This window comes from Garra rufa, chromosome 8, assembly GCF_049309525.1.
Source record: "Garra rufa chromosome 8, GarRuf1.0, whole genome shotgun sequence".
Classification (NCBI taxonomy): Eukaryota; Metazoa; Chordata; class Actinopteri; order Cypriniformes; family Cyprinidae; genus Garra; species Garra rufa.
The window spans coordinates 16,651,999-16,724,087 of record NC_133368.1 but is presented as its reverse complement, the minus strand read 5'-3'; the positions used below and the strand labels follow the sequence as shown (position 1 = coordinate 16,724,087).

General features: G+C 43.1%; 3 protein-coding genes across 3 annotated transcripts in view; 1 reads left to right on the top strand and 2 right to left on the bottom strand.

The window, feature by feature from the left end:
* Nucleotides 1-32,995: 32,995 nt before the first annotated feature.
* LOC141340101 (ubiquitin carboxyl-terminal hydrolase 37-like) lies at nucleotides 32,996-35,547 on the bottom strand. The gene is made up of 11 exons (XM_073845035.1): nucleotides 35,372-35,547; nucleotides 35,168-35,293; nucleotides 34,958-35,063; nucleotides 34,742-34,878; nucleotides 34,560-34,659; nucleotides 34,376-34,455; nucleotides 34,157-34,260; nucleotides 33,979-33,998; nucleotides 33,718-33,793; nucleotides 33,496-33,634; nucleotides 32,996-33,197 (listed from the first exon to the last, which is right to left on the bottom strand). Exons 1-11 carry the CDS (start codon nucleotides 35,545-35,547, stop codon nucleotides 32,996-32,998), a joined length of 1,266 nt encoding a protein of 421 aa, XP_073701136.1.
* A 2,148-nt stretch (nucleotides 35,548-37,695) lies between these two features.
* Nucleotides 37,696-69,685, bottom strand: LOC141340100 (uncharacterized). The gene is made up of 17 exons (XM_073845034.1): nucleotides 69,647-69,685; nucleotides 68,521-69,096; nucleotides 62,122-62,217; nucleotides 61,754-61,987; nucleotides 61,008-61,215; nucleotides 58,293-58,824; nucleotides 50,246-50,372; nucleotides 49,676-49,743; nucleotides 49,476-49,579; nucleotides 47,744-47,891; nucleotides 43,305-43,641; nucleotides 43,118-43,201; nucleotides 42,707-42,802; nucleotides 42,083-42,316; nucleotides 41,281-41,440; nucleotides 41,111-41,170; nucleotides 37,696-38,568 (listed from the first exon to the last, which is right to left on the bottom strand). The coding sequence occupies exons 1-17, from the start codon at nucleotides 69,683-69,685 to the stop codon at nucleotides 38,039-38,041; spliced, it is 3,633 nt and encodes a 1,210-aa protein (XP_073701135.1). The 3' UTR covers nucleotides 37,696-38,038.
* Nucleotides 69,686-71,866: 2,181 nt separating this feature from the next.
* The window catches only part of pdk1 (pyruvate dehydrogenase kinase, isozyme 1), a 9,491-nt gene continuing 9,268 nt past the window's right edge, over nucleotides 71,867-72,089 (top strand). The window contains exon 1 of the mRNA XM_073845812.1: nucleotides 71,867-72,089. This exon is cut by the window's right edge and continues 480 nt beyond it. The gene's annotated coding sequence lies outside the window, so the exon portion shown is untranslated.

Genomic DNA, 72,089 nt, shown 5'->3' with positions numbered 1-72,089 from the left:
GCTAGCAACAGAGTGGAAACAAGATGGCTAATGTGAACAACTAATGCATATCATGTGAAATAGTAGGTTTTTGTCACCACCGTCAGATGTCACCACCGTCAGGTTTTCTGTCTGACGGTGTTGAAATATTTGAAAAATATTTTATCACAGTGCTCAGGATTGTTATTTGTTGGACCAAATAGTTAAATAAAATTGTTAAACAAGAAGCCGTTGACTTGAGTGGTATACATTTTGGAATTTTATGTTGTAATGAGGCCACTGTCACCACCGTCAGATTAGTGTCATCACCGTCAGAGGGAGTTTTAATTTTTTTTAATAAATATGCATACAATATATTTTGTCAGTGCTGCTGAGTTATTAAAGTAATAGTCTCTTTTAATACAAAAATACGTTTGTTAAATAAAAACATATTTTGTTTGATTTAAGCAAAAAGTAAACGTTGTAAAATGCTAAAAAGTAAAACGCCTATTTTGTGAAAAAAATACAAAATTGGGAGGTGACACCAGTACATTGCTGAAAAGCTAAGACCTTGGTCTATAATAATATACATTCAGATGGTGTAATTAAACACTTTTTTTTTTTTTTTTGAAAATTAAAACCTGTTTTATCCAAATTCCCAAGAATCACTGAGTGAGATTAAAATTTTCAAATTTAGATTTTATTGGGAGACACACAAGGACAGTATTTAAATAAACATATTAATGTCAGATTAAAGGTATAGTTCACCAAAAAATTAAAATTTGATGTTCATTTGCTTACTCTGAGGGCATTTGTCAGAGTAAGCAAATGCGCGCGGGACGCGCCCCCTCCCGGTAGGCGCGTCCCGCGCCGTGACGGAAACACCAGGGAGGGAGGGCGGGCGCACTGGAGGCCGCTACGGGACAGGACCTTCCTGGTTTGGGGAGGCCTCCAGGGCGGGACAGGCAGCCATGGCGGATCAGGGGGCCACGGCCGGACTTCGAAATCAGACCCATTTAAAAACAGAATGAGATTGACTAGCTCGATCAAGGGGAATTGACAGGTAGGAAGATCGCAGCGAATAATCTCATCATCCAGTCCCAAAATAAACACAGCGCCGAGTGAAGCATCGTGCCAGCCCACCTGATGTGAAAGCTCGAGGAACTCCTCCAGATACCTCTCCAATGTCCGACCACTCTGCCGTAGTCTCCATAGCCTGTCCTCAGCCATCTTTAATGTTTTGGTGTCGTCTTCTGTCAGGGTTTACTGGTGGTGGCAGGCGTTAGAGTGATGACTCGAGATGAACAGAAGTCGATCCAATGAACGTGTTTATTAAACATCAACTTGAAGAGCACAAAGACCAGTAAACATAACTTTAAGACGACACAAAGCAAAATGGAAAAGGAAACGACTTATAAAGGGTGAGACTGATTACAAACACAGGTGACACAGATGACTAATAATCAAAGACAGGTGATACAGATAATGATTAAACAAGGACTAAACCAAATGATCAACAACAGACGGGGGAAGACAGAGGGAGAAACCAAATGACCAGTGCAAAACAAAGACAAACAACCAGAAACATGAGGATTTTCGTGACAGCATTCAAGATGTAGGTGACTGTTTCTTAGTAAAACACAAAGATTTTTAACTCAAACCATTGCAGTCTGTCAGTCATATAATGGCAGTCAATAGTTACCAAATCATTAAGAGTAAAAAAAAAAAAAACACACACACACATAGACAAAACCAAATTAAACACTGAGGTCTTGTACACATAACGATGGGTCTGTACAAGGAACTGAACAGTATTTATATCAATTAACCTCTGATCCACCGGAACGCACCAACATGCTCTGCCAATGTAGTCAAAAGTCTGTCATTGTAGGTGAAAAGTCAACTCTCCCAGATGAGTTCACACAAGGAAATTTCCATTTTGAGAGGCCAATATGCACATGTAAACAACGAGTGACGTATACGCGTGATAGATCACACACGGCCTGGGTGAACATTCTCAGGACAGTGTGGTTGTTTTCAAGAAAAAACAGACAAGGCATTATTTGGGTACTGGGTGTATTTTATTGCATTTCACGTTTCATGTCGAACAGATATTCTAAACCAGTGGTTCTCAATCCTGGTCCTGGGGGACCCCTGCTCTGCACATTTTGCATGTTTCCCTTATTTAACACCTGATTGAGATCATCAGCTCATGAGGAGAGAGATCCATGAACTGAACTAATCAGCTAATGATCTCAGTCAGGTGTGTTAAATAAGGGAGACATGCAAAATGTGCAGAGCAGGGGTCCCCCAGGACCAGGATTGAGAACCACTGTTCTAAACCGATGGATCTCCAGGGTGCCGCGAAATAGCTTAAAATTAATTTAAGTATTATGCTAAAATTGTTTAATTTCTTTATTAATGTTTTAAATTTAAAATGGTCAAAGCATGGTCTCTCTCGTGTTCTGTGATTGATTGCTTTGGACTTGACGCAGCAAGTTTCATCGCACTGTTAAATACAGACTGAACGCCAGCTCAAAACTTTCAACCGCTGCACAAAACTTGATTTTAGAGATCTGCAAGGGACATATTTTTTAGTCCCGCACCCGCAAGTTTCTGTCCCGCTCCCACAGAAATATGTTATTTCGTCCTGCTCCCGCCAACGACATTCATGTTTTGTCCCACTTCCACCCGCAAAAGTAGCCTATACCACCCTCCCCCGGTGGAGATAAAGACGTTCAGAGTCATAGTAATGAACTTGCGAGTGCCTTACGGTGTGTTCACACGGGGCGTCAGCGTCAACGCTTCCAAATGACTTTGAATGGGTGATGTCAAGCGTTGCCGAAAATAATTGTGGATCCGTCGGCGGCGCTTCACTGGCGTTGCTCGCGGCAGAAGTGGGGATTTTTTCAACTGCTGCCGCGGGCAACGCCAGTGAAACGCCGCTGACGGAAGCGTCAGCCAATCAAGATCGCTCTATGCAAATACAGTTTTATACATAATTTCATTGCCAAACTTCAGCCACACCTTCCGTCAAGCGTTGACGCTGACGCCCCGTGTGAACCCACCATTATGTATGACTCTCTTGTATATCAGAGTCATACTTTAGGCACGCATAAGTCCGCTATTGTATCACAAACTATTCATGCTTTCGGGGCACTGATCCATAGATCCACATTTTTGAGTGAAATTTCGAAATATTTGTATAGTTGTCAAAATTAATGTCCTGTGAGTGTTTTATAATAGATGTTTAGAGGAGGATCTTGTGAGTGTTAGTGGGGTTTATGCACGTATTTGCTGTATTTTTCATTATATTTTGTAATGGATACAAACCACAGATATTCAGTCAGTCCAGTTTAAATGACATGTGCACTTACTTAAGAAAAAGTAATCTGAAGTTGTAAAGAATGTCTGAATTAAAGATTTCAGGGGCTTTAAATCTGTGTGTGTGTGTGTGTGTGTGTGTGTGTGTGTGTATATATATATATATTATATACACAGGGATTTCCCCCTTTTTTTCTGAAGAGCGATTTTGAAGCCTATAGTGGGCGGGATTCGGCCGTCGCCATATTGGAAACGCGTCATCGCGCGTCACTCCCAGATAATTGAAAATGGACAATAAGGCGGGACGTGGGTGGAGCTAGGTGCTGAAACCACGCCTACTTAGGGCGCCCCTGTCACTCAAGTGGCCACGCCCTTAATTATGCAGAACTTTACGGCTTAATATAACTTAAACGGATGAGTTATAAAAAAAAATCACCCCCCTCACAGTTGACATAAAGGGCGAGATTAGCTATATAGTCTAAAACCACTTTTTGAACCAGGCTGTAAACATGTTTTTTTCTGCTGTAAAGTTGGGCATTTTAACATGGGGAGTCAATGGGACTGACTCTCTTTTGCAGCCAGTCTCTAGCGGCCAGTCCATGAATTGCAGTTTAAGCCACTTCCGTGTTGGTTTCATTAGAGAGAGCGGGAGGTTGCCGCTTGGTCCCGATCTAAATCAAACTATTCGCAATTCGTGCTTTAAAGTCATCTGAATGACTTTTTCATACATGCTTTGAAGTTGAACGGTCTGAATCAAATGATTCGCGATCCGATTGGAGCGCATGAAACAGTGAATCTTTTTGTGACGCAGTGGTTTACTGATTCAGAGTTTCCAAAAAGCTCCGTTGATACCTTGCTCACCTTCTCTATAAAATTTATTCATTGTTTGAAAATATATCATTACTATTTATAGACCTAACTTACGATGTTTTTATTACATTTTGATCACATAATAGCTTCCGTCGTATTAAAAACATTTACACACCTAACACTCATTATCTGGTTCTTGCCTAAAAAGACGGGTATATAATGCGCATTGTTAACAGATCACTCTAGTTTCGTCAACCTCTGACTATGGAGAGAGAAAAAAAGTTTTCAAAAGCATCTCCCTCTGGTTATTTCACAAATCGCACTCTGTATATATACAGTGTGTGTGTGTGTGTGTGTGTGTATATATATATATATATATGTATGTGTGTGTGTGTGTGTGTGTGTGTGTGTTAAAATGTTAGAACTGAGCAGAGGGCAAAACTAATGTTTTGGTTATAAAACAGGCTTAAAAATAAACATCTTTAGAGGAAATGTCAGGTATGGGGGGCCTTGCAAAATTGACCGAAGCAGGAGGGGGGCCCGGCCTAAAAAATGTTGAGAACCCCTGTCTTAAAGGGATAGTTCACCCAAAAATTAAAATGTGATGTTTATCAGCTTACCCCCAGGGCATCCAAGATGTAGGTGACTTTGTTTGCAGTCTGTCAACCATATACTGGCAGTGGATGGGCACCAAACCTTTAAAAGTAAAAAAAAAAGACATACACAGACAAATCCAAATTACACCCTGCAGCTTGTGATGATAGATTGACGTCCTAAGACACGAAACGATAGTTTTTTATGAGAAACTGAACCGTATATATATCATTTTTGACGACTACTAATGGGGTAACTCCTGTTTACTCCGATACTGAAGCCTGACTTGTTAATGTTTGTGAAGTTGCACAAACCAATGGCGCTTTCACCCGCCAAAAAGGGCGGAGCTGACTGCTATATAAGATGACGAAAAGCGTCATATTATCAGAATCAAACGACTGAAGCGACAGCCATCGACTCATGTGCAACTTTAGCACGGCAGTTTACGCAACGCTCGTTCCCTTATCTCAGGGAACCGAGGTTACGTGAGTAACCGGAGCATTCCCTTTCGAAAGGTAACTCTCGTTGCGTCGTCATTTTTGACGACTGTTAATGGGGAACGTATCCAGTGACGCCGTGCTAAAAGCAAGAACAGAACTAGTCTGCTCAGAAGCCCAGTCTAAAGGCACTTCTTGAGGGCCCAAAAAGACCTGAGCTAATAAGAGACCCAAGGTCACCTGAGGTCTGCTTTAACATAACTTCACCCACTAATAAGGGGGTGAGAGAGAACTTAAGCAGATAACACCTGCATCTGCAAGGCGGGCACGTCCAGATTGTAAATCTGATAAAGGTAGATGGCGACGACCAGCCAGCGGCCGCACAGATCTCCCCAATAGAAATTCCACTAGACCACGCCCAGGACGAGGCCATCCCTCTAGTGGAGTGGGCCTTCACCCCGATCGGGCACTGTAGGTCAGCCGAAGCATAAGCTAAGGCTATAGCGTCAACAATCCATCGTGACAATCTTTGCTTTGCAATTGACAGCCCTTTAGAGCGACCTCCAAAGCATACAAAGAGCTGCTCTGACTGTCTGAAAGACGCAGAACGCTCAAAGTAGACCCTGAGTGTCCTGACAGGACACAGCAGGTTGGGACCCTGTTCGCCGTCCGCAGTAGGGAGGGCCAGAAGGAAAATGACCTGAGCTCTAAATGGCGTTGAAAGCACTTTCGGTACATAGCCACTGCGTGGCTGAAGAATGACTTTGCAGTCATTAGGCCCAAACTCGAGACATGCAGCGTTGACAGACAGGGCTTGCAAGTCACTCACTCTTTTGACCGACGCTAGGGCCAAAAGCAAAGCGGTTTTCAACGTCAGAGCCCTTAAACCGATCGAAGCAAGCGGTTCAAAGGGGGCTCCTTTAAGGGCTCTTAGGACTACAGACAAGTCCCATGTAGATACAGTTTTAGGACGAGGAGGGTTTAACCGTCGAGCACCTCTAAAAACTTAACGACCAAGTCGTTTTTGCCAATTGAACGGTCAGCCACAGGAGAATGGTTCGCCGCAATAGTTGCCATATAAACTTTGAGCGTGGACGGGGAACATGTCCAAAAGCTCTTGTAAGAAAGTTAGTACATGGGACACATCACATGATACTGGATCCTGATTACGAACTGAACACCAGTCACTGAAGACTGACCACTTCAGAGCATAGAGACATCTAGTAGACGGAGCTCTAGCTTCTAAAATGGTATTTTTGACTCTCGCGGGGAGTTGGTTAGACTCCCGTCGAGCGCCCAGACATGAAGGCTCCACAGCTCTGGTTGAGGATGCCAAATCCTGCCCTGCGCTTGCGAGAGAAGGTCTCTACTCAGTGACTGTGATAGTTGTCTTCGGAGGCGAAGAGGTCGACCTCTGCCCTGCTGAAAACTGACCATATTCCCTGAACCGACAGGGGGTGTAATCTCCATTCCCCCGGCGCCATGTTGTTCCTCGACAACATATCCGCCCCTTGGTTTGAACCGCTCGTAATGTGAGGAGTTTTTTCTGTGCCCATAACAGGAGACGTTGCGTCAACCTGTGAAGGGGACGGGACCTGAGGCCGCCCTGTCGGTTGATGTAGGCTACCACCGACATATTGTCCGGCAGCACCAGTACATGATGTCCTTTTAGGGCTGGGAGGGAGGTTTCCAAGGCTAGGCACACTGCCATCATTTCGAGAAGTTGCGTTGCTCGTGGATTGCACACGAGCCAAACGCTGGACTGCCCTCGCACAGGGCGCCCCAGCCCCAGCTGGACGCGTCTGTTGTGACCACCTTCCTCCTAGATACCACCCCTAACTGGACACCTGATATATACAGGCGAGGAGATGTCCAAGAAGCCACAGCTTTGAGACAGCGGCGGCTTACCTTGATGTTAGCACGGCCCAGGCGCCAGGCGTGCGCTTTTAGCCAATACTGCAGAGGTCGCATCAGCCGTCTTTCTTTGGTATGAGGAAATACCGGCTGTAAAAACCTGACTCTCTGTTCGCTATGGGGACCGTTTCTATGGCACCCTTCGCAAGCATGGTTTGTACTTCGGCTCGAAGAACACGCGACTCGTTGTCCGTAACCAAAGTCTGAACGACACCTTTGAATACAGGTGGCCTGCGAGCAAACTGAAGCGAGTAGCCTCGTTCCACTGTCTTTAAAACCCAATCTGACACGCCGGGGATGGCTTTCCAAGCCGACAGCCGAGCGGAAAGGGGTTCTAATTTTATTGATTCTAACTCGCCGCCTATAGAGGGAGCGTTGGCACTCTTGAGTATTTTTGATAAAACCAGCGCATCGCCAGACGGGGATGTGCTGATGTGTGTGAGTGTAAGTGTGGGGAGAGGAAAATTGCTCTTTATAGTAAGTGGGTCCGCTATCACAGCGGTAGTTTGAGGCGCACGCTGCCTTAGCGGGACACGCCTGGTCAGAAAACCTCCGCCACTCAGAATTCTTAGAAGTGACGGGGAATACATGCAAGCTTTCTTTAAGGGACTTCCAGCACCTGCGAGAATCCTCCTTTTTCTCTTCCTCTCCGCACGCACATCAGGACGGCTTCTGCGGCTCAGGGTCCAGCACTACACGATGGCGGGGACCTTGGCACTTTGGAAATGGAAATTTCCTTGCCGTTCGGGGGCGTTGCTGCAGTCCAGGCTCCGGCTTCTGCGAGAGCTGAGGCTGCGCTAGTCTCAGCCTCAGACGTCACACCCACGGAACGTTGGCTAAACGTCAGATGCATATGGTACACTAAACTGGAAACACTTCAGGAATGTCGAAGGCGTCATCTGATTCGTTGAATTTGACCGGATTTCCGGGGGACACGAGTGTCGCGTTTATTTTCGGTCCGCCGGGAAACAAAGCGCAGACGTGTGATTGCGGGAGAAAAACTGTTGTGTTTACATGAGTGACAATGAGCATTTATCAAGATCAGCTGAACGTTGGATTCTCAAAAGTATGCGAGGTTCACGGCATAGACTCTTTAAGAGATGTCCAGGAGTTTTGTTTGAGGCACTTAGTGGAGACCAAAAGAGATATTTTAGCCTGTTTGCCGACGGGATTTGGGAAGAGTATTATTTTCCAAGCCTGGCCGACCCTTTGTCAGCATTTAGAAGGATTCCCAGCAGATCCAATTTTACTAGTTGTGTGTCCCCTCCTATCTATTATGGAAGATCAAGTGAAGTACCTAACTGAGAAGGGGATATCAGCCGCGTTCGTGGGCAAACATGAAACAACAGACGCTGACATCGCAGCTAGCCGATTCAGTATTGTGTTCGGTTCTCCAGAATTGCTTGTGGGTGTTAAAAAGTGGAGAGATATGCTTCAAACAGATGTTTACCGCGAGCGTCTCATCGGTATGGCTGTTGATGAAGTGCACACCATTGTTCTATGGTAAGTAATGGTATTCTTTATTTACATTCTATTTGGTTGTAGTGGAAATGTGTGCATACTTAAACAAAACCCCTCTTGATTACTGTTGTCATTACATTATTAGCTACTTGTAAACTTTGTCAGTTATTTATTGTGGGTATCCGTTCAACTACAGCTGTATTGCATAGAATGTCCTTTTTATTAATTATATTATATTATTATTTGAAATGGCAGTGGTTATGTCATTATTTTATAAAAAAAAATTACATGACAGATAGATTATAAAAGGAAAACTGCATTGAATAAATACATGTTGATAATGAAATACATTATACTCACAACAACAAATATAATAACAAATGTTCTGTGGGTCTGTGTTGCAGGGGGGAACGCCATGGCAGTGATGCTCCATTCAGAAAGTGGTGTGGTTTGGTTGGTGAGCTCAGATCACTCCTGCCGATCTCCTTACCAGTGCTGGCCCTAACTGCTACAGCATCTTTGACAACATGCAAGAAAATAATGAAGCACTTAGGACTACAGAAGTGCATAGAAGTTGTCAGAAGCCCTGATCGGAGCAACATCAGACTTGCAGTTAAAAAAGTGTCTTCTGATGCAACTAATACATTTTCTTGGCTTATCAACGAACTCATGGTAAAGGGTCCACAGACTGCACGTACTGTCATTTACTGCAAATCTATATCTGACTGTTCAACGCTGTTCCATGATGTGTTCCTTGCCTCCCTTGGACAAAGATCAGTTCACCCACCTGGCACTAGCAATGTGTCATCTAACAGAGTTGTTAACATGTTTCATTCAATGACATCAGACAGCGTCAAAAACAACATAATTCAGACTCTCAGAGACCCTCAGTCTGTCCTCAGAGTGGTGATAGCAACGTCGGCTTTGGGCATGGGAGTTGATTTGAAAAATGTACAACACGTAGTTCAGTATGGGCCACCAAAAGACATCGAATCATACATGCAAGCATTTGGGAGAGCAGGGAGAGATGGCTCTATGTCCCATTCCCTCATTCTTTACCATGGAAAGCAGCTTATCGGCATTTCAGAGAAAATGCGTGAGTATGTCAGTAATGTCGCTTCTTGCAGAAGAACACATCTAATGAACTTGTTTGATGGGGAGGCTGTACAGCCACTTGCAGTAAAGCATGCTTGTTGTGACAATTGTGCGAAAATGTGTCAGTGCAAGGAAAGTTGTGATGGTAATGCCAGTGACCTGGAACTTCATACTGCAAAGCCAATTGCACACAAAGTGAGAACTGTCAGCAATCATCAAAGGGAATCTCTCCGTCAGATGTTGATGGACAGGCTTGAGGGAGACGTGGATCATGGACTATGTGGAAAGATTTCGGTTTACCACACGTTGCAGGAACACTACTCAACAAAAGACCCAATGATTAACGAGACACTACAGTCATGTGAGACACTGTTTTGCATTGATGACATAATTTGCCAAGTTCATGTGTATGATTTCAATCATGCCAAGATCATTCTTGAAACTATAATGGAGGTTTTTGGTGAATCAGACATTGACAGTAACAGTTTTGATGACAGTGTGAATGCCTTTGAATTTGATGCGATGTCATTACATGACTGAATTAAGTCTCAGTTATATGGCGCATGTAAGAGACATTTGATTTCTTTAATGTTTATGTAAATATGAACTGCTTTATTTCATAACTGAATGTGATGTGCTACTTGGAATTGTCAACATGCTTTTTTTTGGTCAAAGTACAAACAATAAATATTATTTGAATTACTGCATTTGTTGTTGAGAAAATGTCTTCAAGCATGAAACTGCACTACATTAATAGTTCAATATAAAAGTAAAGTTTAAAACATCAGTGTTTATTAACATCTTTAATAAAATTCTGGACATGTTATATATTTGTGTATAAGTATTTATTACTTGTAAACATCAAACAGAATTGCAATTGACATGAATTTGTATCATAAGTTAAGATTCAGCAACTTTAAAAAACAAACAAAAACCATTTTCAGGTTTTACAATACAGTTGTTTTTTGTTTACAGTTCTTTTTACTGTACATTTACAGCATGCTGTTCTTTACTCTTCAAGTAACCAGAAACTAAACTGCCCACTCAAAGAAATTAAAATGCAAAAAAAAAAAAAAAAAAAAAAAAATTCTATCTGACCAGATCAAAAGTCTAGGTTACCTTTAATTCCTCTTAACATGATGTCTACATGTTCTAGGTCAGGATGTTTTTTTTTTGACCAATTGAAAGCGATGACATTTTCTCTTGTGTTCCCATATCCAGCCAGTTAAATGTTTGGACGTGAGATTGTGAAGCGGATTGCCAGTAAATGATGGGAATGCAGCATAACATCTACCAGGTGTGATTTTGTAGATTTCTTGTTGTTTTAGTAGAGCGACCATTGCATCAATGTCTTCTTCCTTGGATGCCATTGTGTGTTTCCCAGACTCTGGACTTAGTTGAAAATCATCATCCATTAACTTTCTCTGCCTTTGAAGTGTTCTACTGATTTGCTGTGCAGTTTGAAAATTCACATTCGCACCCAAATGTGAGATGGCATCCTTTGTGTAATGAACATAATGCTCGCAATTCAGATCCAATGCCACATTTTTGCCAGCACCCCCAGTAACATTTACAGTTCTGTTCCACATCATTCTGTGGGCCACTCGTGGACTCTGCATTGCTTGAATGTCAAATTGTAATTTCAGTGCCTCCAAGCTGTACTTGTGTCTCTGGGCCTCTTTAAAATGAAGCATTTTAAATTTCCAAAGGCGGCAGGTCCTTTTTCCATCACCCTCTCTCACAGAGTCTAGGAAGTCACGCTCTAAAAGCCCCATCTTTAGGAAGGCACTGTGATAATTGAAAACACAATCTTCTTCTTGTTGCTGTTCTACAGCACTGGCACCATTTTTGTCTTTGTGATCACACACAGAAATGCCATGGTCCTTCTTGAAATGTTCTGTTAGATCATGTTGTCTTTTAAAAGGTGGATGGCTGCACCGTGGCATCTGACACACAATTGGTTGAGGTACAACTGTACTCTGTGGAGGACTCTGGAGATTTCCTTGCAACATGTCATGAAATTCTGGAGATTCATTGAGAATGTATGTGTCAACAATGTTTAGGATTTGTTCATCAAACCAATCTTGCTTCTCCTCATTTGACAGAAAAGAGGTTGGCATGGATACTGGCATGTCGTCCTGTGTGTGTAAAGAGAAATGATGGAGAACAACGGCAATGATCGATGCGTCCAGCACATCTTGAATGAAAGTGTTGCATGGCCTATAGTTGTCCCCAAGGCTGATTTAGTCACATTGGTCCTGTGGACAACATTTCTAAGGTGGAACAAAGAACCAAAATCACACTGTGAACTGGGACTGTAGAATCTTTTAAAAATCACATCATTGAAGTTCATGGAACAATGAAAATCCGCAATAACTGGAATAAGTCCTTCCATTCTTTCAAATGATGAGTCTTCATTTGCTTTAGCTCTGATGGCTGCATCAGCATTCTGCTTGGTCAATTGATCACCAGCCAAAATCACATGTACTACAGGCTTTGAGATGTTGTTTCCATTTTCTAGATCAGAAGTGTAAGGAACATATCGCTGATTGATGTACTGCACTGCTTTCACCATATCTGCAGAAACCTTCTCATCCACCTCAAGAAGTCCCAGGGGAGTGATTTCAGTTTTCTGGGCCATAACGTCACTGTACATATGAGGAATGTGCCATAGTAAAACGTTTGAAAACTGCTTGAATGCGGTGAAATGCTGAACCACTACACGACCCACCAGTTCTTTAAATTCAGAGCGAAGCATCTGTCTGTCCTCCAAGTTTGGTAAAAGTTCCGACAGTGGCACATCCATTATAGACACAAATCTCTCTCTGGGTAAGAACTCAGCAGTCACTCGTTCATGGTTCCCCACCATTAGCAACCAATGGTAGTCCAGACGTTGGTGGCTGATTGTCATTGTATGTGGTTGTCACTGTGAGATCCAAATTATCAATTGTGATCTGCACTGGTGCTCTTGGTGTGTGTTCCTGTGAGAGAAAGGAAAAACAAATAAAAGTTAGAATGCAAAAATGTTCCTTTAATTGTTACAGTAATTTTGATATAAATTTTTAAAATATAATTTCATGGACTAATAAACAGCATTAAATTAAGATTACAACATAAACTGAACTTTAATTTAACACAGGTTAGACAAAACATTATGTCAACCTTCATTATTTGGTTTCAATTACATAATGACATTTAAAAAAATATATATGACTTCAGTGTTTTGGGCCAGTGATGTGACTCTTTATCCCAGACTAGATGCATTTATTGTCTATTCATTGTGTACAGACATACAATGCAAAATACAATCTCTCACCTGACACTCCAGCGGAACTGCAGTTGGTGACGACCAGTGGCGGCTACTGGTCTGTCAAATAGGGGAAGCTCATTTTCGGTCTACATCATAAAATTGTCTATTTATTTAAAAGTAAATTCTGCCCTACGTTCCTTTTCAAGAAAATGGTCTGTGACCCTGTCGTACCAACTAGGCGTCTTTTCCAGTGACTTTTCGTGTGCAGTTTCATATGAATGAATGATCTAAAAAAAATATTAAACTCTGTAAAAGTGAAACAAGGAATGTGGTGTATAATTGTGTGAAATGTATGATGAAAATCAAGCAATTTCGCCAAGCAAATATAAAGAAATAGGTTGCAGCAGTTTTTATTTCGACTGAACTTGAGAAATCCACGATGGGACTGAGCGGCCGCAGAGAGCGCGAACGAATAGCTTCAGCGATTCCTTATAGGACAAAATCGCTGTCAGTCAAAAGGAGATGCAACCTCTAGTTTACTAGTGTCTACTGAGCGCACTTCTGTCATTCAAGGATCTATCAAGTCTAGTTTCATCCCTCAGTCTGTAGGGTCTGTTTCCTACTTGTCACAATCAACCAAGTCATCTATCTCCGCTGAGTCAACCGGGCTCTCTACCTCTCCCCCTGTGTTGGTCAAGTCCGCTACAGATACTACAGAAGCGACCCAGCACTCTGTTGAGACACATTATAGGCGGAAGAAGAGAAAGGCTGGTGTTGTATTGTCTAATACTCTACCTGTTTTGCCCATTGAGACTATGCCAAAGAGTCCAACCATTCCCACAGATTGTGTGCACCCCTGTCATGTCTCATCCACTGAAGACGACACTGCCTGCCGTGTTGTGTCCCCAGAAGCTCTTCCTGAGCTGGTTGCTCCTCCTGTCATGGCCACGGAGGCCAATGCAGTGACTTTCACCTCACCAGTATTGGCCACGGAGGCCAGTTCCATACCATCTGCTCTCCCAATAACTTCTATGGACACCATCCCCACCAGTCATGTCAAGTCCAAAGATGTTCCTGCAAGTCATGTAAAGTCAACAGAGATTCCTGTTAAAGTCATGTCTTCAGAGACCATTCCTGAACGGTCTACTCTCAAAGCACTGGCCTCGAGGATCATTCCAGCTGCTCTCACTCAGCCCGTTATGGTCAAGGAGGCCGTCTCAGAGTTGTCAGCTGTTCCTGTAGTGATCCCAGATGCTGTTCCTGAGCGGCCTGCTCTTAATATATTGGCCATGGAGGCCATTCCAGAGGCTATCAGTCAGCCCGTTATGGCCACGGAGGCCATCTCCGAGCACCCCGCTCTCCCAGTAACAGCCGTGGAGGTCTTACCCAAGCAGCCTGTTGATTTAGCTGCTGAGGCCTTTTCTGACACTCTGACCAGCTTGCTCCGTTCCGCAGTTCCGCCGTTCTTGCAGTGGCCATCAAGTATGAAGTTCCCGAGTCCACTCCAGAGAGTAGGGCCCCCGAATCCGCTCCAGAGAGCGCAGTTCTCGAGTCCGCCCCAGAGGGCACAGTTCCTGAGTCCGCTCCAGAGAGTAGGGTTGCCGAATCCGCTCCAGAGAGCGCAGTTCTCGAGTCCGCCCCGGAGGGCGCAGTGCCTGAATCTGTTCCAGAAAGTGCAGTTCCCGAGTCCGCCCCGGAGGGCGCAGTTCCCCAGTCCGCCCCTGAGAGGGCAGTTCCCGAGTCCGCCCCTGAGAGGGCAGTTCCAGACTCAGCCCCAGAAGGCGCAGTTATCCAGTCCGCTCCTGAGGACGTTGTTCCCTCAAAGTCAAGACAAGTCACTGTTGTTCCTTTAATGTCAAATCAAGTTGCGTCAGTCCCATCAAAGCCAAGTCACGTCATGCCCGAGCCGAGTCACGTCTTGCCCGAACGTCCAGAGTCTGCACCCAAGATGGCGGTCAAGCCTAAATCCCTGGCCAAGATGGCCGCCGTTCCTGAACTCCAGGCCAGGATTGCCACCAAGCTTGAGTTCTTGGGTTCAGCCCCTAAGCCAGTTTCTGTAGTCCTGGAGGGCGTTTCCGTTTCTGGCCCTATGCCAGTTGTTGTAGCCCCGAAGGGTGTCTCGGATCCAGCCCTTAAACCAGTGCTTGTTGCCCTGGAGGGCGTCCCTGATCCAGCCCGAGTCCGCTCCAGTGTCGGCTCCAGCCCCTGAGCCCGCTCCTGTGTCCGTTCCTACCCCTGTCACCCAGTCTAGTTGGAGGTCCAGACCAGTCAGGCCAGTTCCCACCCCTCCCTTCCCATCCTCTGTGTCTCCTAGTATAGGTTCCCCTAGGCCAGGACCTCCCTGGTCAGCCATGAACATTTTGCCTGGTCCTGTTCCCACCCACCCCTTCCCTCCCTCTGTGGTTCCTGGTCCATTTTGGACTCCCATGTTCACTACCCACCCGCCCCCCCAGTTGGTGCCTCCAGTGATGTTTCCCGGTTTGGACGCCTGGAGGCGTCCTTTGGAGAGGGGGTACTGTCAGGGATCACCCCTGACAGCTTTGTCTGTCTTGTCTTTGTTCTGTGTTTCTCTGTCAGTGTTGTGTTTAAGCACATGGCTTTGTCTTTGTGTTTGCCATGTGCTCCCCTCGTCCTGCCTCCTTGTTACCTGTTGCCACGCCCCCTTGTTTAGCTGAGTGTTGTCACCTGTTTGTCTTATGTCCTCGTTTACTTATTGTCTGCACCTGGTCCTCATGTATCCTGTCCCCTTTATAAGCGTGCACCTTCCCTCTTGTCTTCGCCAGTTCATTGTGTGTATTCTACCTCTGTGTTCAACGATCTAGTTTCCTTCTTGTCTGCTATTATATTTTCAGTTAAATACCCTGTCAAGTTGATTGTTTTTCTTTTGTCCTGTCCTGCTGACGGTGCTCCTGGTCTGCCCTCTCTTCTAGATGTGAGCATTACCTGTGGGATCTCTACAGTGGAGTCACTTCCACTCAGGTTCCTGTCTGGCCCAGTTGCTACTTCCAGTTTCTTGCCAGCTCTGCTCACTACTGGTCTGTAGCCTGGACTCAGTTGTCATCCTTACCGTCTGCCTGTCTACAAGTATCTCCCTGCCTATTGTTTGGACTGTGTTCACCCCCTCCTCACCATCTCTTGTTATTGACATTTGTTCAATAAATAACCATCACTAACATTCTGCATTTGAGTCCTCTCTTTGAAATCATGACAAGTCATTGATGTTTGGTGATGAGTTTTTGGCTCAAGGTCTGCATTTAAAGTCACACCAGAGGTGTTCAGCTGGGATTAGGACTTGGCTTTCTGTAGACCAGTCAAATTCTTCCACTGACTGAATCAATCATTTTGATTTGAACCTTGGCTTATACACAAAGGCCAAACTGTTTCTACAAAATTAGAAGCAGACAATTCCCTAGAATATCATTGTATGCTTATACATTAATATTTGTACTCATGGAAATTACTAAAGTAGCCAAACCTGTTCATTAGAAGGGGCTGAGGGAATACTTTTGGCAATATAGTGTATCATGTAAAAAAAAAAATCAACTTTGATTTACAGTATAAGAGTTTTTGTTAACCCTTTTTAATCATTTAGCAAACTATTTTATAACTTTGATGGTTGGTCATGTGCTGGGACAAAATAAAAAAGCTAATGAAACATTCCCTTCAGAAACATGAAATTCCACTCTATATTTTATTATATGAACTGATGTCCTAACCTTACAAAATTTAAAAGAATTTCTCTAGAAATGCATTGTCACTCCGACTGACCATAAAACTGAGGAATCTCCACTAAATCAGGGCTCATGACAAGCTTCTAGAGGGTTTGATTTTTTTCTACCCATCTCAAAGCCATTACAATCCCAATATTTTATCCCATTATTTAGAGATAATTAGTCGTCTCTAAACTTTTCATCAAAGTGCACTGTTTTCTGTATGTTTTTAAAGATTTGTATACATTTGTATACATTTGTATACAAGCCATTAGCTTATAAAATCGATGTCATATTAGATGATTGATGTATTTTTTTAAATTGTATTTGTGTAATATAGTGTAGAGTGTATTATGATGCTTGAAACTAGGGGGCTGTATGAAATATTGTATTATGAAGTATCTTTTCCTTTTTATTATTTTTTGTGATGAGCTGCTGTGACATGTGAATTTCCCTTTGGGATTAATAAAGTTAAATCAATCAATCAATTTAAAAAAATATCTATTGTGATAAGCATTGTGCTGTAACTCACAAAATCAGACCACTAAAATCTGACACTTTGAATATTTAATGTCCAATGAGTCTAAAGGTAATTTGCCCAATTTCAGATATCAAAAGACATGTGCTGCAGGACATTTTTGACAACCCAGGTTTGACCTGGTTTGCCTGTACCAGGGTTCTTCAACTCCTGACTCGATCCTAAACTTTTTGACAGTCCTTAAAGGAACAGTTCACCCAAAAATTAAAATTCTGCTATCATTTCCTCACCCTCAAGTTGTACCAAACCTGTATTAATTTCTTCTGTGTGATAAAACAATATATAAAAATATTTAGTGAAATTATCTTAATAAAAAGTTTCTGGTCCCCAATGACTTCCATAGCCTTTTTATTTATTTAATTTTATTTTCAGCAACTGGCTTCCAACATTCTTTAAAATATCTTATTCACAAATAATTTAGATAATGTTCAACAGAAGAAAGACTTCATGCAGGTTTTGAACAGAGAATGAGCAAATGATGACAGAATTGTGAGTGATTGTCTTGCTGAGTTTAGTTCTAACTCTAACCAAACACGTCAAACGAGCTAATCATAATGCTCCAAACTATTTGTAAATTAGACACAGTCATGTTTGATTAGGGTTAGAATCATATTTGGTTTGGCCAAGAGGACCCCATGTCCCTTATGAAAATTTACTACATTATTGTAGTTATTTTTTGGTAACTATCAATTGACCATAATGACACATATAAAGACTATGTGGGTACCAGTTTGGCCTCATGTGGGCACCCTATATGGTACTGATTTGTTGGCCATGTCTTACGCAACTGGAATGAATAAGCGGGCCCCATATATATTTTCCCATTCAGAACCCATTTAAACAGTAACTATGTGGGTACTACGTTGGCCCCATGTAGGCAGCCTGTATGGGATTGATTGAGTTTGCCCATGACTGACCCATTTGCTTTATCAAAGTGGGCCCCATATGTGTTTCCCCATTCTGAACCCATATAGACGTAACTATGTGGGTACTACCTTGGCCCCATGAAGGCAGCCTGTATGGGATTGATTGTGTTTGCCCATGCCAAACCCATATGGTTTATCAAAGCGGGCCCCATATGTGTTTCCCCACATTTTCCCCATGTGTTTCACCACTTGTATAGCCCATTTTGAGCCCATGTGCTCATTTCTCATTAGTGACCCAGCTGGGACCCACATGGGGAGCCCACATCTTTTGACCCATGTGGGACCTACTTTGGTAACTCAAGTGGGCCCCAGATAAGATGCCCATTTTGGGACCATGCCCACTTGGTACCCATATAGCCCAAGCATAAACCATGTGGGCCCCACATATGCATGTTGGCTGGGATTGTTGTTATGAAATGCATTAATGCCACCTCTGAATCTTGTCAAAAACCATGTGCCATGTAAAGTTGAACTGTTGTTGTGGATTTAATTTGACTGATAAGTTATTCTTCCTGATTGTTTCGTATTATTTTTAATTTAATTTATTGTGTAACTAAAATTTTTTGGGAAAAAATCATAAATCTAAATTTGTATCGTCACAAAAGATGACATACATCTAATAAAGTTAGAAAAATTACATTACACCGGTAAAAAAAAAATAAAAAAAAATCTTCAAGGTGATCCTAATTTTTTTGTCAGTAGGAGCACACAACATAGACCTACAACAAATCTTTAATTTGGCAATAATTGCAGGTGCCTGTCTTAATATTCAAGAAGGTTTAGAGAAAATATTAAATAATAGATTATAAAGGGTTTTTTAATTAAAAACAACCAAAAGGACATATAAATAAATTACCATTATAAACTGCCATTATAAACTGTCTGACGCATATGGTACACTTAACTGGAAACACTTCAGGAATGTCGAAGTCGTGATCTGATTAGTTGAATTTGATCGGATATCCGGAACACGCGAGTGTCGCGTTTATTTTCGGTCCGCCGGGAAACCAAGCGCAGACTGATTTACTCGCGTTTTGCTAAAAGGTGCTTATGCAGACGCCGTTGTTGTTATACACATTTGCGACGTTCGCGAACAAATTACTGACTTACTGCTTGTTCTCCCTCTTCTTCGTTAACTTTCAATGCTGGTTATTCAATGACTGACTTGTTGCATGCCAGTCTGTTGTTGTGGGGGCATTTCTACACCCCGAAACGTGACGCTGAACGAAACGAACTGTGATTGGTTGTTTGACATGTCGGTCAAACGGCCTTATGAGCGGGCCTTGGCCAATTAAAGCTGCCATGAATTCCAGACCTTCAGCCGTCAGTCTGAAGGTCTGGCTACGCGAGACTAGGAGCACGCCAAAGAACTCTGAGGATGTCTGGATTGATCTTTTCAGGTAAGAAAATTAATGTATAAATAATAGTGTATGTTAATAACACTTGGATTGTAACGGGCCTGTTTTGCTTTAATGTCAATTAACTCCCAGGTTGTATGAAGCTTTTTGTTTTGCGGCTGGATTAATGCTGCCTTCATGTGATATGGGAAAGATGATGTTTTCCACTTGTGAAGTGGAAATTACCAGTGTGTCGTGTTCAGGTGCTTTTGTTGTCGTAGTGAAGAGAAACATGGCGGACTCGGAATTAGAGTTCAATTAATGTTACTCGTTGATAGAGAGTTTGGGCTACGGGCTGGGTCATCTCCTGGTCCCAGTATATCATGCTGTCACTGGCGTACACTACAGACCGAATAAAATAACATGAGAAAATTGCCTGCTTCAGAACACTGTACCGTACAGCACCCTACTGGAGGCGTGCCACGACGAGCTTGCATCTTCTCTTAACGGTATTTTTAAAGACTTTTTCAGCAGATCTGTGGTAAACCAACCTCCCCTGCCTCAGTGGATGAGGTTGGAGATCATACATTGAGGGAGCAACTAATCAAGGTGAGGAGATGCTTAAAAATGGAAATAATCAGTTAACCAGCTTTTTCACTGCCCACAATTGTTAAATTGCTTTATTGGAACTGTTTTAGATACAGGAAGCAACAACTAGAGGGGCCGATCACTTGCGCGTTTTGTCAGTAAAGCCGGTTCTGTAATCAGCGGTAAATGCCATCAGGTGCGTGATTTCACGTTGAGCCATATATACTACACACAGCCGTTGTTTACCGACGAGCTGCGCACATTCACACTGATAATGAACATTGATTTGCGCAGCTCGTCGGTAAACAACGGCTGTGTGTAGTATATATGGCTCAACGTGAAATCACGCACCTGATGGCATTTACCGCTGATTACAGAACCGGCTTTACTGACAAAACGCGCAAGCATGATCGGCCGATTCGTATCGGTGCATCCCTACTTAAAAGTAAACTTCTCCCCACAAGGCAGCAACAGAGGGGCTTGAGAAAACCAGACCATATGCCACTGGAGAGACTGGTTGATAGATGTTGAAGGTATGTCATGATTTTATGCAATGTTACAGGTACGCTATGGTTTTTGGTATATAATGAACAAGTACATTAATCCATCTTCAAAATTGCATGTGTCTTATCCTGAATCACTACTACTGTCACACCATCATCTGTTTCATCAGTCACAGTCACCCGTACACAGTCACCTGACTTTTGATTGCTCACACCTAAATCCACTTTATCGCAGCACATTCACATTCATTGGATGCTTCTGAGTTTGTTGAATAAACTACCTTGTGATTGAAACTTACTTCGCCTTTACATCTCCAATTTGTGACAGAAGACCAGCCCCGCGTCAGCTCCTCCAGCATCTGAGCCCATGATTACGGATGCTTATCATCTTTCCCGTACTAAGAGAACTCCGTCGACTCACCGCTGACCTCTGCCTCTACTGTGGTTCCAAGGATCATCCCTTACGCACATGCCCCGTTCGTCGTCCATGCCCAGCGGTGTGTACACTCCAAATTAATCCTTATGTGTCTCATGTCCCATCTATGAATGCCATTCTCACCCACTATCATACATCTTTCCCAGTTAAAGTCTTTGTGGACTCCGGAGCTTCAGGAAACTTCATTTCATCCTGCACTCTCAAGGAACTCAACATCCCCTGCACCATCAACTCCACAACCTACCAAATCACCAACATCCAGGGAAAACCACTGGGCAAGGGGCAAGTGCGCTACCGCACGCCAGAGCTCATGCTGGACATTGGGTATCTACACTCAGAGCGGATCTCTCTCTTGGTGCTGGAGGAGGCTAATGTAGACATCCTGCTGGGATGACCCTGGTTGTCAAGACACCAACTGGAGGTCTGGAGAGATTCGTAAGTGGAGTCATCAATGTTTCCAAGAATGTCTGAAGAATCTTCCAAAGCCTGCCATCTTTAACACCTATCTTTGTCTGTTCTATTTCAGTAGAAAGCCCTAACTCTCCTCAAGCTCTGCGTCACACCCTTGTGAACTCCGTTCATACCTCTCCGGGATCTGGGCATCCAGGCAGCTACCGAACCCTCTTGCTCCTACAAGATCGTTACTGGTGGCCCTGTCTGGCCCAGGACGTTGCCCGATGGCCTCACTCCCTTCCAATGTTACCTAGGTTTCCAGCCACTTCTGTTCCCCTGGTCAGGAGAGACCTTCGAAGTCCCAGCAGTAGATTACTGGCAGCCAACCAGTAATTGAAATAATTTAGTGCTTTGTTGCTTTTAATACAACACAGCTCAGCTTTCAGATGCTGTCATTTTTATCACAAAATACAAAAAGTTTTTCCTCTGTATTTTTTTTTCCAAGTTTGTAGCATGATATGAACATGAAGGAACATCAGAAGGAATGAAAAAAAAAACAGTATAGCCTAATTTAATTAAACTAATGTCTCACTGTAATCGGAAAGAGGACTGAATCACATGGCCTACCAACTGAGGCGAATATAGGGATCTGTCACACCACAATAAAGACACATTATTGTAATGGACATATTGTTTGTATTATCAACAAACAGAGCTTGGAAGCTGAGACTTTGGAATATTTCCTAGTGCTCCCAATCTGGGCCATTTGCATGTGCTGTAGGCTAGAATATACTCTCAAAATATTGTAAATTTAATCTCATAATTGCTATGAATTAATTCTCATAATTTTGACTTTATTTACAAAATATTTTGACTTAATTATTGAAACCTTTCGACTTTATTCTCAAAACATTTTGACTTTGTTTTCATAATGTTCTTGAAATACTTTATTCTCATAATATTTTACATGTTGAAAGCCATTGTGCAGAACAAACAACTTGATTTTTTCAGGATGTAGGTAATACATAGACATCTTGCAGTTAGACATTGTCATAACTAGAGACAGGCTTTCTAACTCTCTTAATGAATTTAGAGTATTTTCTCTACACATGTTTTGCAGAAGGGGAGATGATCATGGAGTTTTCCACTGGAGCCTCCACTGTGCCGCTGCTTGGTTTCCCCCATCGCCCACAAATAGAGTTCCTCCATCAAGATGGAAGATTTTTCGCCAGAGGCCAAAACTTGCCTCATTGTACTTCACACTTGAAACTTCATCTTCAAATTCGTAATACGGTCAGTAGCATGGGCGTAGCAGTATAGAAACTATTCTGCCTTATCCTGTGATAAACATTGAAGAAACAAAAGGTTTGTGATATATAAGCAAATCATAATTATTGGTTATTGTCCAGAAGTGTATCTGAAGCAAGAACTTTTAGAACTGGGCTCAAAAAATAAAGTACTGCTTGTCCAATTTGTAATAGAACATGAACAAAAAAGGTGAATAGAAGCAGGGTTTAATCAAGAAATCACAAAGTATATACATAACTGGAATAATAGGGACTATAAGAGTAACAACCTAGCATAATTTTACTTATTAAAATTGTGTAAAAATGTGAAGTATTCAAAATTCATAGACAAAGAGTCTTACTTTTAGAACTAAAATGCCTTACTGATAGGGACTATAAGAGTAATACATAAACTATAGTTAACCTAGCATAATTTATTTTAATTAAACTTTGCAGTGTATTAAAAATGTATATTGTCAGTTTTACAAAGAGTCTTTTAGATTTTAAATTTTAGATCTCCAATGCCTTACTGCTTTAACATTAACTGTTTTAGGCAGGACCATATGGTAATATATACAGTGCCTTGCAAAAGTATTCATACCCCTTCATTTTTTTTCACGTTTTGTTGCAGCATTATGTTAAACTGCTTTAAATAATTTTTCCCCACATCAACTTACACTTGTTGGAAGTTGCCGGTATTCTAAAAATACCTACTTCCCCCCAGTCCGTTTATCCGCCCTTAAAAAAAAACAGTTCGAGTCTGCGTTAAAATTTAAAGCCAATTTAACAGTAAAGTCAAAGAGTGCTGAGCTCAGGATTCCAGAACAGCCAATATCAAATCTGACATTCTGGGCAGTCCAGCAATGTCTCACAAAACTAAAACAGGTATTTATAATCTTGATTCTGCAGGCCCCTCCTTCTGACATCTTTCAGCTTCCTCCTCCAATCAGGGCCTGTTGTCCCCAACCGTTCCTGCACAGAAAAGAAAATACAGCCCCATCCCATTCTTCTTCTTAGAGTGACCAAAAGTCTAGTCTAAAGAGATATTCAAAATAGCTACTGTTGCAAGGCTTCTTTTCTCATACGTGCCTGTAAACAAAGGTTTCTCAGAAATGACATAAATGTAGAGAGTTCGCAACTACACACACACACATTTTACTGAACAGTTTCTGTTACACAGTGTCTTTTTTTGTCTTTTTCATAAGCACAGAACATTCTGTCTTCTCATAAGCATAGAACATCCAAAACACAAATTTAAAAGCATTTAGAAAAAGTATTTTCTACACACTCCACACACCATAATAATGACAAAGCAAAAACCAGATTAGCTAATTTTACAAATTTATTAAAAATAAAACACTGAAATAAGTACAATGTATAAGTATTCATGCCCTTAACTCAGTACATAGTTGAAGCACCTTTACAGCCTCAAGTCTTTTTGGGTATGATGTGACAAGCTTTGCACATCTGCATTTGGCAATTATCTGCCATTCTTTGCCTCACCTTTTCACCTCTCAAGCTCTGTCAGCTTGGATGGGGGCTGGCAGACATTTTCTAGAGTCCTAGTTGTTCCAATCATCTTCCGTTATAGATAATGCTTCTGTCAACCTTAATGCAGCAGATTTTTTTCTGAACTCTTCCTTAGATTGATTCCCTTAACGCAAGTCTGTCACTGAGCTCTACAGGCAGTTATCTTGACCTCAGGACTTGGTTTTTGCTCTGATATGCATTTTCAGCTGTTAGACCTTTTCTGAGAGGTCTGTGCCTTTCTAAATCATACTCATTCAAATGAATTTCATTCAAATGAATTTGCCACAGTTTAACTCCACTCAAAGTGTAGTAGGCTAACATCTAGAAGCAATATGAATGCTCCTGAGCTAAATTTTGAGTGTCCCAGAAAAGGGTATGAGTACTTATGCAACGGGATCTTTTCAGTTTTTTATTTCTAATAAATTTCCAAAGTTGTTACAAACCTGTTTTGTGCTTTGTCATTATGGTGAATGAGATGAAGATTAATGTGGGGGGGGGAGTTATTTAAAGCAGTTTAACATAAGGCTGCAACATAACAAAACGTACCAAAAAAAAAGGAGTAGACTATGGATGCCTTCGCAAGGCACTGTAAAGGTGGTTTATAATGATGATAATGATACACTAGCTAGATATCTACAGGTGCTGGTCATATAATTAGAATATCTTCAAAAAGTTGATTTATTATACTATTTCCATTCAAGAAGTGAAACGTGTATAATGTACACATTCATTCCACGCAGACTGATATATTTCAAGTGTTTATTTATTTTAATTTTGATGATTATAACTGACAACTAATGAAAACCCCAGTTCAGTATCTCAACGCTCTCCGTCCACACTAGCGTTTCCAAGCGTTCTCTTACGAGAGGTCTCTCGTACTGCGTAAGTATCTTACGCTAGGGGAAAATCCTTTTCTGCGAGATATTGAAGCCAAAAATTATCCTTAATTTTGAAATAATGTAAAGCGCGTTGCAGCAGCATACAGACATAGGCGAAACAGCTTGCGCGCCTATTGGCTGCTCTGCGGCAACTGCAGCAGCCTATTAGAGCGAGGCCTGACGCGACGCCAGATCCAATGGGGGCATTTCGCGCCCTTTGCGTCGCTTCGCGCCCTTTGCGTATCTTCCCGCCCAAAAGGGCGTGGTCTAGACCTATAAAGATCGCTCGTAGGCAGCTATTATCTGATTTTTCATCCTTCAAGCGAAGCACACGCATCGCTGGAGCCGGAGAAGAAGCCGCCGCCGTCGACTGCAAGCATCTCAGCGGGACGAGCCACTGAAGCTGCTGGCCACGCCGCCTTCCGTGCCTTCCTGCTGCGCTTTCCGGCGCCTATATCCTTTATAATCTACAGTGTGTGTCGCCGCTGCGATACACACTGTTTCTCTAAAAAGAGCAAAGCGTCTTTTTAAAGATGCCTTCATACGGCTCGTGCAGATGCCAATGGCGACTCTGAGGACTTGCCTTGCACTCTTCACTGAGACTGCTCCCCCGCCCGCCGCGGTGTCGCGCCGCAAAAAGCGCCGTGCCCAGCGGGCCCCGGATCCTTCCCCCAGCCGACAAAGCTCGCCGGTTCGCCCGCCTGCTTCATCGACCTCGTCAGCCTCTGTTCCGGACGTAAAGCGGCCGCTGTCTGCCACCGCTTCAATCGACGCCGCTGACGAGGGGGCCATGTAGAAGGAAGAGGATTTCCGTTTCGTCAGACGTCAAACCTGCTCCGCCGCGCTTTTGCCGCCGCCAAGCCGCGTAAGCGCTGCATAACATGGCCTCTCACCGTTGCTGAGAGGCACCAGTGGCTTATGCTTTCTGATGTTTTTCTCGTCTGGCCGCCGCCCCGCCAGACGCGGCCCGCGGCCCAGGATTGAGTTGAAACCCGAGCCTCCGAAATCGTCCTAGCACAACTAGGAAAATGACGGTGTACGAGTCCCGCTGACGCCGGGCCCCCACCAAAGTTATTCGCTCGTCCAGTTCCAGAAAATGTGACTGTTCCAGTGTTTTCTGCAGCCAACAAACCGGCTCCGTCGCCCGTTTGCCTGCACACAAAAGTCGTTCTCACGGCTACACAGATAAACCCCCAATAGAGTGTATTGTCTGGTGTCCCGGCCACGGCCGATGGTGTTTCACGTGTCGTAAGAATATGCCCACTACCCAGTGCTCATTTCTACACACAAACACAGCGCACATAAAATCGACTCACACGTGGTAAATGTACCCGCTTCACAGTGCCCACAGACACCACATTATGCACGTCAAACGGTTTCTGTATAAACGAAACCAAAAGTGCATTCGCTCTATGCAGGCGAACGTTGTTTGGAGTGTTAAATGTGCCCGCTTCACAGTGCTCACAGACACTTCATTATGCACGTCAACCGGTTTCTGTAAAAACGAAACCAAGAGTGCATTGGCTCTATGCAGGCGAACGTTGTTTGGAGTGTTAAATGTGCCCGCTTCACAGTGCTCACAGACACCTCATTATGCACGTCAACCGGTTTCTGTAAAAACGAAACCAACAGTGCATTCGCTCTATGCAGGCGAACGTTGTTTGGAGTGTTAAATGTGCCCGCTTCACAGTGCTCACAGACACCTCATTATGCACGTCAAACGGTTTCTGTAAAAACGAAACCAAAAGTGCATTTGCTCTATGCAGGCGAACGTTGTTTGGAGTGTGTTAAATGTGCCCGCTTCACAGTGCCCACAGACACCACATTATGCACGTCAAACGGTTTCTGTAAAAACGAAACCAACAGTGCATTCGCTCTATGCAGGCGAACGTTGTTTGGAGTGTGTTAAATGTGCCCGCTGCCCCACGGCCACATACACACACAGACATAATAGTTCCCGCTATCAGCGTGCCCCATGCCTCAAATGTCACGAGCACGTTTTGCATGAAATCAACGTGCATTCGCTCCACGCAAGCGAACTATGTTTGGAGTGTGTAAAATGTGACTGTTCCTGTGTTTTCTGCAGCCAGCAAGCCGGTTCTGTCGCCCGCTAATAGCCTGCACACAAAGGTTGTTTTCACGGCTACCCAGATAAACCCTCAACAGAGTGTATTTTCTGGAGTCCCGGCCACGGCCGATGGTGTTTCACGTGTCGTAAGAATGCCCACTGCTTAGTGCTCATCTCTACACACACAAGCACAGCCTGTCACAGAAGTCAAGCGCACATAAAATTGACTCAGATCGATTGCGCTTCACATGTGGTAAACGTGCCCACTTCACAGTGCCCACAGACATCACATTATGCACGCCCCAAGATTTCTGTAAAAGCGAAACCAAAAGGTGTTCCCTATATGCGGATGAACGTTTGCAGTGTGTTAAATGTGCCTGTTGCCACACAACCACATCCTCACACAGACATAATAGTTCCCGCTATCAGCGCTCGCGCCCCGAATGTCACGAGCACGTCTCTGGTGCCGCAGCACACCGAAACCACTCCGTTACTGAACGAACGGAGCACGCTTTGTATTCAACCTCTAGCTATTCATGCAAACGCATGGGAAAAGCTTCCAGGGGTTTCGAAATGGGTGCTGGACATTATTAAAGGAGGCTATTCGCTACAGTTTCACCGACGCCTGCGCCTCTATACAGCGCGCGTCGAGACCACAATGCAGACAGAAGCAGCACACCTGCTTCGAGCCGAAGTGGCGAAACTATTGAGCAAAGGGCTCATAGAGCCCCTTTCTCAAGCTCAAAGCGAAGGAGGGCTGTACAGCAGATAGTTCCTGGTACAGATAAAAGACAGTGGTCTCAGACCCATATTAGATCTAAGGCAGCTGAACAAAGCGCTGGTGAAGCGTCGGTTCAGGATGCTTACGACCAGAAAAATCCTCGCGCAAGTTCGCCAAGGAGACTGGTTCGTGTCAGTGGATCTGAAAGACGTGTATTTTCAAATACAGATAGCGTCACGTCACAGGCGATTTTTGAGATTCGCCTTCGAGGGCCAGGCATATCAGTACACAGTCCTGCCGTTCGGTTTGTCCCAGGCACCCCGTACATTTACGAAGTGCATGGACGCAGCGCTCGTTCCTCTCAGACTGAAAGGCGTGCGCATACTGAACTATTTGGACGATTGGCTGATTCTAGCGCAGTCTTGCTCAATGCTTGTACAGCATACGACCATGTTACTCGATCACCTCGAGAATATGGGTCTCAGAGTCAATTGGGCGAAGAGCTCCCTGTCCCCCAGTCAGAAAACTTCCTTCCTGGGCACAGAATTGGACTCGCTGTCAATGATAGTGCGGCTGTCATCACAGCGCGCAGCTGACATTCAGCACACAGCGGGCTCGTTCCGCTGCGGCGCGTCCGTTCCGCTCAAAAAATTTCAGAAAATGCTGGGTCTCATGGCCTCAGCGTCATCAGTTCTTCAGCTGGGTCTGCTATGTATGCGCCCACTGCAGTTCTGGCTGAAAGCGCGCGTCCCGCGTCAAGCGGTCAATCAGAAATGTGTCACAGCCCTGAAACCGTGGAGAGCAATCGACTGGTACCAGTTAGGTGTAAGCCTGGGGACTTCCTCGGGAATAAAAGTGGTGTCTACGGACGCGTCCACCTCGGGATGGGGGGCTCTGCTCGAGGGCAGACCGTCTTTTGGCCAGTGGTCAGAACGGGAAAAGCTCCTGCATATCAACTGCCTCGAAATGCTGGCAGTACAGAACGCGCAGATGCGCTTCTGTCCCCAAATAAAAGGAAACCATGTACTAGTCCGCTCGGCAACATGTCAGTGGTTTCCTATATAAATCGCCAGGGCGGTCTCAGGTCCAAAAACCTATACAGACTTGCAGAACGCCTCCTGGTATGGGCTCAGCACAACCTGCACTCGCTGAAAGCAGCGCATGTGCCGGGGCTTCTAAACATAGGGCCAGACAGACTGTCCAGGAACAATGTTCCAGCAGGCGAATGGTCTCTACACCCACAGACAGTACAACTACTGTGGAAAAAATTCGGCAGAGCGGAAGTAGACCTGTTTGCGTCTCCGAACAACGCTCACTGTCTGGAATTTTACTCAAAAAGCAGAGACGCGCTGGCCCACAAATGGCCCCGCCGTCATCTCTATGCTTTTCCCCCCGTCTCTCTCCTACCTCAGGTGATAGAGAGGGTCAGGGAAAAAGGATGTTCAATACTGCTGATAGCACCGTTTTGGGAAAACCAGCCCTGGTTCCCAGCGCTGATGCAGCTAACGAGCACTGCTCCGTGGCCGATACCAGTGAGGAGAGACCTTCTCTCTCAGGCCAGCGGCTCGATTTGGCATCCTCACCCAGAGCTGTGGTCCCTTCATGTCTGGGCCACCAGCGAATATATGATGAACTCCCTAAAGGAGTATTAAACACGATCACGCAGGCTAGAGCCCCTTCTACGAGACGGCTCTATTCCTCAAAATGGTCAGTGTTTTCGGGCTGGTGCGCAGCCCGCGGCTCGTCACCCACTAACTGTGGTGTGATGGAGGTGCTTTCCTTTCTACAAGAGCTGCTGGACAAGGGCAGAACCCCGTCCACGCTCAAAGTCTATGTGGCGGCCATAACAGCGTTTTCGAGCACAACGCTAGGTCAGTCAATAGGAAGGAACGATTTAGTTATTCGCTTCCTGAGGGGAGCTAGAAGACTAAATCCCCCCAGACCTCCCTCAGTCCCCGTATGGGACCTTTCTGTGGTACTAGAGGCCATGAAAGGTGGACCATTCGAGCCTCTGCAGACAATTGATTTGAAATAGCTGTTTCTTAAGACTGTGTTTCTGCTGGCTCTCGCTTCAGTGAAGCGCATAGGGGATTTGCACGCACTCTCAGTGAGCGCGACGTGCATGGAATTTGGACCTAATGACTCTAAAGTCATACTCAAACCTAAACATGGTTACGTTCCAAAATCACTCAACACACCGTTTAGGGCATAGGTCATCGCGCTGTCAGCCCTACCGGTCAATGATGAGGAAACGGAGGCGAACCTCCTATGCCCAGTCAGGGCATTACGAGCTTACGTGTCTCGCTCGTCTGCTTTTAGACAGACAGAACAGCTTTTTGTTTCGTTGTACGGGCGTCCCAAGGGACTGGCCGCGTCGAAACAGAGCTTATCCAGATGGATAGTTGATGCTATTGCGTTGGCATATGCTTCCAAGGGCATGCAGTGCCCGCTAGGTGTCGGAGCACATTCCACGAGGGGCGTGGCCTTATTGTGGGCTTGGTCGAGTGGGATTGCCTTGCAAGATATTTGTACGGCGGCGGGCTGGGCCTCTCCGTCTACATTTATAAGGTTTTGAAACCTGGAGGTTCCCGCCTTACAGGCCAGATTGCTGTCAGTCTAGATGTTCAGTGTTGTCTGACCTGATGTTATCAGCTCGGGATGCTGCGTCTACTGAGCACAGCTCTAGGGTCGACAATGAAAGTAATAACACAAGATGTGTCTGGGCAAACTGTGTGAAGACCCTTATTCTTACGTCAACTCAGGCCGTAATCCCGCCCTGTATGTACGTTTACTTAGCGTCTGAGTGACGCTGCACTATGTGGAAGAGTGTGGCGTTGCCCCTCTCTCTTCCCCGGACTCCCTGTGAGTTCTATAGGTGATTATGAACTGTATGAACCCCGGGCTTTCCCCCCTTCTGGTCTTTGGTGTCAGATCTCAGCATGCACGGCGTTTTACACTGGGTCCCCTAGCGTAAGATACTTACGCAGTACGAGAGACCTCTCGTAAGAGAACGTACTCGGTTACTAACGTAACCTCTGTTCTCTCTAGAGAGGGAACGAGTACTGTGTATCTTGCCGTGCATGCGCACGCTCTGGTTGCTTCGATGATGAAAAACCAGATAATAGCTGCCTACGAGCGATCTTTATAGGTCTAGACCACGCCCTTTTGGGCGGGAAGATACGCAAAGGGCGCGAAGCGACGCAAAGGGCGCGAAATGCCCCCATTGGATCTGGCGTCGCGTCAGGCCTCGCTCTAATAGGCTGCTGCAGTTGCCGCAGAGCAGCCAATAGGCGCGCAAGCTGTTTCACCTGTCTGTATGCTGCTGCAACGCGCTTTACATTATTTCAAAATTAAGGATAATTTTTGGCTTCAGTATCTCGCAGAAAAGGATTTTCCCCTAGCGTAAGATACTTACGCAGTACTCGTTCCCTCTCTAGAGAGAACAGAGGTTACGTTAGTAACCGAGTACGTTTTCCAAAAGTTTCTCATCCACACTGAAACGTAGGAAAACATCACATTCGCCTTACTGCGCATGCGTAAAGCCTCCAAAAGTATACAGACGTAATAAGTTTTCACGCAATTCTTCTGGCGGGATAATTTACGGAAATATCTCATCATCCACTGACGCGTCTATATCGCGCTTATTCATATTTTATCTGAAAAGCAGTTGTCGTCATGTTTGCCTTACAGCAACTGTGAGTAAATTTTCTATCATTTTAGGACTGTAGTTTGAAGAGTGTACAAGGTAAATCTCTTTAGCAGCAGTGTGACAGTGAATAGCACAGGCACAATTACTGGTGTAAACATATCTAGTGGTATAATATGCGTCACATGACTATAAATATGCGTCATCGTTTTCAAAAGCCTCCGTTTTCACAGTCCACACTACAACGTGAAAACGGCTTCTTCAAATTTATCCACTTTGGCCGGAGTTTTTAGAAATAATCGACTTTTTGAAGATATTCTAATTATATGACCAGCACCTGTATATAACTGGAATAATAGGGACTATAAGAGTAACAACCTAGCATAATTTTACTTATTAAAATTGTGTAAAAATGCAATGTATTTAAAATTCATAGTCTTACTTTTAGAACTAAAATGCCTTACTGATACATAAACTACAGTTAACCATTTTATTGCTTACGAACAATTGAACCCTTCTCTGCGGACACAGTGTTTTTAATGTAGTGAGAAGACAATATGTGTAATATAGTTGATATAATAATGATAAAATTGAGTTCATTCTATTATTATGTCTATAAATGTTATCCCTCATAGAATTAAAAATATTTTCGTTTTCAAACCCAATAGCAGTTACAATTGCTGGACGGGTGTCTCAAGATTCAGTGATTTATTGTACTGTTTCATCTTAACCATCTTTAAAAAAATGCAGAACATTACAATTTAAGCACAAATCACAATGAGTGATTACAATGTTCATAAAACATAACATTCAATACAACAAAACACAAACAAGAAAAAATGTATTTAGAGAGATTATTTTCTGTAAGTCTATGGGCATTACACAGGTGCATAACAGTCAAGTTTGTAACATCAGCACTCTTTTTCCTTGACATTAATCAACACGTTTATATTTTGAAACATCTGGTAATGTTATCAAATTGATAATGATTATGTTATTAAATTATATAAGTGTATATTAGATAAAGTTGGAAAATTATATTAGATTGGTAAAGCAGAAAGTGTTGCAACATCCACATTCTTCTTTAGTACTACCACAATATCCATGTATTTATGGAAGAAATGTAAGTCTTTGAGCACAAAGTAATTTAAACAGCAGATAAAGGCTAGTACTGATTCAGTACAGACTCCAGTATCTCAATTACTGAATAGACTCAAAGCCATATTTCAGAATTATTACACATTAGTCTGCTGTCTGCAATCTATGCCAGTTGAGCACACGGTGTCACTGTTGCTCCAATGCAAACCCCAAACCCAAGATAGAGAGGCTCAGTTAATGTGGTCTGGACTCTGTGGATGGGGCTCATCATATCAGATCAATTCGAAGTATGAGAGAGCCAAAATCAAAGGCTGTGGGAGCTGAATAGAATGTCTAAGGTGGAGTCTTAGGCTCTCAAGGGTTACAGGTTGCATGAGTCTGAAGAAAACCATGATGGAACCAGGAGAGAGAGACTGAGGACAGCTGGCAGAGCAGGAGAATGAGCAGGAGCTAGAAAGCTGGACAGAACCAGTGAAGAGGGCAGAACCAGGGACTCAACACAGTCCAGAATGAGCCAGCAAAGGAGGATGAGTAATAGAACAGAATGGAACACATGAGTACATGCTGGGCAGGAGCAGCAGAGGAGAAAGGATCCTGTAACCCCTACACCCGGGTCCTTTTCGAACCCGCTCCAAGCGGGTCTCGAACCCCAGTCTCCGGCATGGGAAGCGGGTGCAGCAGGTCACTAGTGCACCTCTTGAGATCAGGGGAGTGAGGTTTACCTGCACAGCACCTAAGGCTGGCCCCCGTTACACTCACCCCCCTAAACCTTACTCCCACCCGGGTCACGGCACCAATGTAACCCCTACACCCGGCTCCTATTTGAATCAAGCTGGTGTTTAGCTTTAGATGTGTTTCCTTTTCTTTCCTTCAACCAGCTGCTGTTCAGCTGCAAAAAAAACCCAGTGATTTAATACAACTGAACTGAACACTGAACATTATAGCACTAGTATTGTGGTATTATTTACCGCTAAATATACAGCCTATAATTTACCTCTTCACGTAGAAGAGCATGTAGGCGTTCTTCCTGATGCCACGTGACGCTGTTGACCAGCTGGATTTTCTGATGCTGGTGTCACTGCATTCCAGCCATCCTGATCCACTGACGTCACCGATGTGACTGATGTAGTGCCCTAAAGACAGAGACACTTCATTCTGATGCTTAATGATGAATGAGTGAACAAGATAAAAAATTAAACATAGAACAAGCTCTTACCACAAAACAAACTGCAGCCCAGATGTGACACAACACCAGCTAGTTCATACTGTGTGCTGCTGTCTGATGCCTCCAGCTGTTAAACCCAAACACAGATTATTAGATAATGCTGCTGCATTTCAAATGTTTCTCAACATCCTCCTCTATTTCGCTTCATCTGTCTGTCTGTCTACGAAATGCTGTCTATCTTTCCTGTGGTCTTGCAGGCTCTGCTCTATTCTTCTTTCTCTCTTGCTGTTGTTTCTATCTTTTTCCATTTGCCACTGTGATCTCTGTGCTCACTGTTGAAGATCATACACATCAAACAAGAAAACAATTCAGTAATTATTCAATGCATAAACACTATTCAAATGTTTTTTTTCAGAGCAAACATCATCCTGATGCTGAGTGTTTCATAACTGACCAGCAGAGGGCAGCTGTTTGATGAACTGACACATACCTGCACTGCTGGACAGTGAAAACTGCTCTGGAATGTCCAGTCGATCCTCCAGTTTGCACATTGAAGATGTGACGTCAAAGCGCATGACTAGAAGCACCAGGACCCTGTAGAGACATTCAGATGATTGGAAGTTATGGACTGGTTCATGTTTAGTTATCCTAACTAATTACTATGTCTCAGTTAGCACTGATAATCAGTACTAGACTAACGGTGTCGTACCGTGGAAGGGTGATTAATTCCAGTGTCTCAGAGACTGTAGTGCCAGCACACTCACTGCATGAGCACTCAAACGAAGATGTCTGGAGAAAACACACAACACAGACATCAGCCAATCAGAAATGACTTAAACTTGTTGACCTAATCATCCTGCTGCTACTGTGATGTAATCAGTGACGTCACTCACTTTGAAGTACTGCTGCAGGCTGTCTATGAGGCATCCTTGAGGACTGATGACCAGTGAGAGATAGTTGTAATCCTCTCTAAAGCTCCTCTGGAAGCCACAGCTGAAACAACAGAAGAAGGTCATCATAACATAAATGAGTCTGAGAGTCTGAAGCGAGTGCAGGTGTGGAAGTGTGATGTTACCTGTCGCAGGTGCGCAGGCGGTTGAGCTGGAACTCCATGTTTGCTACAGGACAAGTGTATTCAGGCCAGTAGCTTTGTTGAAGCTCACCCTCCTCCTTCAGATAAGACAGGCAAACCATCAAGAACTCATGGGCGTCCTGGAGAAAGAGTGAAGGATGATGAGTTTAAATTAAATGCAAGTTATAAAATAATACATTTGAGCATATATCACCTCACCTGCTGATGACGAGTTTCAATGCAGGCCTTCACTGTAGACAAGAGCTTTGCCTTCAGCTTCTTGTCATTTCCTGTCAGCCTAGTCATGTGCAGGTCAGTGAGCGTCCTGGAGAGAAGATCATATATTTAATTTATGTAGAATTGCTTTTGTTTTGTTGCTTGATTTAGATTGAAATATAATGTTGCATAAATGTTTAACCGTGTTTGTACCTGAGCATTGTGCTTCCCTCATTCCACCGTTTCTGCTGGGAAACCACATCGTCTCGGAAAGGGGAAACGGTGAGGAGGCACTGCAACACAGAGTTCATGTAGCATGTGTTTCCTAAATTGGGGAAACTGTAACAGAAGTCTTAAATCAAGAGGCTGCTGTATATATGTGTGTGTTTAAACTTCTACTAGTTGTGCGACATTTACCCCAAGTGCTTGATGTTGGTTGGCAGTGCTGTTTGCACAACATCAGCCAGCTCAACATCATCCTCTGTGACGCTCTCGACGATCTGCTGCTTGATCTTGATCTGCTTTTGCTGTAAACTGCACTGTATGAGCTCCAGTATTTCAGTCTGGGACAGACCGTTGGACTGAGGCGTCATACTGGCTAGCACACTGAGGATGCTGAGAAATCATCAGCTGCATCTGTGAAGAAATTTAAAATGAGTTTTAATGAATTGTTTTATTATACATACATACATTATATATATAACTTCTCCAACCTTTAAGAACTGCTTCAGCCTGAAGTTCAGCCAGCAGATCAGTTGTCCCGCTGTCTTCAGAGGAGGAAACACCCACAGCGCTGCTAGAGCTGTAACTTCCGCTGGTCTCCAGATCTGAGGGGCTACTTTCTGCAGATAATGGTGTCTGTGAATAGATAATTATACAGTTTTGATGTGTTGTTGTTAGCAGTCTATGGTCTAGAGATAAAAATAAAAAAATCTGCATCTCTGTGTAAACCCTTAGATGAAATCCTGCAAGCACCCCTGACAGCAATAATAATGTATTGTATATCCAAACAGTTCCTGTTCACAGTTAAGGATCGACACAAATGCATTACTTTGGCTCCCCCCCCCTCCCCTCCTCCCTAATTTAAAAGCCTTGTCTGGATTGCAAAGTAGGCCTTTGGTAATTGAAACGTACACTTGTTACGACGTTAGATGACTTTTGACTTTCTCAGTAAAAAAGGTGTATATATTTATTTTCATTATTTTGCAGTTTTGTATTACAGGCTTCTGTATTTCTCATGTTTGTGATATTCTGGATTAATATACCTCTCTTGCATCTTTACAATGTAAACCCAAATGTTGTCATTACTTAAATAATTAAGTAATCTTAACTAAACATTACTTAAAATGTTACATTTTGGGCCCATAAATTAAAAACCTGAGTTTGAAACTTGTTTACTCACAAAAATATGTAAAATTTACATTTAAACAACTCACTCTGGTCTTTATTTAAAGTTATTGGGTGTGAAAGCAGTTCTGCCTGGCAACAAGAGAACTAATTCACTGATTGGCAGATACTTACAAAAGGCAGGTCTCTTTAGTTTGTCAGAGAAAAATATATAAGATCTCATCATCTTCACTTACAGGTTTGACTGCATGTCACACTAGTTGCTGTTTTGACTTAACAGAGATTTAGATGATAATGTTTTAGTGAAAAGTAAAAGTTTAGTAAAGTTCTATGTCACCATGATAGAGATTGCTTATCTGGGCTCTTGACCCTTGATTGCCTTTGTTGGTTTGTTTTTGTTTGTTTGTTTTGTTTTGTTTTTGGCTATTTCATCTTTGTCTTTATAAAGCGCCTTCCTGCAATGCAAGAGAAAATCTGATCAGATGATATTGGTTACTTATTGTTAATGATTTAGTTATCATGTAGTTGTATTCACTAATCTCATTATGAGGCTAACCTACATCCACAGTGTATTTATGCATGAAGCTAAGTAAACTTATTTAAGTTTAATATATGAACAACAAATCAAGTCAGCAGAGAACTCTTTACCAGTAGAGTGATAAAGCAGGGATTTGCATCACAGAGTCGTCATAATGAGCTGAGACCTGAATCTAACAGCATGGTCAATCATTACGGAAAAGGAATGGCAAATGGATGATGATAATTAAGTTCCAACTCAAAGGACCATGTAAAAGAGTTTGGTTAATGCATGAATATATTTCTGGCTTGAGTCTAACAGGAGTATAAGAACACAGAGTCCAGTACAATACTTCCCATCTGGCCATTTTATTGTTGCAGCATGAAGAAAAGCAGACAGATACACTGTAAAAATGTTAAAACCTATGTTCAGCAGCTGCCTTATGTTTTTAAGTTAAATCAGCTTAAAACTACAAGTCATTGTAACTTATTACAATCAAAATTAGTTGATTTAACTTGTGAATTTAAATAACTTAAGTTGATTTAACTTAATAATTTAAGGCTGCTGCTAAACTTAAGTTTTTAAGTTGAAACTTTTTTACAGTGTATGTAAGATGTAATTTACAGTTTCTAGAACAGGAAAATACAAAACACTTCAAAATGGGACAAATCTTATACACACACACACACACACACACACACATATATATATATATATATAAATATATATATATATACATAAATGAAACAAACATTAATCAAAAACACAAAAAGTACACAGAATGCTGCAGTGATTGGTAGATTTACAAAGTACAAAGGCGTGTACAAATCAATTAGCAACTACTAGGACTAATGAGCAAATGAGACTGGGGTTGTGGCCAAAAAGTAATAAACTTTAACACAACTATCCTGAATCACTATTATCACACTGATATTTCTGTTGTTTCTGTAAATAAATCGTCCCACATTTATTCTTCACCTGTTTTACAGCATGTGCACACTGTACAATTTGACATGTTTGCTGATAGCCATGTTTTTGAGGCACAGTCAGTGCACATGTGGCTTCTCCTACAACAACTGTGAAATAAAGAGCCATTAGGAGCACAGAACTATTACATATGATACAGTGCGTTCACAGCTTTACAGCATCATTCTAATTAGAATATCTGACACAGCCATTTACTAAACTCATTGCACTATATTTACAGCCAGTTCCATAATCTATGGACCACACAGTTTTACTGCTGACCCATTAATAACTGCAAACCCAGGATAGAGGGGATGAGTGAATGTGGTCTGGACTTTGTGGATGAGGCTCATTGTGTCAGAGACGCTGTAGAAGGACAGAGTTCCTGCGCTGTGATCAACATACACCCCTATTCTACAGCCGTCGAAGCGTACAGGGAGTTCAGTATGATTGTCATCGTGACTAAATGAGCATCTGGAGGTAGAACAGATCAAACTCCAGGATTGATCATTATATCCAAACACACACTCATTTGTCTGTCCCTTCCTGTTGACATATATATAAGACACCGATATACACACAAATCCACTCCCGCTCCACTCAAGCTCCCAGTAGCAGCGTCCACACACACCCTCTCTACACAACACTTGAGGATAATAATGAAACCTCTCTGAATGATCAGGATACTGCTGGACTCCGGCAGTGAAAGTAACCACTCTGTTCTCCTCAGACAGACAGAGGTTTTTATTAACTGTGTTTGGATCCAGAGTGAACTGACTATAATCTGATGGAGACAAAACAAAATAAATTAATTTTGGTGGATCAACCTGAAAAATGAGACACTGAAGAAATCCCCAATGACAAATGCATAGACAAGCAAACTGTTGAAGGCACAATATTTTGTTTTAAGTTTTCGCCACTTGAGGGCACATATTCAACACAAACAAAGAAGTTGATGACGTTGCGATTGAATGTGGAATCACAAGAGTTGTGGACTTCATCCCCACAGCTGATGCAATCCGTCAGGATTCATGAAATCATGTTTATGGGTGAGCTAATTTATCGAAGATTTATTAAGGTCACTGTAGTATGAAGCAGGGTGGGGCTGAAAGTCGTGGAAGTGAAATGAGGACGCTGGACTGATTGCCTATGAAGGACGAGCATGATACGTGCTTGAAAGCAGCAGAGCTTTTATTATTTAGCTTTATCTGATCCTGCCTATGTGAGGTAAAACAGCGCTGTTTTAGCACAGATAAATTTGAGTGTGCTGAAAGTTCTGTTATAATGCTTCTCTGTGTGTTTGTCACCTGTCTAATAAAATGCATAACATGTTAAAGTGTCTTAGAGTTTTCATTGTTTTCTACAAAATAAACCCGGAAAATCAAGGGCGTATGATGTCAGTGGCAGGTGACGCAAGGAAGACACGGTCCGTGTGACTAGTTGAAATTGCTTATTTCTTTGAATTTAAACTTTGAAATGTTTGGGATTATGCAAGTACACAAGTCGGCAAAATACATAACACTGTTCTAGTGTTTTTTAGATATTTTAATCAAAAAATCTTACATATTGTGCCTTTAACAAACATAAAAAAAAGAAAATGCACAGCTTGGTTTTACCAAAATACTCTTGGAACACTGCTCAACCAAACATATTTGAACAGTCTTGTTGAACAGATTGTTGAAACAATCTGTTGTATAATTTCAGTATAATGCATATTGTATAAATTAATTTCTTGTTTTAAATTATGATATATTAAAGGAATAGTTCACCTAAAAAAATGGTCTTGTGGACTTAAAGGGATAGTTCACCCAAAAATTAAAATTTGATGTTTATCTGCTTACCCCCAGGGCATCCAAGATGTAGGTCACTTTGTTTCTTCAGTAGAACACACACAAAAAAGATTTTTAACTTAACCTTAATCCAAATGACACCCTGCGGCTCGTGACGATACATTGATCTCCTAAGATACGAAATGATCAGTTTTTGCGAGAAACTGAACAGTATTTATATCATTTTTTACCTTTGATACACAGCCACGTCCATCTGTCATGAGCACAAACTCATCATCCGGCTCGTTACATGTGTACGCGCTCTGGCGTAGTATACGCAAACACCGTAAGGGGAAATCAGTGAAAAGTCAACAGTCCCGGATGAGTTTGCGCAAACAAACGTAATCTTTTAGCTTTAAATCGGTTTGAACAATCAGATAAGCGCAAGTAATTACCATTTCGAATAGCCGCTATACCCACAATCTCTGTGAGTGTAAACAATGAGTGTTGTATACATGCAACAGATCACTTCCGGTGTTTGCGTATTCTACGCCAGAGCGCGTTCACATGTAGCGAGCCGAAAGCTAAACTTGTGCTCAGGAGAGATGGACGTGGCTGTGTATCAAAGGTAAAAAATGATATAAATACTGTTTGACGATTGTTTCGTTTCTTAGGACATCAATGTATCGTCACGAGCCACAGGGTGTAATTTGGATTTGTCTGTGCATGTTTTTGTTTACTTTTAAAGGTCTGGTGCCCATCCACTGACATTATATGGCTGGCAGACTGCACCGGTTAAAGTTAAAAACTCTGTGTTCTGCTGAAGAAACAAAGTCATCTTGGATGCCCTGGTGGTAAGCAGATAAACATCACATTTTCATTTTTGGGTGAACTATCCCTTTAATGTATACACACACACAGTGGTCATTGTAAGTGTGCAAAAGTGCAAGTGAACGTAAAGCGTCCCATTTGGGACAGGGCCATACTCTTGATAATCGCGCAAGATGGTGATATGGAGGGGAAGGATTCTTGAATAAAGTCATTATTTTTGTTTTATTTGCACACAAATAGTGTTCTCATAGCTTCATAAAATTATGATTGAACCACTGATATCATATGGACTATTTTAACGTTCTTCCTTTACTCCTTTCTGGGCCTTGAACGTTTCAGTAGTGTTGATGTCTATACAGGGTCAGAAACAAAAATATCTTAATTTGTGTTCATAAGATGAACGAAGGACCTATGGGTTTTGAACAATGAGGGTGAGTAATTAATGACAAAACTTTCATTTTTGAGTGAACTGTCCCTAATAAAACTTTCATGGATTTCACTTAGAACTATAAATGTGAAGTTTTTTTTATAAGGTTTGATTATGTGTTTATAATATAAATATTTACTTTTAATGTTTGTGCAATGAACCTTTAAGCACTGTATGTCTACATGCTGCTGGTGCTAATTGCATGCTTGCTAAAAGTGTGTGAAATCTTTGAAATGGCTTAATAAATCTAAATAGATTTTAATGAGAATCTAAATGTAAATGTGTTTATTGTGTCTTACATTGTAGGAACTCCTTTCTGACCTTGGGTTCATTTGTAGGAATAATTTCAACATACGTTGCTAAGAAAATAAACAGACATAATTAGTAGAGTCCCCATTCAAGTGTTGTATGTACTTTTTTAATATATATTTTATGATAACTATGAGTATATGAATATCTGCTACTTTACCTCTGCCAGATATCATGTCTATCTCCTCTCTACAGAAATACAGTAGTTTTTCTTTCAGTTGAGAAAGGGACCTTCCAACATTATCAAAAGAGAGGAGAGAGCTGACAGTAACGTCGGGTACATCTGTAGATTCAGGAGATACAGCGAGAGACTGGAAACTCTACAGGAAGAAATAAACACAAAACATTAAGATACAAAGGAAAAACCTTTATGACCTTTACTTTTTAATTGCTTTTTCAAATCATCCTAAGTGATGTAATATGAGTATAATAACCTGAACTACCAGTTTGATCGTGCCTGTTCTTTATTTGCAATGGTTGTGTTATTCCTATATCATTTGCATGCTTTTCTACTGAGCACATCTGTTTAGATAATTTCACCAATAATAAAAGAAGGCCTCTAATGGTAAGGCGTTGATAAAAAACTCTTCTTACAGCCGATCTTCGTTACCTTGAGGAAATTGGTGTGATCATGTATTTGCATGCTGTTCTACTGAGCACATCTGTTTAGGTAATTTCCACCATCTTCAGATTTTACAATGTAAATGTTACTCCTTCTGTGTGTCTGTTACCCATCAGATAAAAACTACAATGGTTAAGAAAAGTAATAGCATCACCTCTTCTAACCTTCTCATCATTCATGCCCATAGCAGGATGAGTTAAGCACTAAAGTTACTTACCCTAAATATCTAGGGTTAACAGTTTGTTCAGCTGTAAGAGTATGAGCACCAATAATAATAAAACAAAAAGCCTCTAATGTAAGGCGTTGATAAAAAACTCTTCTTACAGCCGATCTTCGTTACCTTGAGGAAATTGGTGTGATCATGTATTTGCGAAATTTGCTCCAGCTCAGCACATCGCCTCTTCAGATCATCGGTATCCTGCTCCAGCTGCTCCATGAGTCCTTCAGCTCGACTCACTGCAGTCTTTTCCTGATCTCTGATCCGCCGTGTCATCTCAGAGCAGATTTCCTCAATGGAGCACATGAGCTCAATGAAGATCCTCTCATTGTCTTCTACTGCTGTCTGTGCAGAGCGCTGTTAGGACACACATCACAATCAGCTCATACTAATGCCCCACACTACTTATAGACGGTCCACTTTTGGCATTGCTGCCCCAAATGATTGGAATGTGCTAACCATTGAAACTAGAGACAAATATTCAAACAACTAGTGAGTGTTCTTACCTCAACCTGTAAATGTTTTAACTGAGTTTGTTTAAATGTGTTTTTACATGGGCTATTGTAATGTATTTCTCAGGAAATATTAATTCTCCTTCCAGGCTGTTATTGAAAAGAAGAACTTGTTCTTAATTGACTTGCCTGGTTAAATAAAGGTTAAATTAAATAAAATTGAAAACACAGCATGTGACCCAGAGTGGACTTCAGTGGGACTGAACTAGCTCAAACACTGGTTCTCCAAACTCACCATATGACACTCCACAGCCTCTCCTAGATGCTCAAGATCTTTCTCCCTCTGCTGGATTCTCTGCTGGAACTTTCTTTTCCTCTCTTCCAAATCCACCTGTATGAAAACACTGTAAACTTAAGAAATACTACGACAACTGTATCGATGGATAGAATGGAAATGATTGTATAAATTCACTCAAATTTAATGAATTTTATATGAATGAGGTTGCAAATGCAAACTATGTAGTCTGAAGACTGTCATGAACTTGAACAACTCTCTGAAGAAACTAAATGAGCTATGACTGAAAAGATCATTATCATATGGCTTCTGCTATCACTGCTGGGTTTCAATGGGACTTAAAGAGCACTGGCACTGAAAAAGAGTCCATATTAAGTCTTAAATTAAACGTCTGTTCTTCTCCAAACTCACCTTATGAGATTTCACAGCCTCTCTCAGCTCATCAAGATCTTTCTTCCTGTGCTGGGACTTTCTCTGTTGTTTTTTCGAAAATGTCTGGATACAAAAACACACAAAACTGTGAATGGGGTTTGCAACTTGTACAGAGTGATATAATAATCATGAAGTGTAGATGGATTTTTTCAAAGTTCAGACATACCAGACAGGACTTGAAAGATTTGTGTTTTCTTCGAGTACAGACATTAGACTCCACATCTTCAGGTCCAGCAGGAACAGCAGCTTGGAGTTTAGTCTTCTTCAGTTGCTCCACCACTTCAGCTAGAATAGTGTTTTTATTCAAAGCAGGTCTTGGGGTGAAGGTCTGTCTGCATTGAGGGCAGCTGTAGACTCCCTTCAGATCATCCTGATTCCAGCAGTCAGTAATACAGCTCATACAGTAACTGTGCCCACAGGGAATGGCCACTGGATCCTTTAGCAGATCCAGACACACTGGACAGCTGAACTGGTCCTGGGAAAAATTTACTTCTGCCATTTCGCTGCATATAATTTAAGAGAGAGAAAGAAAAAAACGGCAGCTCAATAAGTTTTCGATTTCTCTTAACAGCTGAAATGAAACAGTTCTCTGGTTCTGTGTTAGAGAGCAAAACATGCGCGTCTGTATTTTTGTCTGTCTACTAAATAGTCAATAAATAAACGCCATGACGCTGCAAAATTGTTCGTTTACTTAGCTACCGTTTTTATCTGAAGACATACCTTTTATATACATACCTTTCTTTTCTTCTTCTTCAGTAATTTGTAGTGATATTAGCCTACACCGAGACACATGCATCGAGTACGCAGCGCAATTTCCAATGAGGTTTTGTTTTCAGAAAATCACGTGATCGATCAAATCAAGCCTTATTTCTCTTCAGCCACTTGCATGTTTCGCTTTGTGTTTCTGCTCAACTTCACTTGTTGGGTTTTTGGGGGAATTACCAGTGAGGAGGTGATCATTTTTACAAAAGCTTATTTATTACTATTTTCAATGAAAGAAATTTCACCTGCTGTTGTCTCCATACAATCTATACAATCAGGGCAAAGCCATCCTCGGAAATTTGTACAGGTATGGCGTAATGTATAGTCTATGGTGGGGGGGGGGGGGGGGGGGGGAATGCATTGATGAATACGCGTGAATATTAACATACAATTCCCATACTTTGCTCGTCGGTGTGTTTCAATAGCTGATCTGTGTTTCCTGGATCTGTTTAAGACTCGATTTATGTTTGTTGTGGACGTGTTTTAAAAAAGCAGTTGCCTGCTGGTATTTTATTGCAGATTCATAGATAACAAAGTCAATTCTGTCTTACATACATAAATATACACTAAGACCAAAAACAACAGAAAAAACAAACAAACAAACAAACAAAAAAATAAAAAACATGGTCAACAGTATGCAAAAGTGTGTGCTGCCAAGCCATAACCCTGTCCTTGTATTCATATATTGAAGTTTTGGTTGATTGGTTGTCCTTGTCTCTTTGGTGTCCCTGGAAATATTTTAAAATTTTAATTAATAAATCATTAACAAACATTATGTAATGCTTAACAGTTATATATAGCTGGAAGTATGATATAGTGTGCTTGGTTATGTTTACCAAATGGTTAATGGTTATACCATTATACTGTTTAATGCATTTAATAATAAAGTTATTATAAAGTGTTACCCTGTTTTGTTTTGTTATTTATTTATTTTATTTTTTTATTGTTTTTTATAAAAACTGCATTTGGGTCAACCAGACAGTGAACCTATTTTCACCAAGTAATCTTCTCAGTCTTCTCAGTCCAGTTGTTAAGCCAACATACAACATGTTCCTGGATCAAGGATGTGTTGTATGTTGGCTTACCAGCTGGACTGTGAAGATTTGACTTCTCAGGCTTTCTGTTTTAGATTAAACAAACTACTCTTGCCTACTTGTGAGTTGGTGCAAAATTATCTTACAGGAATATATAGACTATACACTAAAGGCCTGTCCACACTAAGCACAATAATAATATGATTTTGAAACTTATTCTAAATAAAAGTTGTTTGTTTTCAGCTGGTGAACTATAAATATACTGACAACTAATTGGAATCAGTCCTGCTTTAAAGAGCACAAACATTCAAAGTGGTAGACGATACCATACATTTAAAACATTTTAAGACCTTTACACCCGAAGCAAAGAGATTGCTCAACCAGAAGTATCTTACATTATAACTGGTACATCATAGAGGGTAATTTATCTAATAACTAGTGTTATTCATAAAAGTAATGTGCATATTGCATAACTACATTCTAGTACATATAATCTTTAAAAAAGATTCTTGGCTCTTGGTTGGTTAATAGTTAAAAATGTCACAGTGGTGTTATTTAGGTTAGATGGGATGTGCAGTTTGACAATCACAGTCATATAATCACATTAAATATATGTTTAAAAAAAAAACAATAGATAAATACACACAGCCATATGATTTGTGTTGTTACTTTTGATGTCTTTCCATATTTATTCCAAATGGTTTCTGTCCAGTCTTATTAAGTGTCAGACCATTATTTACAGTATTGATTCATTGTTTACAGACTTTTTTTTTCTCTATGATTCCCAGCGGCTGAGTGAATATGATCTGGGCTGCATTTCCCGAAACCTTTTTAACGCTATGTCGATCTTAAATTAAGCTGTATGGGCTATTCCACAGAATTGGTGTAAACTAGGGGCCACCACTAGGGGCCTCTGGTTAGCTTCCTTATTGCAGATTAACACTTATGCTGCCACCACCTTTAATTCTGACCCAGTGTCTGTTTGTGAAGCCAGCAGGCTCTTTCGTTATCACATTATCAGATCAAAGAGCCACAAAGTTTGCTGCTAAACTGCTTTTAGATCTTTGTTTCAGTTGTTTCTGTGATGTACTGAAATATAATTACAAGCACTTCATACGTTTCAAAGGCTTTTATCGACAATTACATGACATTTATGCAAAGAGTCAGTATTTGCAGTGTTGGCCCTTCTTTTTCAGGACCTCTGCAGTTCGACTGGGCATGCTCTCAATCAACTTCTGGGCCAAATCCTGACTGATAGCAACCCATTCTTTCATAATCACTTCTTGGAGTTTGTCAGAATTAGTGGGTTTCTGTTTGTCCACCTGCCTCTTGAGGATTGACCACAAGTTCTCAATGGGATTAAGATCTGGGGAGTTTCCAGACCATGGACCCAAATTTCAACGTTTTGGTCCCCAAGCCATTTATTTATCACTTTTGCCTTATGGCACAGTGCTCCATCGTGCTGGAAAATGCATTGTTCTTGTTGGATTGTTGGAAGAAGTTGCTGTTGGAGGGTGTTTTGGTACCATTCTTTATTCATGGCTGTGTTTTTGGGCAAAATTGTGAGTGAGCCCACTCCTTTGGATGAGAAGCAACCCCACAATGTCATGACTCTGGACCCAGACCTCCCTTCTTACCCGTGACACACACATGAATGGTCTCAGGATGCTTTACTGTTGGCATGACACAGGACTGATGGTAGCGCTCACCTTTTCTTCTCCGGACAAGCCTTTTTCCAGATGCCCCAAACAATCGGAAAGAGGCTTCATCGGAGAATATGACTTTGCCCCAGTCCTCAGCAGTCCATTCACCATACTTTTTGCAGAAGATCATCTTTTGCAAAATCTTCTTTGCTGCCCTTCTTGACACCAGGCCATCTTCCAAAAGTCTTGGCCTCACTGTGCGTGCAGATGCGCTCACACCTGCCTGCTGCCATTCCTGAGCAAGCTCTGAGTCTGCACTGGTGGCACTCCGATCCCGCAGCTGAATCCTCTTTAGGAGACGATCCTGGCACTTGCTGGACTTACTTGGACGCCCTGAAGCCTTCATAACAAGAATTGAACCTCTTCCCTTGAAGTTCTTGATGATCCTATAAATTGTTGATTTAGGTGCAATCTAAGTAGCCACAATATCCTTGCCCGTGAAGCCATTTTTATGCAACGCAATGATGGCTGCACACTTTCTTTGCAGGTCACCATGGTTAACAATGGAAGAACAATGATTTCAAGCATCACCCTCCTTTTAACATGTCAAGTCTGCCATTCTAACCCAATCAGCCTGACATAATGATCTGCAGCCTTGTGCTCGTCAACATTCTCACCTGAGTTAACAAGACGATTACTGAAATGATCTCAGCAGGTCCTTTAATGACAGCAGTGAAATGCAGTGGAAAGTTTTTTTTTCGGGATTAAGTTAATTTTCATGGCAAAGAAGGACTATGCAATTCATCTGATTACTCTTCATAACATTCTGGAGTATATGCAAATTGCTATTATAAAAACTTAAGCAGCAACTTTTCCAATTTCAACTATTTATGTAATTCTCAAAACTTTTGGCCATGACTGTATATTCATTGCAGTGACATTGCGCACTGTCAGTCGAATCATAATCATTACAATATTCGCTATACCAAAGCATTACTGTCATTATTACATCATTACTAAAAATGTGCAAAGCATTGCTCTCATTACTAAAAAACAGAAATATGAAATGCTTTGTCAAAAATTAGGTATATTGAATAATCAACTAAGATGTTAATAGTGTTTGATATGCGTTGGTGTGTCTCCTCCTCAGATCATCAATCTCTTGCTCCAGTTGCTCCATGACTCCCTCAGCTTGACTCACTGCAGCCTTCTCCTTTTCTCTGATCATCTGCATCAGCTTAGAGCGGCTTCTCTCAATGGAGCAGATGAGCTCAGTGAAGATCTTCTCACTGTCCGCTACTGCTGTCTCTGTCACTGTTAGGACTTATATCACAATCAGCTCATGCTGGTGCTTTTGACCAAGTTATAAGCATCATAAACATCTCCAAACTCACCTTATGAGACTCCAGCCTCTCTCAGCTCCTCAAAATCTTTCTTTCTTTGCTGGATTCTCAATTCTGTTTAATTAATCATGACTCAAGAGTATACTTAGAGATACACAGTGTACACAGAGATATTATTAGACTTCTATAATGTATTTATGTAATTCTAAAAATAAGAAATTATTCATTAGCACAGATACCAAAAGGTTTTAAATGTATTGGAACAAGATGCCGAATCAGTAGCTGATTGTTTTAAACCTTGAATTGGTGTGATTCTACATGGGCTTCAGACAAATTGCCATACTGTCACACTGGTGGGTGTTCCCATCAGCTACTGATGCAGTGAACCCAAGCAGTACTAATAAATAAATACTAATATACCAATAAATAAATGTTTCACATTTAATTTAGCATGACTTTTAAAAGAAGACATAAAGCTGTCATGATGGAGAGAAAGATCTTCTGATGGCATATTTGATCTTTTTATTTGTATTTATTTATTATTTTTGTTAAGAGCTGGTGGTATTAGGCACAGCTTGCTTTTCCTAGGTTGCGATGATGAACCACAAATGTAGATGAATGCATCTCTCCAGTGAAGAAGGCCATGAGGCAAGTAATGCTGACCACCAGGGAAAGTACAGCTAGTCAAACCACCAGGCATTACTGTAAGTTGACTGAAAAGCCATCAGAAACTGGCATGCAAACAGATGCTCTGGTGGAGAGATGCGGTTGATTCGAGGAAGTTGGATGAGACAATGTTTAGAGGCTGGCAGCTGGAGGAACCACAGAAAGATCTTGACCAAGCTGGTGTTTAGCTTTAGATGTGTTTCCTTTTCTTTCCTTCAACCAGCTGCTGTTCAGCTGCAAAACAACAGTGATTTATTACAACTCAACTGAACACTGAACATTATAGCACTAGTATTGAGTATAATTTACCTCTAAATATACAGTGTACAATTTACCTCTTCACATAGAAGAGCATGTAGCCGTTCTTCCTGATGTCACGTGATGCCTTTGACCAGCTGGATTTTCTGATGCTGGTGTCACTGCACTCCAGCCATCCTGATCCACTGACGTCACAGATGTGACTGATGTAGTGCCCTAAAGACAGAGACACTTCATTCTGATGCTTAATGATGAATAGAGAGAAATTTAACACTGAACAAGCTCTTACCCACAAAACAAACTGCGGCCCAGATCTATCTATTTTGAAATGCTGTCTGTCTGTCTGTCTGTCTGTCTGTCTACGAAATGCTGTCTATCTTTCCTGTGCTCTTGCAGGCTCTGGTCTATTCTTCTTTCTCTCTTGCTGTTGTTTAGGTCTTTTTCCATTTGCCACTGTGATCTCTGTGCTCTCTGTTAAATATCATACACATCAAACAAGAAAACAATTCAGTAATTATTCAATGCATAAACACTATTCAAATGTTTTTTTTTTCAGAGCAAACATCATCCTGATGCTGAGTGTTTCATAACTGGTCAGCAGAGGGAAGATGTTTGATGAACTGACACAAACCTGCACTGCTGGACAGTGAAAACTGCTCTGGAACGTCCAGTCGATCCTCCAGTTTGCACATTGAAGATGTGACGTCAAAGCGCATGACTAGAAGCACCAGGACCCTGTAGAGACATTCAGATGATTGGAAGTTATGGACTAGTTCATGTTTAGTTATCCTAACTAATTATTATGTCTCAGTTAGCACTAATAATCAGCACAAAAATTCCAGCGTCTCAGAGACTGTAGTGCCAGCACACTCACTGCATGAGCACTCAAACGAAGATGTCTGGAGAAAACACACAACACAGACATCAGCCAATCAGAAATGACTTAAACTTGTTGACCTAATCATCTTGCTGCTACTGTGATGTAATCAGTGACGTCACTCACTTTGAAGTACTGCTGCAGGCTGTCTATGAGGCATCCTTGAGGACTGATGACCAGTGAGAGGTAGTTGTAATCCTCAATAAAGCTCCTCTGGAAGCCACAGCTGAAACAACAGAAGAATTTCAGCATAACATAAATGAGTCTGAGAGTCTGAAGCGAGTGCAGGTGTGGACGTGTGATGTTACCTGTCGCAGGTGCGCAGGCGGTTGAGCTGGAACTCCATGTTTGCTACACGACAAGTGTATTCAGACCAGTAGCTTTGTTGAAGCTCACCCTCCTCCTTCAGATAGGACAGGCAAACCATCAAGAACTCATGGGCGTCCTGGAGACAGAGTGAAGGATGATGAGTTTAAATTTAATTCAAGTCATAAAATAATACATTTGAGCATATATCACCTCACCTGCTGATGGTCTCCTAAGAAATCAGGATGGCGAGTTTCAATGCAGGCCTTCACTGTAGACAAGAGCTTTGCCTTCAGCTTATTGTCATTTCCAGTCAGCCTAGTCATATGCAGGTCGGTGAGCGTCCTGGAGAGAAGATCATATATTTAATTTATGTAGAATTGCTTTTGTTTTGTTGCTTGATTTAGATTGAAATATAATGTTGCATAAATGTTTAACCATGTTTGTACCTGAGCATTGTGAGGTACTGCGAGCCAGTGCCTATGGCGACTCTAAGGACTCGCCTGGCCTTCTTCACTGAGACTGCTCCCCCGCCCGCAGCGGTATCGCGCCGTAAAAAGCGCCGTGCACAGCGGGCCCCGGAACCTTCCCCCAGCCGACAAAGCTCGCCGGTTCGCCCGCCTGCTTCACCGACCTCGTCAGCCTCCATTCCGGATATAAAGCGGCCGTTGTCTGCTTCCGCTTCCATTGATGTTGCTGATGAGGGCGCTCTAATGGAGGAAGAGGATTCCTGCTCTATCCTGGCGTCAGGCAGTGAGGACTGGGCAAGCTCGGTGGACATCGCGCCCCCTTCACTCCGTCAGGCACAAGAGCTTCAATTGAGGCGGAGCTAATTAGGATACTCACGCAGGCCACGGCGAGCCTGGGCCTTGAGTGGTCTTCACCTGAGCAGCCCGCTCACAACCGGCTGGATGGCTGTTTCCTGCCAAAAGGGGAACGTGCTTCACATGCGTCAAAACCAGCGCCTTTTCTTCCTGAGCTTCACGAAGAATTGACTAAGTCCTGGAACGCCCCCTACTCAGCGAGAATGCGTCCATCCACTTCTTTGGCGTTCTCTACAGTGGACGACGCCGAGAACAGAGGATACCTCTCTCTACCGCTGGTCGAAGAGGCGATAGCAGCCCACTTATGTCCGCCCTCCGCTGGAGGGTGCGCTAAGTGGTTTTGACGCGCTTCACATGCGTCAAAACCAGCGCCTTTTCTTCCTGAGCTTCACGAAGAATTGACTAAGTCCTGGAACGCCCCCTACTCAGCGAGAATGCGTCCATCCACTTCTTTGGCGTTCTCTACAGTGGACGACGCCGAGAACAGAGGATACCTCTCTCTACCGCTGGTCGAAGAGGCGATAGCAGCCCACTTATGTCCGCCCTCCGCTGGACGGTGTGCTAAGTCGGCCCTCCCCTCTAAAGCTTGCCGTCAGACGTCAAACCTGCTCCGCCGCGCTTTCGCCGCCGCCGGGCAAGCCGCGTCAGCGCTGCACACCATGGCCACGCTGCAGATTTTCCAGGCCGACCTCCTCCGAAGGCTGGATGAGGGAGGACCCGATGCAATCTGCGTGCCGGATTTGAGAAGTGCTACAGACCTCGCCCTTCGCGCTACTAAGTCTGCAGCACAGGCCTTTGGACGTAACATGGCCTCTCTCACTGTTGCTGAGAGGCACCTGTGGCTAACGCTTTCTGACATGTCTGAGTCTGAGGGTACCGCGTTTCTTGACCCGCCGCTCTCACCCGCTGGCCTATTCGGATCTTCTGTCAAGGACTTCACAGAAAGATTCACTGAGGTACAGAAGGCATCTCAGGCGATGAAGCACTTCCTCCCGAAGCGCTTCAGCTCTGCAACTGGCCGTGCGAGACCGCCTACACAGAGCTCACAGCCCCAGCCACAGTCTGCTGCCGCCACTTCGCAGCGTCGCCAGGCTCAAGGTGCGAGACCGCGTTCACGCTCATCTGGCCGCCGCCCCGCCGGACGTGGCCCAGGATTGAGTTGAAACCTGAGCCTTCGAAGCCGTCCTAGCACAACTAGGAAAACGACGGTGTACGAGTTCCGCTGTCGCCGGACCCCCACCAAAGTTATTTGCTCGTCCAGTTCCAACAAATGTGACTGTTCCAGTATTTTCTGCAGCCAACAAACCTGTCCTGTCGCCCGTTTGTCGTGCCCCATGCCTCAAATGTCACGAGCGAAACACTTGTACTACAGCACCCCGAAGCCCCTCTGTCGCTGAAAGAACAGAGCGCGCTTCGTATTCAACCCTTAGCTATTCATGTAGACGCATGGGAAAAGCTTCCAGGGGTTTCAAAGTGGGTGCTGGACATTATAAGAGGAGGCTATTCGCTACAGTTTCGCCGACGCCCTCGCCGCTTTGCGGCGCGCGTCGAGACCACAATGCGTGCAGAAGTACCACACCTACTTCGAGCCGAAGTGGAGAAACTATTGAGCAAAGGGGCCATAGAGCCTCTTTCTCAAGTTCAGAGCGAAGGAGGGCTATACAGCAGATACTTCCTGGTACCGAAAAAAGACGGGGGTCTCAGACCCATATTAGATCTAAGGCAACTGAACAGAGTGCTTGTGAAGCGACAGTTCAGGATGCTCACGACCAGAAAAATCCTCGCGCAGATTCGCCAAGGGGATTGGTTCGTGTCAGTGGATCTCAAAGACGCGTATTTTCAAATACAGATAGCGTCACATCACAGGCGGTTTTTGAGATTCGCCTTCGAGGGCCAGGCATATCAGTACACAGTCCTGCCGTTCGGTTTATCCCTGGCACCCCGTACATTTACGAAGTGCATGGATGCAGCGCTCGCTCCCCTCAGGTTGAGGGGCGTGCGAATACTGAACTATTTGGACGATTGGCTGATTCTAGCGCAATCTCGCTCAGTGCTCATGGAACACACGACCATTTTACTCGATCACCTCAAGAATTTGGGTCTCAGAGTCAATTGGTCGAAGAGCTCTCTGTCCCCCAGTCAGAAGATTTCTTTCCTGGGCACAGACTTGGACTCGAGCTCGTTCCGCTGCGGCGCGTCTGTCCCGCTCAAGAAATTTCAGAAAATGCTGGGTCTCATGGCCTCAGCATCATCAGTCCTCCAGCTGGGTCTGCTCAGAATGCGCCCACTGCAGTTCTGGCTGAAAGTGCGCGTACCGCGCCAAGCGTGGACGTCCGGTCGATTTCGCCTCAAGGTCAATCAGAAGTGTGTCACAGCTCTGAAACCATGGAGAGTGCTCGGCTGGTACCAATCAGGTGTAAGCCTGGAGACTTTCTTGAGGATAAGAGTGGTGTCCACGGACGCATCCACCTCGGGATGGGGGGCTCTGCTCGAGGGCAGACCGTCTTTTGGCCAGTGGTCAGAACGGGAAAAGCTCCTACACATCAACTGCCTCGAAATGCTGGCAGTAGAGAATGCGCTAGCGCGTTTCTGTCCCCGAATAAAAGGAAGCCACGTCCTAGTCCGCTCGGACAACGTGTCTGTGGTATCCTACATAAACCGCCAGGGCGGCCTTAGGTCCAGGAACCTTTACAGGCTAGTAGAACGCCTCCTGATATGGGCTCAACGCAATCTGCGCTCATTGAGAGCAGCGCACGTGCCAGGGCTCCTGAATGTAGGACCAGACAGACTGTCCAGGAACAATGTTCCGGCAGGCGAATGGTCTCTGCACCCACAGACAGTCCAACTGCTGTGGAAGAATTTTGGCAAAGCGGAAGTAGACCTGTTCGCGTCTCAAGACAACGCTCACTGTCCGGAATTTTTCTCCAAGTGCAAGGACGCGCTGGCCCACGTATGGCCCCGCCGTCTTCTCTATGCATTTCCCCCCGTCTCTCTCCTGACGCAGGTGATAGAGCGGATCAAGGAAGATGGGTGTTCAGTGTTGCTGGTGGCGCCATTCTGGGAAAACCAGCCTTGGTTCCCAGCGCTGATGCAGCTGATGAGCATTGCTCCGTGGCCAATACCAGTGAGGAGAGACCTCCTCTCTCAAGCCCACGGCTCAATCTGGCATCCTCACCCGGAGTTGTGGTCCCTTCATGTTTGGGTCACCAAGGGTTATGGGATGAACTCCCTAAGGGAGTGCTAAACACGATCACGCAGGCTAAAGCTCCATCTACAAGACGGCTCTATTCCTCAAAATGGTCTGTGTTTTCGGGCTGGTGCACAGCCCGTGGCGTGTCACCCACAGATTGTGGTGTGACGGAGGTGCTTTCTTTCCTACAAGAGCTGCTGGAAAAGGGCAGAACCCCGTCCACGCTCAAAGTCTATGTGGCGGCTATCTTAAAGGAGCTAAGAGACTGAATCCTCCCAGACCTCCCTCAGTCCCCGTATGGGACCTTTCTACGGTGCTGGAAGCCATGAAAGGTGGACCATTCGAGCCTTTACAGACGATTGATCTGAAATACCTGTCGTTTAAGACTGTATTTTTGATGGCTCTCGCTTCAGTAAAGCGCATAGGGGACTTGCATGCGCTCTCTGTGGGTGCGACGTGCATGGAGTTTGGTCCTAATGACTCTAAAGTTATACTCAAACCTAAGCACGGTTATGTTCCAAAATCCCTCAACACTGTTTAGGGCGCAGGTCATCGCTCTGTCAGCCCTACCGGTCTCTGATGAGGAAATTGATGCGAGCCTTCTCTGCCCAGTCAGGGCATTACGAGTTTATGTGTCTCGCTCGTCTGCTTTTAGGCAGACGGAACAGCTTTTTGTTTCGTTCAGTGGACATTCTAAGGGACTAGCTGCGTCGAAACAGAGCCTATCCAGATGGATAGTTGATGCTATAGCTCTGGCATACGCCTCCAAGGGCATGCAGTGGCCTCTTCGTGGGCCTGGTCGAGTGGGATTGCCTTGCAAGATATTTGTACGGCGGCGGGCTGGGCCTCCCCGTCTACATTTATAAGGTTTTACAACCTGGAGGTTCCCGCCTTGCAGGCCAGGCTGCTGTCAGTCTAGTTCACCAGCAAACTGTGTGAGACCCATATTTTCACATCAGTTCAGGCCGTATAATGTATAAAGTGTCCGAGTGATGCTGCATTATGTGGAAGAGTGCGGCTCCGCCCCTCCCTCTTCCCGGACTCCTTGTGAGTTCCCTAAGTGATTGTGCACTATATGAACCCCGGGTTTTCGCCCTTGGGTCTTTGGTGTCAGATCTCAGCAAGCACGGCGTTTTGCATTGGGTCCCCATAGCGTAAGATATCTTACGCAGTACGAGAGACCTCTCGTAAGAGAACGTACTCGGTTACTAACGTAACCTCGGTTCTCTCTAGAGAGGGAACGAGTACTGCGTATCTTGCCGTGCATGCGCGCTCTGGTTGCTTCGATGATGAAAAACCAGATAAAAGCTGCCTACGAGCGGTATTTATAGGCCTAGGCCACGCTAGGCCTCGCTCGATAGGCTGCTGCAGTTGCCGCAGAACAGCAAATAGGCGCGCGAGCTGTCTCGCCTATGTCTGTATGCTGCTGCAACGCGTTTTACATTGTTACAAAATTAAGGATAATTTTTTGGCTTAAATATCTCACGGAAAAGGATTTTCCCCGTAGCGTAAGATATCTTACGCAGTACTCGTTCCCTCTCTAGAGAGAACCGAGGTTACGTTAGTAACCGAGTACGTTTTATCAAAATGTGGGCCACATGGGTTTGCAATAGGTTTGCAAGCTTTGAGCTTTTATCAGAGGAATAAAATATATTTTAAAATATAGTCAAATAGAAAACAGTTATTTTTAATAGTAAAAATATTTTTACATTTGACTGTCTTTGGAACAACTACAGGCTTTATGAGCAAAAGAGCCTTCTTTTAAAAAACATTAAAATCTTACTCTTCAAAAGTTTTTGCCTGTTACTGTGTATATATACATAAATACATAAAGTACATACATAAATAGGCTATATACTGTACATGTGGACTATATGGCGCCTTTATAGCGGTTATTATACAACTTTTTGGCACTTGGCATTCCCGACATGGGTTTGCAATGAGGTAGGAATGAGTAAATGATGCCAAAGTTTTTATTTTTAGGTGAATTAATTATCTATTGAACTAACTGCTTATTTTTTATGCACAAACCTAAAATAAATACATACTCAAAATAAATGTTTGCTGTTCAGGAACCCTGGTCTTTTCTAAAATAAGACACTTGGTCTTATCTTGTTGTAAATAGTTAAAGAATACTTATTTAATATTAAATAATGCATATAAATGATTTGCAAATAATATTTTATTTTAATATATTACAATGTCCTAACCTTTTCAAGTGAATTTACTAAAAGGTGTGGTGGAAATTCACCGCAAGTCAGGTCACTCAGTTTTAAAAATTAAGCTTTAATCACAAACCCAGCCAGATAGCCTTTGAGAGAGCTACAGTAGTTCTAAAATAGTGTTTATTATTCTGCACAATCATACATAGTAATTTATAATCACTATTTTTTTTTAATGATTTGAATAGGCAATTGAGCAAATTATTATAAACAACTTCATTTTAACTATACCTGTACTTTTTTAATTCACCTTCACCCACCCTAGTCTTCCTCAACAATCACACACTATGTGCATGACTTCTCACCATAGACATGCAAGTATCGACTTAATAAAACAGTCTCCACCAAGGCTTTGTTCAAAAGAAAGAACCTGAATTAATTAACATATCAGTTAAAACAATTAATACAGCTATACTGATCAATCACAACATTTACACCAGTACAATACATCTTATATCATTTGACAAAAAACATCCACAGCACCTATTCTGGTACATTTTGTCAGGTGTGGGGTGAAGCTGTCTGGATGGACTTTTATCAATACAAAATAAACAAAAAGGCAAATGAAATCACCCTAGAAAAAGGAAAAAAGGATGGTCCAGGGCAGATGGCACCCAAAACATCTCAAAAAACAAGAGGCATATTTAGAGTAGATTTAGAGTTGATAAAACCAAACAAATACAAAATAAAAACAAAATCAGGCACAGCAGTCTCACAAAGCTCACTATGTTTTATGAAATGTTTTAGAATCAAAGCATAGTTTCATACTCATGTAGTTAATTTTTATTTTATTTTATTTTTTTACTTTTTATATTAAAAGTTTTTGTTCTAGCTTTGGCCTGTTTACATTGATGATGACGATGATATAGTTTTATAAATCATTCTAAATGTAAAAGAATAGCTTATCAGAACTGCACAGAGAAACGTGCATTAAAAAAAGAACAGGAAACAAAAAAAAATTAGCATATTGCTTGACTTTTAATTTGCTTGTTGTTAAAAATATAGTAATCTTGTTTAGGTTATATGAATTGTGCAGTCTGACAACCACAGTCACATAAAGATTTTGTCAAAAGTATTGGGACACCCCCTTCTACTGAATAGGTTTGACTACTTTAGTCATTTCCATGAGTACAAATCTAATTGTTTAAACATGTAATGCTATTCTCAGGAATTGCATGCTTTTAATTTTATAGCAACAGTTTGGACACAACCTTTTTCTATTCTAACATGACAGTGCATTTGTGTATAAGGCAAGGTTCAGAAAGAAATGATTCAGTCAGTGTGGAAGAACTTGACTGGTCTGCAGAAAGCAAAGTCCTTATCCCAGCTGAACACCTCTGGTGTGACTTTACATGCAGACCTTGAGCCAAAAACTCATCACCAAAGACCAATGACTTGTACATAAACTATGGACAAAAGTATTTTAAAAAGGCACTTACAAAACTGTGGCAACAAAGATGGAAACATCATTCATATATTTAAAAATGATATTTCCATTTCTGTTACACCAGTTTTGGAAGTGTCTAAAATGACTGTACCCATATGTACAAGTCATTGGTGTTTGGTGATGAGTTTTTGGCTCAAGGTCTGCATTTAAAGTCAAACCAGAGATGTTCAGCTGATATTATGACTTTGCTTTCTGCAGACCAGTCAAGTTCTTCCACACTGAGTCAATCATTTCTTTTGGAACCTTGCCTTATACACAGAGACATTGTCATGTTAGAAGAAGAAAGGGTTCTGTCCAAACTGTTGCAATAAAATTAGAAGCACACAATTCCCTAGAAAATCATTATTAAACATTAAGATTTGGAAAGGTTGTGTTTTTGTCTGCTCTTATAACAGTACTAATCTAAAGAGTATTTATCTATTAAAGTATTTTTCTGTTCTGTGTCAGTGTCAGATGTTTAGTTACAATATTGATTTATTGATTAGAGACTCAATAACATCACTGTAACTGATTTATCAGATTGTTTTTAGATCGAAACCTTGACATTATAGTGTTATTTACAGTTAGCTCTCTATAATCTACAGTGTTAGATCACAGAGTTTCACTGTTGACTGATCGTAAACCACAAACCCAGGATAGAGTGGTTGAGTGAATGTGGTCTGGACTTTGTGGATGAGGCTCATTGTGTCAGAAACACTGTAGAAGGACAGAGTTCCTGCGCTGTGATCCACAAACACCCCTATCCTACAGCCATTGAAACGTACAGGGAGTTTAGTATGATTGCCATTGTGACTAAATGAGCATCTGGAGGAAGAACAATCCAAACACCAGGACTGATCATTACCACCAAACAAACTATTTTTTTTCCATCCCTTCCTGCTAATTCTTTTATATGACACTGCTATACCCACACCACCACTCCCGCTCCACTCAAGCTCCCAGTAACAGCGTCCACACACACTCTCTGTACACAACACCTGCAACAAACTGTCAAATCTCTCTGGATGATCAGGATACTTCTGGACTCTGTCAGTGGAAGTAACCACTCTGTTCTCCTCGGACAGACAGAGCTCTTCATTCACTGTGTTTGGATCCAGGGTGAACTGACTGTAATCTGGTGGGTATAAAAAAAACATTTATTCATCATTGAACTGAATATAAATAAGTTTGTCATACATGATACTGTAAGTGTCATCAGACACACAGTAAGGTAAGGTCACCCTGTGATTTTGCAAGTTCTCTTACTTAGAAATCATGGAGGGGTCTACAATTTTCAGCATAGGTGCATTTCCTCTGTGAGAGACAGAATCTAAAAATAAAAATCCGGAAATCACATTGTATGATTTTTTTTTAACAATTTATTTGTGAATTACTGTGTAAAATAAGTATTTGATCACTTGAGTCAAAAAAAAAAAAATATATATATATATATTTGGTACAGAAGCCTTTGTTAACCATTAAAGAGGTCAAACGGTTTCTCTAGTTCTTCACCAGGTTTGCACACACTGCAGGAGGGATTTTGGCCCACTCCTTCTCTAGATCTGTCAGGTTTCGGGGCTGTTGCTGAGCAACATGGAGTTTCAGCTCCATCTAAAGTTTTTCTATTGGATTTAGGTCTGGAGACTGGCTAGGCCACTCCAGAACCTTGATATGCTTCTTACGGAGCCACTCCTTGGTTTTCCTGGCTGTGTGCTTTGGGTCATTGTCATGTTGGAAGACCCAGCCACAACCCATCTTTAATGCTCTGACTGAGGGAAGGAGGTTTTTGCCCAATATGTCACAATACATGGCCCCGTTCATCCTCTCCTTAATATAGTGCAGTCGTCTTGTCCCCTGTGCAGAAAAACACCCCCAGAGCATGATGCTCTGTATGGTATTATTGGGATGATATGATACTCATTATTCTTCTTCCTCCAAACATGGTGAATGGAGTTAAGACCAAAAAGTTCTACTTTGGTCTCATCTGACCACAAGACTTTCTCCCATGACTCCTCTGGATCATCCAGATGGTCCCTGGCAAACTTCAGACGGGCCTGGACATGGGCTGACTTAAGCAGAGGAACCTTCCGTGCGATGCAAGATTTTAAACAATGACGTCTTAGTGTATTACTGATAGTAGCCTTGGAAACGATGGTCCCAGCTCTCTTCACGGCATTGACCAACTCCTCCCATGTAGTTTTGGGCTGATTCTTCACCATTCTTAGCATCATTGATACCCCACGAGGAGAGATCTTCTGTGGGGCCCCAGTCCGAGGGACACTGACAGTCATCATTAGCCTCTTCCATTTTCTTACAATTGTTCCAACAGTTGTTCTTTTTTCACCAAGCTGCTTGGCAATTGCCCCGTAGCCCTTTCCAGCTTTGTGAAGGTCTACAATTTTGTCTCTTGTGTCTTTTGACAGCTCTTTGGTTTTGCCCATGTTGCTACTTAGACTTTGGCTGATTGTGGGGTGCACAAGTGTCTTTATGACAGCTAACAACCTCAAACAGGTGCTACTAATTTAGAATCATGAGCAGAGTGTAGCTGGACTATTTAAAAGCAAAATAACAGGTCTTTGAGGGTCAGAAATCTGGTTGATAAGCAAGTGATCAAATACTTATTTTACACAGTAATTTACAAATAAATTGTTAAAAAAATCATACAATGTGATTTCCGGATTTTCATTTTTAGATTCTGTCTCTCACAGTGGAAATGCACCTATGCTGAAAATTGTAGACCCCTCCATGATTTCTTAGTAAGAGAACTTGCTAAATCACAGGATGATCAAATACTTATTGACCTCACTGTAACTACAGCATATCATATACTGTATAATTATCTTTTTTATTAGTGTATTTGCATCCATCTATTTCATTTACTATTATGAAAGCAAAATTTTAATATTTCTGGCTGTTTGTTTATTATTTCTTTAATTATATATTTCAGATTTGTTTTATTTTTTTATATCCTCAATTGACGGATAACAGACTTGTATACATTTTTTAGTCTGTTTGTAGTAATTAATATGAATTTAAAACAAAATTTTTTAGCTTTTCATGTAGTTTATGCACATATTAACTTACTGTATATGTAGACTATTTAGATTAATAGGTTTAAGATGAATGACACTATACCACAACACTGAACATTTTACTCCTGTTCTGGTTGTGTGATAACTGAAGAACTAAAGTAAAGTTTATAGCACTGTGTGTGTGTGTGTGTGTGTGTGTGTGTGTGTGTGTGTGTGTGTGTGTGTGTGTGTGTGTGTGTGTGTGTGTGTGTGTGTGTGTGTGTGTGTGTGTGTGTGTGTGTCTTACACTGCAGGAACTCCTCTCTGATGTCTGATGCTAAGGAAAAAAATACACCTCCACCATATATCTTTTTGATTTTTTCTCTACATAAATCCTCCAGTTTTTCTTTCAGCTGAGAGATAGACTTTCCAACATTATCAAAAGACAGTAGAGAGCTGAGAGTGATGCTGGATGTATCTGTAGATTCAGGAGAAACAGCAAGAGACTGGAAATTCTACAAGAAGAAATAAACACAAATAATACAGATACAAGATACAAACCAAAGACCTCCATAATCTGCAAACCTTGAGGGTGTTCCATAAAACAAGTTTACCAAATTAGTCAGGCTTATTTCAGTTAGTCTGACTTATTTTGAGCCAAATCAATTGACAATAAGTCAGACTAACTAAAATAAGCCTGGCTTATTTGGTAAATTTGTTTTATGGAACACCCCTCTGGACCACTGGCCTTCATGACAATCACATATTTACCTTTTCATTCAAATCATCTTCAGATATATCTACCACTTCATTAGTATCTGTGTTTTTTGTAATTATACTTTTTTGCTGTTGTTGCAATTTTAGTACCACATCAGGAGACAGTTGAACGTTCATGGAAAAGATGTGTTTTAGCTATTCCCTGAATATTATAAGAGATTTGGCTTAGTATTTAAGTACTGGACTGGATATACTGTAACTGAGTAGGGTGTGGTCAATTTATTAACCATACATTTCAAGATTTTGCTAAACTCATTTGTTTTTCAAACCTGTTACCTGGAGGAAATAGATGTAATCATCTGTTTTTGAAAACTGATCTAGCTCTTCATGTTTCCTCTTCAGGTCATCAATCTGCTGCTCCATCTGATACATGAGTCCTTCAGCTTGACTCACTGCAGCCTTTTCCTTATCTCTGATCCACTGTGTCACCTCAGAGCGGATTTTCTCAATGGAGTGGATGAGCTCAGTAAAGATCCTCTCACTGTCCTGTACTGCTGTCTGTGCAGAGTGCTGACAGGACACAAATTACAATCAGCTCTTACTGGGATCTAACACAGCCAGCCACAGTGGACTTCAGTTGGACTGAAAAGCTCAAACACGGGAAGAGAGCCCAAACTGAGTCATTTCTTCTTCTCCAAACTCACCTTATGAGTCTCCACAGCCTCTCTCAGCTTCTTGAGATCTTTCTCCCTCTGCTGGATTCTCAGCTGAAACTTTCCCTTCCTCTTTTCCAAAACCACCTGCATAAAAAATGAAAAAACACTGTAAACATCTGAATACTACATTAAACTGTTTCAAAAGGTCAAACTTAAATATAATCAGACTGAGCAAATAGTAAGCATATTTGCTGTGCTGTCCGAGGGGAGGGCTCCTAGCTCAGAATATAGCCAGAACCCGGAGAACTTCCCCATTCCAAAGCTGCGATATGAATAGTTAAGAGTGAGGAGCTGGGGTGGAGGAGGGATGGCAGAAAACTGTTGTGGGACAGAGGTGAGTAGACAGCGGTAAAAAGAGTCCAGGGTGGAGATGATGGTGGGAGGAGCCAAGGAGGAAACAGGAGGGACTTGGAGCAGAAAGAGCCAGGCGGGACCCAGGCCGTAGCCATGAAGGCGACCCACAGTGGAGAAGCCATGGTGGAAGAAGGGCTGACGACTCCAGGGGGCTGACTGACGATGGCGGAGCAGGTGGAGGAGGAGCCTGAGGTGGATATAGAGAGCTGATGAGCCAGGGTGACGAGGAGGATCCGGAGGGCTAAGTCGGAACAGATGGCTCGGGCAACTGAGGTGGAGGCAGGAATTTGTGAGCATATTGCAACTTCCAGCATAGGGAGCTAATCTGAGGGGATGACAAGGCTGGCCGCCAGTTCAGGGCAGCCTGACATGTCCGAGGAAGGTGGGAGGAGAATGGGCATGTCCACATATCAGCTTACCCTCAGCGGTGATGCAGTGGGCGGGGCTTCTCTTTAAACCCTAGTGCTCCCATGCATAATCCACAGGTGCAGGCTCAGTTGCCAGTTGCCAGTCATGTGAGGCTGAAGCTCCAGGGAGATCCTCAGCTCGGTCGCTCCTGTAGGCGATGACTCATCGGTCGCAGTGGGCTCAGTGGGCTGGGCTCAGTGTCCGGAGTGGCCAGCTACATGGACAACATGTTTTGCGCGTTCTACAACACGCCTGAACACCACATGCAGAGAATTTCACTCTCAGGAGAATTTCATCACCTTCGTGGAGTGAATACTGGCGAGAAACGGATCTCCATTGAGTATCCACTCCACGAAGATGGCAAAATTTTCTGCACTGCCAGAGCTGGTAATTTCTGGAGCACTGGCACAGCAGGGAGTTTCTTGAGCACTGGCCAAGCTGGGAGCTACTAAAGCACTGGCAGAGCTGGGAGTTTCTTGAGCACTGGCCAAGCTGGGAGCTACTAAAGCACTGGCAGAGCTGGGAGTTTCTTGAGCACTGGCCAAGCTGGGAGTTTCTTGAGCACTGGCCAAGCTGGGAGCTACTAAAGCACTGGCAGAGCTGGGAGTTTCTTGAGCACTGGCCAAGCTGGGAGCTACTAAAGCACTGGCAGAGCTGGGAGTTTCTTGAGCACTGGCCAAGCTGGGAGCTACTAAAGCACTGGCAGAGCTGGGAGTTTTTGAAGCATCAGCAGAGCTGGGAGCTACTAAAGCACTGGCAGAGCTGGGAGCTACTAAAGCACTGGCAAAGCTGGGAGCTACTAAAGCACTGGCAAAGCTGGGAGCTACTAAAGCACTGGTAGAGCTGGGAGTTTTTGAAGCATCAGCAGAGCTGGGAGTTACTAAAGCACTGGCAGAGCTGGGAGCTACTAAAGCACTGGCAAAGCTGGGAGCTACTAAAGCACTGGCAGAGCTGGGAGCTACTAAAGCACTGGCAGAGCTGGGAGTTTTTGAAGCATCAGCAGAGCTGGGAGCTACTAAAGCACTGGCAGAGCTGGGAGTTTCTCGAGCACTGGCAAAGCTGGGAGCTACTAAAGCACTGGCAGAGCTGGGAGCTACTAAAGCACTGGCAGAGCTGGGAGCTACTAAAGCACTGGCAGAGCTGGGAGTTTCTCGAGCACTGGCAAAGCTGGGAGCTACTAAAGCACTGGCAGAGCTGGGAGCTACTAAAGCACTGGCAGAGCTGGGAGCTACTAAAGCACTGGCAAAGCTGGGAGCTACTAAAGCACTGGCAAAGCTGGGAGCTACTAAAGCACTGGCAAAGCTGGGAGCTACTAAAGCACTGGCAGAGCTGGGAGCTACTAAAGCACTGGCAGAGCTGGGAGCTATTAATGCACTGGCAGAGCTGGGGGTTTCTTGAGCACTGGCCAAGCTGGGAGCTACTAAAGCACTGGCAGAGCTGGGAGTTTCTTGAGCACTGGCCAAGCTGGGAGCTACTAAAGCACTGGCAGAGCTGGGAGTTTCTTGAGCACTGGCCAAGCTGGGAGCTACTAAAGCACTGGCAGAGCTGGGAGTTTCTTGAGCACTGGCCAAGCTGGGAGCTACTAAAGCACTGGCAGAGCTGGGAGTTTCTCGAGCACTGGCAAAGCTGGGAGCTACTAAAGCACTGGCAAAGCTGGGAGCTACTAAAGCACTGGCAGAGCTGGGAGCTACTAAAGCACTGGCAGAGCTGGGAGCTACTAAAGCACTGGCAGAGCTGGGAGTTTCTTGAGCACTGGCCAAGCTGGGAGCTACTAAAGCACTGGCAGAGCTGGGAGTTTCTTGAGCACTGGCCAAGCTGGGAGCTACTAAAGCACTGGCAGAGCTGGGAGTTTCTCGAGCACTGGCAAAGCTGGGAGCTACTAAAGCACTGGCAAAGCTGGGAGCTACTAAAGCACTGGCAGAGCTGGGAGCTACTAAAGCACTGGCAGAGCTGGGAGCTACTAAAGCACTGGCAAAGCTGGGAGCTACTAAAGCACTGGCAGAGCTGGGAGCTACTAAAGCACTGGCAGAGCTGGGAGCTACTAAAGCACTGGCAGAGCTGGGAGTTTCTTGAGCACTGGCCAAGCTGGGAGCTACTAAAGCACTGGCAGAGCTGGGAGTTTCTTGAGCACTGGCCAAGCTGGGAGCTACTAAAGCACTGGCAGAGCTGGGAGTTTCTCGAGCACTGGCAAAGCTGGGAGCTACTAAAGCACTGGCAAAGCTGGGAGCTACTAAAGCACTGGCAGAGCTGGGAGCTACTAAAGCACTGGCAGAGCTGGGAGCTACTAAAGCACTGGCAAAGCTGGGAGCTACTAAAGCACTGGCAGAGCTGGGAGCTACTAAAGCACTGGCAAAGCTGGGAGCTACTAAAGCACTGGCAAAGCTGGGAGCTACTAAAGCACTGGTAGAGCTGGGAGTTTTTGAAGCATCAGCAGAGCTGGGAGTTACTAAAGCACTGGCAGAGCTGGGAGCTACTAAAGCACTGGCAAAGCTGGGAGCTACTAAAGCACTGGCAAAGCTGGGAGCTACTAAAGCACTGGCAGAGCTGGGAGCTACTAAAGCACTGGCAGAGCTGGGAGTTTCTCGAGCACTGGCAAAGCTGGGAGCTACTAAAGCACTGGCAAAGCTGGGAGCTACTAAAGCACTGGCAGAGCTGGGAGTTTCTCGAGCACTGGCAAAGCTGGGAGCTACTAAAGCACTGGCAAAGCTGGGAGCTACTAAAGCACTGGCAGAGCTGGGAGTTTTTGAAGCATCAGCAGAGCTGGGAGCTACTAAAGCACTGGCAGAGCTGGGAGCTACTAAAGCACTGGCAAAGCTGGGAGCTACTAAAGCACTGTAGAGCTGGGAGTTTTTGAAGCATCAGCAGAGCTGGGAGCTACTAAAGCACTGGCAGAGCTGGGAGCTACTAAAACACTGGCAAAGCTGGGAGCTACTAAAGCACTGGCAAAGCTGGGAGCTACTAAAGCACTGGTAGAGCTGGGAGTTTTTGAAGCATCAGCAGAGCTGGGAGCTACTAAAGCACTGGCAAAGCTGGGAGCTACTAAAGCACTGGCAGAGCTGGGAGTTTCTCGAGCACTGGCAAAGCTGGGAGTTTCTCGAGCACTGGCAAAGCTGGGAGCTACTAAAGCACTGGCAGAGCTGGGAGCTACTAAAGCACTGGCAAAGCTGGGAGTTTCTCGAGCACTGGCAAAGCTGGGAGCTACTAAAGCACTGACAGAGCTGGGAGCTACTAAAGCACTGGCAGAGCTGGGAGTTTCTCGAGCACTGGCAGAGCTGGGAGCTACTAAAGCACTGGCAGAGCTGGGAGCTACTAAAGCACTGGCAGAGCTGGGAGTTTCTCGAGCACTGGCAAAGCTGGGAGCTACTAAAGCACTGGCAGAGCTGGGAGTTTCTTGAGCACTGGCCAAGCTGGGAGCTACTAAAGCACTGGCAGAGCTGGGAGTTTCTCGAGCACTGGCAAAGCTGGGAGCTACTAAAGCACTGGCAGAGCTGGGAGTTTCTCGAGCACTGGCAAAGCTGGGAGCTACTAAAGCACTGGCAGAGCTGGGAGCTACTAAAGCACTGGCAGAGCTGGGAGCTACTAAAGCACTGGCTAAGCTGGGAGCTACTAAAGCACTGGCAGAGCTGGGAGCTACTAAAGCACTGGCAGAGCTAGGAGCTACTAAAGCACGGGCAAAGCTGGGAGTTTCTCGAGCACTGGCAAAGCTGGGAGCTACTAAAACACTGGCAGAGCTGGGAGTTTCTCGAGCACTGGCAAAGCTGGGAGCTACTAAAGCACTGGCAAAGCTGGGAGCTACTAAAGCACTGGCAAAGCTGGGAGCTACTAAAGCACTGGCAGAGCTGGGAGTTTCTCGAGCACTGGCAGAGCTGGGAGCTACTAAAGCACTGGCAGAGCTGGGAGCTACTAAAGCACTGGCAGAGCTGGGAGTTTCTCGAGCACTGGCAAAGCTGGGAGCTACTAAAGCACTGGCAGAGCTGGGAGTTTCTTGAGCACTGGCCAAGCTGGGAGCTACTAAAGCACTGGCAGAGCTGGGAGTTTCTCGAGCACTGGCAAAGCTGGGAGCTACTAAAGCACTGGCAGAGCTGGGAGTTTCTCGAGCACTGGCAAAGCTGGGAGCTACTAAAGCACTGGCAGAGCTGGGAGCTACTAAAGCACTGGCAGAGCTGGGAGCTACTAAAGCACTGGCTAAGCTGGGAGCTACTAAAGCACTGGCAGAGCTGGGAGCTACTAAAGCACTGGCAGAGCTAGGAGCTACTAAAGCACGGGCAAAGCTGGGAGTTTCTCGAGCACTGGCAAAGCTGGGAGCTACTAAAACACTGGCAGAGCTGGGAGTTTCTCGAGCACTGGCAAAGCTGGGAGCTACTAAAGCACTGGCAAAGCTGGGAGCTACTAAAGCACTGGCAAAGCTGGGAGCTACTAAAGCACTGGCAGAGCTGGGAGTTTCTCGAGCACTGGCAAAGCTGGGAGCTACTAAAACACTGGCAGAGCTGGGAGTTTCTCGAGCACTGGCAAAGCTGGGAGCTACTAAAGCACTGGCAAAGCTGGGAGCTACTAAAGCACTGGCAAAGCTGGGAGCTACTAAAGCACTGGCAGAGCTGGGAGCTACTAAAGCACTGGCAGAGCTGGGAGTTTCTCGAGCACTGGCAAAGCTGGGAGCTACTAAAACACTGGCAGAGCTGGGAGTTTCTCGAGCACTGGCAAAGCTGGGAGCTACTAAAGCACTGGCAAAGCTGGGAGCTACTAAAGCACTGGCAAAGCTGGGAGCTACTAAAGCACTGGCAGAGCTGGGAGCTACTAAAGCACTGGCAAAGCTGGGAGCTACTAAAGCACTGGCAGAGCTGGGAGTTTCTCGAGCACTGGCAAAGCTGGGAGCTACTAAAACACTGGCAGAGCTGGGAGTTTCTCGAGCACTGGCAAAGCTGGGAGCTACTAAAGCACTGGCAAAGCTGGGAGCTACTAAAGCACTGGCAGAGCTGGGAGCTACTAAAGCACTGGCAAAGCTGGGAGCTACTAAAGCACTGGCAGAGCTGGGAGTTTCTCGAGCACTGGCAAAGCTGGGAGCTACTAAAGCACTGGCAGAGCTGGGAGCTACTAAAGCACTGGCAGAGCTGGGAGCTACTAAAGCACTGGCAAAGCTGGGAGCTACTAAAGCACTGGCAGAGCTGGGAGCTACTAAAGCACTGGCAGAGCTGGGAGTTTCTCGAGCACTGGCAAAGCTGGGAGCTACTAAAGCACTGGTAGAGCTGGGAGCTATTAATGCACTGGCAGAGCTGGGAGTTTCTGGAGCACCAGCAGAGCTGGGAATTTTTTTGTGAGCTATCGCAAAGATATATCGCTGGAGATATGAAGGAGTTTCACCTTCGCTGTAGCTTGGGTACCACCAGCTTAAAACCTTGCATTATGCACTGCAAATATTGACTCTTGCTTGCAATGTTGCTCTGAATATCAGCATTTGATAAATGAGTAAATGTAACATTATACTAGATTTTACAGGTTTGTATTACTGTTAACGTTTTTCATCTTTAGAAAGTAATCAGTAACTTGAAAGTGACTTCCTAATTGGTGCATTTAAATACAGAAACTGTAGAAGGACAGTATAAAAATACTTCCATTATTAGCCCATACCTGTTTTGCTGTCCTCTCTGCTACAGCTGCTACAGTATCATGGTTTTTGTGATTATCCATCGTACACAGATAACAAATGCACTGCTGGTCAGTATGACAGTAGATTTCCAGTTTTTTATTATGGTTTGGGCAGATCATCTCCTGAAGTCGTCCAGTGGCGTCTATCAGATTGTGTCTTTTACCTTTAAAGAAATTCTCATGTTGTTGGAGGTGATTTTGACAGTAAGAGTTCAGACACGCCAGACAAGACTTAACAGCTTTGTGTTTTCTCACAGTACAGACGTCACACTCCACATCTTCAGGTCCAGCAGGAACAGCAGCTTGGAGTTTTGTCTTCTTCAGTTGCTCCACCACTTCAGTCAGCATGGTGTTTTTATTTAAAGCAGGTCTTGGAGTGAAGGTCTGTCTGCACTGAGGGCAGCTGTAGACTCCCTTCAGATCATCCTGATTCCAGCAGTCAGTAATACAGCTCATACAGTAACTGTGCCCACAGGGAATGGTCACTGGATCCTTCAGTAAATCCAGACCAACTGACACAGTTTCCTGGTTGAAGAAACGTGTGCAAAATAGGCGTGTCTATAATAGAAAGCATAAGGAATTTAACTGTTCCAGTTCCAGTTGTTCCAGCAGAGCGCTGTCAGGTTGGATGGGGGTAGACGCACATTTTCAGGCTTCTCCAGAAAGATTTGATTGGGTTCAGGCCCAGGCTCTGGCAGAGCCACTCAAGAACATTCACAGAGTTGTCTATAAGCCACTCTTGTTGTGTGCTTTGGCTCATTGTCCTGTTGGAAGTCTGAGGTTCTGAATGTTCTGGACTGGGTTTTCAGGCTGCTACCAGCACACTTCACTGTTGAGATTGTACTCTTAAGGTGATGAGCAGTGCCTGGTTTCCTTCAAACATGATGTTTGGAATTAAGGTTCATCAGACCACAGAGTCTTGTTTCTCACAGACTGAGGGTCCTTTAGATGCTTTTTTGGAAAATCCAAAATGTGTCTTCACTGAGGAGAGAATTGAGTTTGGCAATACTGCCATAAAGTCCAGATCGGTGAAGTGTTGCAGTGATGTTTGTCCTTCTGTAAGTTTCTCCCACCTCCACATATGATCATGGAGCTCAGCTAAAGTGACCATCAGCTTCTTAGCCACCACACCAAGGCCTTTTTCCATTAATTGCTCAGTTTGGTCAGGAGGCCAGCTCTAGGAAGATACCTGGTTGTTTCAGACTTCTTCCATTAAGGGTAACAGAGACTACATGCTTCTGTGAATCTTCAATGCAGCAGATTTTTTTCTGAACTCTTTCTCAGATGTGTGGCTTGACACAATCCTGTTTCTGAGCTCTACAGGAAGTGTTTTTTGGATTGGTTTTTGCTCTGATATGCATTTTCAACTGTTAGACCTTTTATTAAGACGAGTGCCTTTCCAAATCACAATCATTCAAATTAATTTGCCACAGATTAACTTAACTCGAAGTGTAGTAACATTTTCAAGCAATATGAATGCTCCTGAGCTAAATTTTAACTGTCCCAGATAAGGGTATGAATACTAATTAAATGGAATCATTTCAGTTTTTTATTTTTAATAAATTTGCCAATATGTTAACGTTTTTTGCTTTGCCATTATGGTGTATGGAATGTAGATTTATGTGGGAAAAAAATGATTTAAAGCAGTTTAACTTACGGCAGCAACATAAAATGTGAAACACATGACGGGGTATGAATTCTTTCGCAAGGCACTGTATGTACTATAGCAATTCTTGGTTTACATCTAGCTGGACATGAGAAGAAAAAAAAATATGGCTTATAACTGAGTCGGAATAATCCAATGACCAGTTTTACTTCGTAATTTTGATCCACTAAAAAGAACCAGCACCTTGGAGTCCTTCAGTTGGTCTCATAGTTGGTTCATTCATCATTCATGCAGCTGCATATGACTCAAATGAATAGAAAGCCTTTTATACACACTTAAGAGTTTTCAAAGTGAAAACTCCCATGTACAAGTTGCACTTGTTCTTTATTATATTTTAAAATGTGATTCTCATCATGTTTAGATGATAGCTTGACGTTTTTTTTAGCTTTTAAAAAAATTAAACAGAATATTTTTAGTCAACGGATTCAAACGATCACTAATGAATAAAAATCCACACTACTTTTTTTTTATTCAATGCCACAAGAACAAGAGGTATTACATATTCATATCAAATTAACATTAGCTGCCAGAGAAAAAGAAGAAACAAAATAGAAAAAAGAAATTAAATTACATAAATTTCAATGTTTTTAGAGCATTATATGTTTTCAGTGCTTTTTTTTTTGTTTGTTCCAAGAGATTTACATACAATTTAAAGTCGTTAATAAAATTAGAAAAAAATGGTTTACACTGAGCCCACTTTTTCTTATGTATATGGAATTTTCCCTAATAAAATAAACAAATGTATAATATGCTGTTCTTTACAATTCAATCTCTCATTTTCTGAATAAAAAAGCACATCAAATATACAAATTTCTATCATACACTCCATTTTTCTGTTAATATAGAATTCCATATCTTTCCAAAATAACCTTGAATAAATACAATTAAAAAAAGATGCAAAATGATTTCATTTTCTTGACCACAAAATTCACAGGTATATAAAATATTAAGCTTTACTCTTTCCAAAACATGCTTGACAGGATAAATTCTATGAATTATTTTGTAAGACACTTCCTTAATTTTGTTACTGATACAAAACTTATTTGACAGATTCCATGCTTTAACCCAAGAGACACTACCAAATAAAGAAGACCAGAAAAATCTTGCTGCAGGTAAAGACACAGAACGAAGAGCATTCCTTATAATCTTATTACTACAAATCTCCACTACTAGTCAAAAAGTTACGGCAGTCAGGAGTGTAACTAATAAGCAAGACCACTACAGTCACGTGATCCAAGGACGCACGTAACGCGGAAGTAAAACAGAGTGGACGTTCACAAAACATACGAGAAGATCAGATTTTAACGAGATTACGGATGAGTCATACAAAACTTAATTATACACCTCATATCATAGGAAAACAAGAGACAGGATTATGCGAATTATACCAAACAGTTGATCATGCGTTGTTATTTTGTCCCACGTATAAACAGAAACGCAATGAGCTCCAAGACACCCGCACACTATAGGATGTAGTATAAAATATATTACATTCAAAACGAGGATCTGGGAAAATTATAAAGCATGTTTTACAAATTGGAAATGATCTTATCCGGTTGAACCTAGACTGAAACCAATTCACTCCATCACGGGAGGTGGCGGTATGCATCTAAATACTGGTTTACAACCCGCCGACAAACCCACAGAAGAAGAATAAGAAAAACAAGAGTGGATGCTCTCTGTTTTACAGAAACATCTATGTTCGTGCAGCATTAACTTGTTTACTGCAACCTGGCGAAAACAGTTTGTTAATCAAGCAAGGAAACAGGTCAGAGATTAGGGCTTTTTCAGTGTTTGTTGTCCTCGGAGCTCAGCCGCTGTTGTTTAGAGGCTTGAGGACAGTGTGTTTTGGTAATGTAACGTTACGTTATAAATGCGTTGAGAG

Coding starts and splice junctions, on each gene's coding strand:
- LOC141340101 (XM_073845035.1), bottom strand. CDS start 35,547: ATGACGCCTCAGTCCAACGGTCTGTCCCAGACTGAAATACTGGAGCTC. Junction 35,064..35,167: donor GAGGGAAGCACAATGCTCAG/GTACAAACACGG, acceptor TCTTCTCTCCAG/GACGCTCACTGACCTGCACA. Junction 33,198..33,495: donor ATGCTCTTCTACGTGAAGAG/GTAAATTATAGG, acceptor CCTGATCTCAAG/AGGTGCACTAGTGACCTGCT.
- LOC141340100 (XM_073845034.1), bottom strand. CDS start 69,685: ATGGAAAAAGGCCTTGGTGTGGTGGCTAAGAAGCTGATG. Junction 61,988..62,121: donor AGGCTGTGGAGACTCATAAG/GTGAGTTTGGAG, acceptor GTGTCCTGTCAG/CACTCTGCACAGACAGCAGT. Junction 47,892..49,475: donor TTCACTGTCCAGCAGTGCAG/GTTTGTGTCAGT, acceptor AAGTCCTAACAG/TGACAGAGACAGCAGTAGCG.